At 53.4% G+C, this 60,948-nt stretch overlaps 4 protein-coding genes across 15 annotated transcripts; 3 read left to right on the forward strand and 1 right to left on the reverse strand.

Annotated features, from left to right (window-relative positions):
* Nucleotides 1–16,978: 16,978 nt before the first annotated feature.
* On the reverse strand, nt 16,979–18,295 carry CLDN2 (claudin 2). The gene has a single exon (XM_054839838.1). It carries the CDS (start codon nt 18,137–18,139, stop codon nt 17,444–17,446), a length of 696 nt encoding a protein of 231 aa, XP_054695813.1. The 5' UTR covers nt 18,140–18,295; the 3' UTR covers nt 16,979–17,443.
* A 3,561-nt stretch (nt 18,296–21,856) lies between these two features.
* RIPPLY1 (ripply transcriptional repressor 1) lies at nt 21,857–22,912 on the forward strand. Its single transcript, XM_054839856.1, has one exon. It carries the CDS (start codon nt 22,262–22,264, stop codon nt 22,703–22,705), a length of 444 nt encoding a protein of 147 aa, XP_054695831.1. The 5' UTR covers nt 21,857–22,261; the 3' UTR covers nt 22,706–22,912.
* Nucleotides 22,913–23,238: 326 nt separating this feature from the next.
* PRRG3 (proline rich and Gla domain 3) lies at nt 23,239–33,548 on the forward strand. Of its 9 annotated transcripts, XR_008579037.1 has the most exons (5): nt 23,239–23,300; nt 26,500–26,541; nt 27,216–27,388; nt 28,009–28,085; nt 28,286–28,762. XR_008579037.1 is itself a non-coding variant. In XM_054839834.1 (4 exons), exons 2-4 carry the CDS (start codon nt 26,535–26,537, stop codon nt 31,785–31,787), a joined length of 705 nt encoding a protein of 234 aa, XP_054695809.1. In that variant the 5' UTR covers nt 23,239–23,300; nt 26,500–26,534; the 3' UTR covers nt 31,788–33,548. The 9 variants fall into 9 exon arrangements, 3 of the variants coding, with proteins under 3 accessions (XP_054695809.1, XP_054695811.1, XP_054695810.1); XR_008579035.1 differs by lacking the exon at nt 28,009–28,085 and having other exon boundaries at nt 26,746–27,388; XR_008579034.1 differs by lacking the exon at nt 28,009–28,085.
* Nucleotides 33,549–38,721: 5,173 nt separating this feature from the next.
* CNGA2 (cyclic nucleotide gated channel subunit alpha 2) lies at nt 38,722–58,761 on the forward strand. Of its 4 annotated transcripts, none has more exons than XM_054839809.1 (9): nt 38,722–38,771; nt 39,580–39,668; nt 46,175–46,253; nt 51,907–52,063; nt 52,262–52,372; nt 52,895–53,065; nt 55,430–55,537; nt 55,984–56,090; nt 56,776–58,761. In XM_054839809.1, exons 4-9 carry the CDS (start codon nt 51,951–51,953, stop codon nt 58,197–58,199), a joined length of 2,034 nt encoding a protein of 677 aa, XP_054695784.1. In that variant the 5' UTR covers nt 38,722–38,771; nt 39,580–39,668; nt 46,175–46,253; nt 51,907–51,950; the 3' UTR covers nt 58,200–58,761. The 4 variants fall into 4 exon arrangements, with proteins under 4 accessions (XP_054695784.1, XP_054695786.1, XP_054695788.1 ...); XM_054839810.1 differs by lacking the exon at nt 38,722–38,771 and adding an exon at nt 45,621–45,837 and having other exon boundaries at nt 38,789–39,668; XM_054839811.1 differs by lacking the exon at nt 55,430–55,537.
* The last annotated feature ends 2,187 nt before the right edge of the window (nt 58,762–60,948 follow it).

The following is a 60,948-nucleotide window of genomic DNA, read 5'->3' on the forward strand; positions in this document are numbered from 1 at the left end:
GGATTCATCCCAGGGTACTGAAAGAGCTGGCCAATGTCATTGTGGGACCTCTCTCCATTATTTTTCAATGGTCTTGGGAGTCTGGAGAGGTCCCAGTAGACTGGAAGCTAGCAAATGTTGTCCTAGTTTTCAAGAAGGGTATGAAGGAAGACACTGGTAGTTACAGGACTGTCAGTCTCGCTCCAGTGCCTGGTAAAATTATGGAGAAGGTTATTCCGGGAGTTATTGAAACACACTGGAGAGACAATGCAGTCATTTGTCATAGCTAGGATGGGTTTATGAGGGGAAAGTCCTGCTTAACAAACTTAATTTCCTTTTATGACAATATCACCCAACTAGTTGACCAAGGGAAACCAGCAGATGTGGGTGGTTTTTTTTATTTTAGCAAAGCTTTTGATACTGTCTCTCACAGTATCCTTCTGAACAAAATGTCCAGCACACAGCTAGACAGGTCCGTAGTATGATGGATGAACAATTGGCTGACGGCTGGGGCTTAAGCGGTTATGGTAAATGGGGTTATATCAGGCTGGTGGCCAGTCACCAGTGGAGTTCCCCAGGGCTCAGTTTTAGGGCCAGTGCTCTTTAATGTTTTTATAAATGATCTGGATGCAGGAGTCAAATGTACATTAAGTTTGCTGATGATGCTAAACTAGGAGGAGCTGTGGACTCCCTTGAGGGTAGAGAGGCCTTACAGAGAGATCTGGATAGACTAGAGAGATGGACAATCGCCAACCATGTGATGTTTAACAAGAGCAAGTTCCAGATTCTGCACCTGGGACGAGGTGATCCTGGTTATACATACATATTGGGGGATGAGAGGCTGGAGAGCAGCCCTGTGGAAAGAGATCTGGGGTTTTGGGTTGGTGGCAAGTTGAATATGATTCAACAGCGTGCCCTGGCAACCAAAAGGGCCAACAGTGTCCTGTGGTGCATCAAGCACAGCTGGTTGAGGGAGGCTATTGCACTGATATGGCCCCACCTCAAGTACTGTGTGCAGTTTTGGGCACCTCAATATAAGAACAACATCAAACTATTAGAGTGTGTCCAGAAGAGGGTGACCAAGATGGTGAAAGGCCTCCAGGGCAAGAGTTAGGAGGAGCAGCTGAGGTCACTTGGTTTGTTCAGCTTGGAGAAGAGAAGGCTGAGGGGGAAACTCATCCCAGTCTCCAACTTTCTCAAGGGTAGCAGTGGAGGGCGAGGTGCTGATCTACTCTCTCTCTGGTTGCCAGCAATAGGGCATGAGGAAATGGAATGAAGCTGCGTCAGGGGAAGTTCAGATTGGACATTAAGGAACAGGTTCTTCTCCAAGAGGGTGATCGGTCACTGGAACAGGCTCCCCAGGGAAGTGGTCATGGCACGAAGCCTGTCAGAGTTCAAGGAGTGTCTGGACAATGCTCTTAGTCCTATGGTTTAGCTTTACATAGTCCTGTGAGGAGCAGGGAGTTGGGCTAGATGATCCTTATGAGTCCCTTCCAACTTGAGATAGTCTATGGTTCTGTGATTCTACTTGACAGATCAAAGGTGGAGAAAGCCCCATGCCTCAGTGATGGAAACGGAGGAGGAAGAGAATTGCAGGTCCTTAACACACAGGAGCTGGAAGATATAATGGAGTGAGAGAAGACCAGTGAGGAATATTGTTGTGTAACTGAAGACTATTTCAGCAGAGTAGGATGTGCTCCGGTGCAAGGTAATGAATTTGTGTCTGTGCATCCTTGCTGGTTTGGCAGGTTTTGGAGAGAGCAGGTTGAAGTGTGTTGAGAAGGAGCGACCTCTCCATAAAGAATGTAGTGGGCTTCTTCCTCGATCTGCTGACTCTTAACTTCTTCAGGCCGGGCAAAACTCTTTCTTTCTTGCTGATTGATGTAATTCCTGTGCATGCACCCTCCTTGCATTTTAGGTGGAGAAAAGTGAGTGTGAGAAGTGTTGCTTGAAAACAGAGTTCTTGAAATGCCAACAGGAACTGGCATTGCTCAGAGCTCAGAAGATGGAGAGCCTGCCCTGCAGCAAGAAATGCACATGTTACTGCCAAGCTGTGTGGCACAGCTGGCGAGGTCCACAGAGGAGAAGGCTGAACGGACAGAGAGACTCAAGAATACAGAGATGCACTTAGGGATGCTGAGGGAGGCACAGGTTTCCTGCAGGGGCCCAGAGAAAGAAGATGCGAAGAGGTCAGAGCTGTGGGTTGGCTGGTTGGCAGCCCTGTTATCCATAAGGTGGGGTGAGACGGCAGGAGTCATTGTGGGCTGCTATTTCCATAGGACACTGCTTTCCTGGTATGCATCACGCTGCTGTATAGGTAACTGGGTTAGAAGTGAGGATCCTGCTGTTGTGAGGAGGTGGAATCGCCAGATGAATCCAAACAATTGATCCAGCTTCAAAGATGCCCTACAGGAAGGTGCTTTGTCCATACTGTGTCTGTCCTGTACTATGGCACCGTGTTGCTGGAGCCCTTGCACAGCGTTGGGTCTGCAATGGAGGTAACATTCCTTTTAGCCAAACAGGTGTTAGAGGGACTGGGAGCTGATCTCTGCTGGTTGAGTCCCAAGGATGGCTATTGCTGGGGGATCTTGATTTAATACCTGGCTGGTGGAATCTGCACAGAAGAGGCTCTTTTGTCTTACTGTGCCTCATTTTCCTTGGCTTGGTTTACTGTGGCGCAGCTGACATATCGAGGGCTGTCGTTCACCCTTTTTGAAGCTCACTTCTTCCATAGGTGTCATCCCCTGCCTCAATGCCCTGGCCTGCTTGGACCATCACTGCACTGTGAAGCTGGAGGCTGATGAAGGTACTTGTGGGACTGCTGCCTTTCCCCCTTTCCTCAAAAAGATGACTGTAGTCCAGAGAGGAGATGGACCTCAGTAGAAAACCAGACCTTTAACAGCAAGGTAGTGGTAGGTTGCAGGCTACTGCCCCACACTGTGTTTTGTTTTCTGTCCCTTGTTTGGGGTCTCTACTGAGACTATCTAGAAAGTTTTGGTGAGATGCAGTTTGCTGGAAGGAGCCCTGGCCAGAGCTAGTGGATCTGTCCTGGGTAGTCTTCTCTTCCCTCCCTTTTTGAGACAAGGGTCTGCAGGACTCAAATGCTCCTTCCGCCTCCTGTGTCTAGACAGAGAAGGGGCGCAGGGTGGAACAGAGGGAGTAACAGAAATCCTTGCCAAGTTGGTGTTTCTAAATCCTTGTGGTTTCTGTGTATCAGTGTTAACACCTTCGCCCCCGTGGGAGATAAATTCATCTCCATGCATGCAGTTCTCCAGCCCCATGGTCAGTCTGGATGGCAGCTGACTTGACTGTCTCTCCACTGCTGGAGCATTGAGCGCTGTCTGTCTGTGAATTGCTTTATACAGAGGACATCTTTACCCAAGAGAAGCCAGATACCTTTTGGCTTCCAGCAAGGAAGCAGGTTTCTGGCAGACCGAATTTCTCTGGATAAGTCTCACATTCTCTTTAACTTGGGAAGGGGCTTGAGATATCACTCATTTATTCATTTACAACTTCTCTCTTTCACCCCGTCCTGAAACCCGTACTGCCCGTCATGAGAGCGCCATGCGGGCTGCTCCCACACGGTGGCACTACTTGCCTCGCTGAGGGGCTCTCTGGCTGTGTCCCGCATTTGTCCCTTCTGCCTGGCCACCGGGCCGGCCCACTGGTTGCCCAAGGAAAGGCCTTCAATGAGGCTGCAAGACTGTCCTGAGAGCGGTCGAGTGCACCTTGGCCTCTCTCTGTGGTCCTCTGCACATGATGCAGCTGGTTGGTGGATTGTAGATCTATCTGGTTGACCCTCTGCTCCTCCTTGCAGGATCTTGGGGAGGGAGAAGGCCACTGGGTTGCACCGCTAGCTGGCTCATAGCAGTAATTCTCAAAGCTGCTTCTCTCATTGTGATAGTGGAGCCAAACACCTCTTGCTGCACCTGTTTTCCCTGCCTCAGCTCTTCCCCTGGCCCATCTTGTTTTTCTTCACTGCTGCCATGCTGACCTACTTTTTCCAAACATGAGCTCTCTGCAGCACCTCCAACAAGCTCCATCGACATCTTTGTCCTCCAACCCTGTTCATCTGCCCCAACATCCCTGTAACTCGTCCTCTGACTCTGCTTTTTCCTATGCTGCTCCTTATGCCCACGTTCCTTGTCCTGTTTGCCCAGCACTACTGGGAATCCATCAGAGTCTGGGCCATAATACAGACTTGCAGATGGACTGGTCTTTCCCTTCCTGAAGTCAGGCTTTCGATTGGATTACAAATGGGTCAGGTATCCAGGGCTCTGACAGGCACAAGGACTGGTTGGATTTGTGGACAAACACACTCCAAATGATTTTATAGCTGAAGAAGCTTGGAATGGCAGCCTGTCAGAAACATACTTGCCTGCGATGTTTAGTGAAATGTGTGAGACAGATGTATTTCAGACAAGACACTTAGTAAATTTCTATAGGTTTTTTCTTGAGGAACTGTAGTTCAACCCCACTGCTATCTCAGGTGGGAGACAGGCAGGGGGGCTGGGTAGATAGTGAGCCAGGGTCTTTGGGATTTGTAGCTCTGCTACTGACATGTCTCCTGCATTCAATAAGCATGATAGCTGCTTGTCCTAAAATGAGAGCAAGTGTCACGAGCATTATGCTATAGAGAGAGGTTGACACCGTGACTTTCCCTCAGCAGCAGTCCTTTGTGCTGGGGCAGCAAATGCCTGGCCAGGAGGAGGATTGAGCCCCAGTCAAGGGATTGGTAGTTTGCTACAGCTGCAGCAGGTATTGAGGTCTGAGGTCAGCTGTGCTGTGAACTGGGGGCACTCCAGCCTGCTTGCCTTCTCTTTTTCTTTTTTCTTTTACTTTTTTCCCCCCAGCAAGCCCAAGTTGACCATAAAAGAAGTAGTACTGGAAAAGCATGGGGACCTAGTGAAAGCTTCATCCCCAGACCTGACTTGTCCCAGCACCCTGACTTCTCCCCTTCAGCAGAGCTTTGCAGTACCTTACAAGAAAGGGAAAAACTTCTGCACATAAAACAGGAGGATATGAATGTAGGTGGCAGCTTGTACACCTGTTTGCAAGCAGCTGGGCACTCTGAGCAGCACCAGCCCTGCTAACAGCATATCATGCTGCTTCAAGGCAGAGACTCCAGCATTGCTCAGTAGCTCAGCGGAAGATCAGAAGGAGACTGGTGTGGTCTAGGGGAAGCTGGAAAAGCAAATGCCAAACTTATTGGCAGACAGCCAGGCTACAGACTTGAGTGTGTGTGTAAATTCATACAGGAGCACAAAAGACACAGACAAGGGATTCGATTCTTTGTGGCAGTTGGTGTTTTGAAGACTGCTGCAAGTAGTGAAGCTCCCATTCAGCTCTTCCCTTTTGGATGGAAGGCAAGGCTTGACAGATCAAAGGTGGAGAAAGCCCCATGCCTCAGTGATGGAGACAGAGGAGGAAGAGAATTGCAGGTCCTTAACACACAGGAGCTGGAAGATATAATGGAGTGAGAGAAGACCAGTGAGGAATATTTTTGTGTAACCGAAGACTATTTCAGCAGAGTGGGATGTGCTCCAGTGCAAGGTAATGAATTTGTGTCTGTGCATCCTTGCTGGTTTGGCGGGTTTTGGAGGGAGCAGGTTGAAGTGTGTTGAGAAGGAGCGACCTCTCCATAAAGAATGTAGTGGGCTTCTTCCTCGATCTGCTGACTCTTAACTTCTTCAGGCCTGGCAAAGCTCTTTTAATTTTGCTGATTGTGCTGGTTTTGGCTGGGATAGAGTTAATTTCCTTCATAGTAGCTTGTATAGTGCTATGTTTTAGTGTTGTGACTAAAACAGCATTGATAACATACCCATGTTTTTGTTACTGCTGAGCAGTGCTTACACAGCGTCAAAGCCTTTTCTGCTCCTCACACCACCCCACCAGTGAGTAGGCTGGGAGTGCAGAAGGAGTTGGGAGGGGATACAGACAGGACAGCTGACCCCAACTCACCAAAGTGATATTCCATACCATTATGGTGTCATGCTCAGCATATAAAAAGCTCAGGGAATAAGAAGGAAGGGGGAGGCATTCGTAGCTATGGCATTTGTCTTCTTTTCCCAAGTCACCATTATGCATGATGGAGCCCTGCTTTCCTGGAGAAGGCTGAACACCTGCCTGTCGATGGGAAGTGGTGAAGGAATTCCTTGTTTTGCTTTGCTTCTGTGTGTGGCTTTTGCTTTACCTATTAAACTGTCTTTATCTCAACCCATGAGTTTTCTCACTTTTACCCTTCCAATTTCTCTTCCCCATCCCACTTGAAGGGGGGGAGGGGGAAGGGGGAGTGAGAGAGCAGCTGTGTGGGGCTTAGTTGCTGGCTGAGGTTAAACCGTGACACCAATTGATATAATTCCTGTGCATGCACCCTCCTTGCATTTTAGGTGGAGAAAATTGAGTGTGAGAAGTGTTGCTTGAAAAGAGTTCTTGAAATGCCAACAGGAACTGGCATTGCTCAGAGCTCAGAAGATGGAGAGCCTGCCCTGCAGCAAGAAATGCACATGTTACTGCCAAGCTGTGTGGCAGAAGCTGAAAGCAAAGCTGGCAAGGTCCACAGAGGAGAAGGCTGAACGGACAGAGAGACTCAAGAATACAGAGATGCACTTAGGGATGCTGAGGGAGGCACAGGTTTCCTGCAGGGGCCCAGAGAAAGAAGATGCGAAGAGGTCAGAGCTGTGGGTTGGCTGGTTGGCAGCCCTGTTATCCATAAGGTGGGGTGAGACGGCAGGAGTCATTGTGGGCTGCTATTTCCATAGGACACTGCTTTCCTGGTATGCATCACGCTGCTGTATAGGTAACTGGGTTAGAAGTGAGGATCCTGCTGTTGTGAGGAGGTGGAATCGCCAGATGAATCCAAACAATTGATCCAGCTTCAAAGATGCCCTACAGGAAGGTGCTTTGTCCATACTGTGTCTGTCCTGTACTATGGCACCGTGTTGCTGGATCCCTTGCACAGTGTTGGGTCTGCAATGGAGATATGGAGCAAGGAACCCCTGTGGACATGGTACTCCGTGGCACGAAGGGGGATAGCAGCTGGATGTGTGATGGCAGATACCAGATCCAGGCTCTCATTACTTACTCTCCTCTTGGCTTTTGCCCTCTTGCCCACAGTGTTATGGAGAAACTTAACCTGCTGGCTTCTTTCACTTATCCTCCCCCACCTTGGAGCTCCGGGATATTAAGTTTGAGTCTGATCAGGTGGATGAGATTTTGCAGACCATACTGGAGGAGACAAACCTCATATTGGAGTAGTCCCCTCTCTCCTGCCTTTTGCACATGATCATTAATAAAACCCTGACTTCTTTACTTGTGCTCTAGGCTATCATTCTGGTGGGGCAGGGGGTTCTCCTCACCCTCCTTGTCTTGCAGGACTCGCATGGCTCTTCTGCTCCCCATTGCTGGGGGCTGGGGTTCCCGGGGCAGTGGAAACCCAGAGGTAGTGTGAGCAGAGGGGACTGCAGCACAGGCATGGCTCCAAGCACCACCAGGCTGGGTCATGCCTGGCCAGCAGACACCCCCAACGGCCTCTTTGCTGCACTCCTTAGCAGTCTGGGTTGCATAGCGGAGAGGCAGGGAGACCCTGGCGGTGGCTGCACAGCTCCTGATGCAAGAAGTATCCCAGGAGAGTGCAGCCCTGGCACTCCTCTGTGGCCCTGCTGGAGTCTTCTTGTGAATAACACAGCTGACTGACTTGGGCTAGAGCAGCATGGTGCTGAGGTTCAGGATTTGGGCCCTTTCACTCCAGGAAGCAGTCTCGAGTCCATAGGTCTAATCAGCCCACGCGTCAGCTAAACTGGGTTCCTCCCCGCGTTTTCCTCTTGAGTGCGTCTGTTTGTTTGTTAAATAATGTAGCAACACAAGGTTCCTTGAACTAAATTTATCTTCCTGCGTAGCTGTGGGAACAGTCGGTGGTATGATGATGCTGGGGCTTGCAGTCAGATTTGCTGCAAGGCTCTGGGCAAGTGTGGCTGAGCCCAGCTTCTTCCAACAGATGCTGTCATGTGTGGGAGCTTTGCCTTTAAACTTTCTTTTTAGGCTTATTTTCTTAGACTTTTCTTTAGCCAGCAGCATGACAATCCTTTTAACCTGGGAAATGTCGAGGACAATGGGGTGTTTGGAGGAAGATGTGGGGTTTGAGAGCAGCCAGATATGACACAGGGGAAGAATCACGCTCAGACCAAAGGATGCTGCAGCTCCCTGTCCTGCCTACAGCATGGTTAATGCGAAGAAACTAAGGGCAAGGGCAAGTACATATAGTTCAATATTGTTCAAGCCTGTACTTATTTCCAGCTCAGAAGCTTCCTGAATCAAACATGGTTTCCCACTGGTATAAAATTAGTAGCTTAAAGGAGCTGAGGAGAAAGCCCCCTTACAGTCATGCATTTACTGTCCTTCCTGAAGTGTGTTCTCTTGCCCAGATGGTGGGTATGGAGGAGAGGGTGCCTCAGTGGCCAGCACAGCCTTGCTCCTTTGATTCAAGCACTTCATTTATCCTGGAAAAAACACACCACCATGTGACAGAAAACAGTGGCTTAGGTGGTATCACCAAACATGTAGTATGTGTTGCCTGAAAGTCAGAGTTGAGCAACACAGGTATATGGACAGAGAGTGCCCCATCCTGCGTGTTAAGGACTTTGCGACATCCTTTCCTTCGTGGCTGGACTTAACACACAATACTAAGTTACTTTCACTGTTGCTAGTTGAGATTGAAAGGATCTGTCTATACAGCTGTGTTTTTTCTGCATTCTGTAGGTGCTATCTCTGTGTATACCGTTCCTGATTTCCTTTCTGGTTGAACCCTGTTTCATTTTCAGCTCATGTTTCTAGATCTCAGAGCTGTTTCTGTGACATTTTCGGATTGTGCTGTTTACTATGTTTTCAGGTCAGTACTGCGGGTGATAACACTTAGGCTTGAAGGTAGCTTCCTTATCTCCCTCCATTCATGGTTTGAAGGTAGCATTTCTTATCTCCATTCATGTTTGTTTGTTTGCTTTTGACATCTTGCCAGCTGGTCCTCAAACCACAAGACTACACCCCCATTTCATTTAATTTTCAAGCAGAGCTGTTGAGGAGATTGAATGTGCACCAGGATATCCCAATGAGTTAAAGTTTCTTTTCACAATGTTTGGGATGCTTGCATTAGTTTTTATGGTTGCATGAAATATGGTTTCTGAGGTGCAAAATAGCCAGTGATCTTGGGGAGCTGTCATGCTTCTGATCATGCTACGAAGTTTTATCTCAAAAGCCAGTCATCCTTTGAAGCATCTACCCTAGGCAGGGGAAGAGACAGACCTTTATTTTCTTCTCCAAAGCTGCTTCTAAAGCAGGAAATGTCCACACCTCCTTCAGGCTTCATCTTAATGCTCTTCACAGCACATATGTGTTGAGCTGGTAATCTTTGCTGCTGCTGCTGCTCCTCTTTGCATCTTGTTTATTCCATCCCATTATAACTAGCTCTGGGATCTGAACTTTAATACTGCTTGACTTTATTTTTTTAGAAGATTTTTCACAGACATCCTTGATGTTTGTCATGTCACGTGTGGAGCCCTTGGACTAGACCCCATCCCCAGGAGGGAGCTGTGGCAGAGCCTGCACAACTCAGAGCTCCTCCTGGTTAATTCCTGCCACCCAGGGAAAGGAGAACATGTTTGCGTGATGTACAGAAACCAGATGCTCAGGTGTCAGTGGTAGGATTGGGCTTTGCTGAATGAGGGGGTGGTGAGCAAAGGGCAGCTTTGATGCAAGATCTGTGAGCCCATGGAAGCATTTAACAGCTTGTGAACAGTTAGCAGGCATCGTACTCTCATCTCTCTCTGTCTCACATTACCAGCAAGGCAAAATATATGCTCCTAACAGCAATACGTGGGTCTTTTGACATTTCTTGAGTTGATTTGTTTTCCTCAGTGTAAAGAAATAACACACAAAGCAGTTCTGTGATGGAGCGTTTCCTAAATGGATGTAACTTGGCAAATAGTGCAGCTATTAATTTTCCTTAGGTAAGTTGGTATCAAAGTACCTGGTTTTGAAACTTGGCAATTCTCTCCTGCATCTTTCAAAGCTTGGTCAACAGTGCCTGTGCTAGAAGGTTGACGCCATAGTAGTTTGGGGGAATTAAGTTGTGCAGTGAAGATAAATATTTATTGCAGGTGAAGAGGTCAGAAAAGCAACTCAAAGATAAGGCTGTTTAGCAAAGTTTTCGCCTCCTAGAGCTCTTCGCATCCTCCCTGTCAGTACCGTACTGTGCCCTGTGAAGTCCTGGGGCTGTAGCCAGCAACCCTGCAAGGCTCGGAGGGGAAACCCAGCCTGTCCTGCCCTTGCTTTCCAGCATTGAGTGAGAGGTGTGCAGGAGCAGGCAGGTGGTGCGAGGAGCCAGGGAAGAGCACTGCCATGTTTCCCCTCTGCTGACGCCACCACAGGTGGTCTGGCTCTGTTCATCCCACTGGTGAGCTGGGAGCTTTAGCACTGTATTTTGTGGGCAGCCTCCTTCTGTTTGCAAAGATCTCCCATGGGAAAGGGTAGCTGTGCTCAGGGACAGCTGAGGATAAACTTGTCTCTTTGTACAAGACTGGGCTGCGTTTACAGAGTGTTTTGCCCTGGTTATTCCCCCTTTTCCCCCTGAGGCTTTTACTCAGCCAGAAGTACTGAAGTTGGGGGGATTAGCTGCATCTCCCTGTGACCTGTGTGGTAAAACGTACCTATTTTCAGTTGCAGACTTACAAGCTGGAAATCAGCCCATGTGCCTTATGTGGGACGCTAGTCACCCTAACACATCTGGGTGAGGGGATGTTTCGGTTTTGGGAAGGAGGCCATAACTCACAGCAAGACCCTTGTCTGTGAGCAAGCCTGGGGACATCAGCTACAGGGACAGGTCTCCTATAGCCTCCTGTCTATAGCCTCCTATAGACAGGTCTCCTCCTGTCTGGGGAGGTAGAAGTTCAATATATGTTAGCAGGCTCCTGGCAGCTGCAGCTCTTCATGTCTCGCTCCCTGGGACTGAGCTAGTGGTCTTTGTGCTGGTAGCTGCTTTCCCCTTCCAGGGGTTTTGCTTTGCAGCATAGAGGTCCTTCCCCTTGCCGAGGAACATCCCTGGTCCTGAAGTGCCTGCTCTCCTTGCCTTGAAAACAAGGAGCTAATTGTTTTTTCCATCTGTGGTCTCTCACCTGCTAGCCTCCCCCCAGTGCAGGCAGCCTGTGCCTCCTCTGCCTGCACAGAGATGGAGAGAGTGGCCTTGCACAGGCCAGTGGCTGGACCTGGGGTGAAACGACCTGCCAGTTTGCAATCTGGAAACACCATTAAAATAAAGGTGGGTTGGGAAGACCAGAAGGCCAATGAGGAAGCATTCAGTTGCAGGGAAGATCAGAGGTTAATTGCCGCCTGGCCTCCACTGTAGCCGGGGGAAAATCCAAAGGCAAAGGCCAGCACCCTCATTCCTGTAAAAGGGTACTGGAATAGCTCAAAGGGCACAGGAGCATCATGGTCATGGAGCCAGTGATGGCTCCTTAGCTCTGTAATGCCTGCAGACTCCCTGGGCTTCTCTAAGCCTTAAGGCTGGAATTGCTCCCATCCTCCCCCAAAAGGAAAGGGGTAAAAATTCGGGTAAGGAAAATGCATGTCGGCGCAATCTTGGGAGCACCTGCCAGGTATAGCCGGTGGTGTGGGACTTAGCTCCAGTGACCTGAGAGACCTAGAGAGACAGCTTTTCTAGGAAAGCAAATTCAAAGCAATCATGTTTTTTTGTGACATGGGTCTTGTCCTGGTTTTAGCCTTTTTTAGCAGGCTGGACATCCCAGAAATAGAGAGTGTTGTAAGTTCTGTGAAAAAAGTCACCTGCCTTGAGGAAAGATTAGTCCTGCAGTGTGGGAAAAGCTGCATCAAAACACACCCTTCCTCTGAAACCCGGAGCACAGATAAGAGGCAGCCTCAGAGCCGGTGGAGCCTCCCTGGTTTCTGTGCTTACAGGGTGATGTTGTTTCTTCTAGACACTCGGTGCATAGCAGAGAGCTTGGAGGGGCTTAGCTGTGTCTGGGGTCTGAGCATCTTCTAGGTATGAAACTAGGTTAGCAGCTGCTGAAATATTGGTGCCCTCAAGTGTACCCCGAGCGTGGAGATGACAGGCTGGTAGACTGGATTGTTTGGGATGAATCTGTGGACTGGCTAATGTGGTTGTAGCTCAGTTCATCCGTGTAAAGGTGTTTGGGATCCTCTCTCTTCATTTCTTCTGTCAGCATGGTGCTGTTTAACCATCAATCGGCAGTGAAGCTGCCAAGGGTGCAGGACAATTTCTCTTCAATTCTCTAGGCCAGTTCTCCAGGGCAGATTCTGGCTGGAGATGGAGTCTCTAATAGTCTCTGATAGTTCTGTAAAATCCCTGGAAGAGCTTATGTTTACATCACTATAAAAGTGTGTCTTGGTGATAAAGCTTATTTTGCTTGCTGAATTGATGTTAGTTCTACTAATAAAGCCTGCTCTCGCTACTACAGATTGCATACATGCTAGGTTTGCTGCGATCGTTAACCTAAAGCTCCTCTAGTGTAGATTAGACTCAAATTACGGAGAAATCTGATTGTGATGTTAATGTAATGCCTGGAAGATCAAACCTCCATGCTGTCCTCACAGATATCATGGTTTTCTGAGATAAACACTTTTTATAACTCTCCTGATAGATTTTCGAGCTGTTGTTCAAACCCAGCCAGGAAGGTGCTTTCTAGCAATCTCCTCTGATACACCCTAAGGTCTCTGTCCCCTGCGGTGCCACAGAGTTCATTCCGCCCTGTTTCCCTCATATCTTTAAAGATCAAAAGATCCTTTAAAGTGCCTGTAAACAGGTCTCTTCCAGGAGGCTATGGAAAGCCATGAGTTTGTGGACAGGCTTTTTGTCTGACTGAAGGTGTTTTTGGAAGTTGAGCCCCTCACCTCCATTGCAACGTCTCCCAGTAAAATGAGAAGAGCCAGGCACCAGCGGTCTCATGGCAGTGTCCTGGCTGTGTGACTCTGGATGGGGCCATCCCCAGGGCTTTGGAAGGGCAGGAAGCCTTTGGAGGTAAAGTGTGACTGCAGTTGGCAGCCAAGCATCATAGATGCCCTGAGGTGAAACCATGAGGCTGATTCCTGGGCTAGAGCGTGGCCAACAGCGGGAACATCTTGTGGGGCCTAGGGCATAGCTGGGGTGAGGAGTGCATCTCCCATTCCCACCAGCACAGTCCGTGACTTGAGCTGTTGCTTAGCCCAGCCTGGGAGTCCGGGTTTGAAGTTCCTGAGAGCAGCCCCTCTCTATAGCGCTTCCTCTGCTGCTCCTGAAAAGGCTGCTGTAATGCCATGGGTAGGAAATGTTTGTCCTCTTCCACACCAGCCCTGCCTTGCTGAGGGGCTGGGAGGCTCTGGTGTGATACGGGAGGCAGCTGGGAGTGTGCTGCAGCTGGGAGGAGAGTGGAGGAATGTGGAGGCCCTTTCCAAGTGCCTTGGCCCATCAGAAACTTGGCCTGAATTTTCTTTCCCCTCCTGCCTCTGCTATCTGAGCACTCCCTGGGGGCTGTGGGCAGAGACGGGCTCTCCCAGCACCTGGCCTGACACTCTTCAGAGAGCTTGCATGGATTATTTGCTGCTGCTTCCGATCAGGCATGCTAGGCAGGACCAAGCAGCAGGTCGGGGATGCTAGAAGGTGCAAAGCTCTGCTTGCCTGGAGGGCTCCAGGGAGGCAGGAGGCATGGGATCTGGCCAGGTCTGGGACAAACCTGTGCCCTTTCGCCCCCCCCGGGCATCCCTACTCAGTGCTCTGCCTGAGAAGAGGCCCCACTTGTACGGGGCCGTGGCTGGGCGCTGCTGGGCCAGGGAAGCAGGAGGGTGCTTTGGTGAGGGCATCGCCAGGGTTGCTGGGGGTGGTGGGTGGGGGTGCCTGGTGAGCATGGGTTGGATGCAAAGGCCTTGGTGACAAGCATGTGTTGTTCCCTCTTCAGAAGTAGTAGTCAGGACTTTCTGCCTGTTTCTCACAACCATCCAATGACATTGCAGCCCCTGGCCCAGGTGCAGCTGTGGGTTTCAGTGTGCTGGGCATTTATAGTGACTCTATTGCTTTTGAAGATAAGGGCATGTTAGTATTTTATTGCCCCCTTTCTTCATCTGAGGCACCATCCAGAGCAAGAAGAAGAGAGGGGAAGGACTGGTTTCCTTATGACAGGGGATTAGTCATTGCAGCCTGGCCCTCCAGTGAGGGGCTGCAAGGCTCCCTGCAGCACCATGCTGTCCTGCAAGGCCATGGCTCCAGCCCGGGCGCTCTGAGGGGGGAGCCATTCCCCACCCAGCCCTCTTCCTACCCCTCCTCTGCTTTCCCCTTATCTGCCCGTCCCCCTTGCATCCCGCTCCTGTCCTGAGCTGGGGCCATGCTCCTCTGTGGCTTTTCTGCAGAAAAACCTGGAGCATCCTCAGTTTTTCCTGCTGAGCTGGTGAGGGGCCGGAGGCGACCTGAGGGGTTGGCTCTGTACTGCACCAGCTGGCTTGGCCCCATTGCTTTGCTCATGGTTGCCGTTGCTGGAGCTGGCTTCCAGGGCAGTCTGGGCTCCCGTCCTCTCTGGCCCTGGGCTGGGCCACATCCAGCCTGCCCTCAAGGACCCGGCTTATCGATAACTGGGAATGTCTATTGCACGAGGCAGAGATAACCGCTGCCACCATGTTTGTGCACTCAGTGTCCTTCCCTTCCCTGTCATCCGCTCCTGCTCGTAAAGAAGTGGAAAATCCTTTTCAATCTGCCTTGACCTGTAATCAAGTTTCATATACAGAATCATGGAATCATAAATGGTTTGGGTTGGAAGGGACCTTAAAGATCATCTAGTTCCACCCCCCCCCGACATGGGCAGGGACACCCTCCACTAGACCAGGTTGCCCAAAGCCCCATCCAACGTGGCCTTGAACACTTCCATCTTTGTGTGTGTTCAAGTTAAAAGCGAGGAAAGCTGGAGTGAAGAAACCTCCTCCTCCCTGAGCCTACCCATGCTTAATGCAGGGGCCCCGCCTTGGCAGGGCTGGAGGCTCACCCCCTTTTCAGTGTGATGCTTGTTAGTTCCTCTCCTATTGTGCCACAGCTGAAGTTGGTGTGCTGCACCCATGGAACAGGCGTGCACAGATGAGAAAGAAACAGGGGCTGTTGGGAACATTGAGGCCCCTTGCAGTGCCTCTGCCCTGTGCTTGTCTGCCCAAAGCACGGGTGTTTCTGTACCCGAGCTCCTCGCTCTGCCTGCCCTTGCCTGTGCCAGCTGCCTTTCTCCTTCAGGGGAAAGCTGTGCAAAAGCTGACTCCTCTAAAACCAAAATTCTGCTCTTCTGCTGCTTGAATTAAAGTGTTAATAAACCCAGCAGCCATCAAACTCTGAATCAAACGTTTCAAATGCCCCTTTGTTTAATTAGCAGAGCCCCTGTCCGCAGACACAGGTAGTGCTGTTCAGCCCTGCAGCCTGGGGTGGGAGGCGAGGGGTGAGGACTCGGCGCCCAGGAATTCCTCCTCTTTGGAGGCATGACCTCTTGTACCAACTATTTTCTCACCTCCTCTCTGCGTCAGCTGCCCAGAAACAAAACATTTACGGCTGAAGGACTTAACTGAACTCCTGGGGGGCTGCAGCCTTTGCACACTTCCCATCCTCTGCACCCAGGGCTCTTTTCCCCAGGGCAGCAATGAGTAACTCAGCTGGTCCAAGTCTGAGGCAGCGCTTTGTCCCTTGGGCGTGGAAAGGGGGTGACTGGCCTTTGCCTTGAAATCCACCCTGGTCCCCTCCAACGAGCGTCACGCTGGGGATGGGTCCCCGGGTGGCCCCTTGCTCAATGAGGAGGGGAGAAAGCGTGACTTGCTGTTATCAGGAGTGTGTTAACCCTGTGGCAAACATGATTTCACTGGTGCAAGGGTAACGGTGGTGACGTCTATGCGGGGAACACGGTCCCCTCCTCTCTGGGACCTAATCTAAATTGCTTTATGAGGGGCCAGCAGGTAGACCAAAGCCTCCTGCTCCTTGGGGGACAGGGAGCCAGGGCAAGGGGGTCTCCAGGCGGCCCTGTGCTGTGGCAAAGCAGCAGTGGGGTTATCTCATCTCCAGCAGTGGGACGTCAGAAGGAGCACGGTGGTTAAAATGTACTTGCTCCTTGGTGGGCACCAGGGCTGTGCTGCCTGCGCCTCCTCTCCTCCTGCCGTGCCACCGGCAGCCTATGCAAGCTGTCATGCTGCTGCTGCTGTGCAGGGTTGCAACCACGCACCACATCCCACTGCTGCTGAAGGGTCGTGTGGAGCAGTCTTGGCCCCTGTCTGCCCATCCCTTGTGGCTTACCAATGTCTCACTGGTGGCGTTTTTCCTCTCAGAACAGCCCCTTGCAAGGACTCCCAGGCTCGGGACCTGCCTGCGAGACCCCTCTGCAGCTGTGTTGGGGTGCTCAGCCTCCACTGTGACCAGCAGCTGCCTCTGGTGCTCAGGACCGTATTACCCCCTGGGTGCTGGTGCTCACAGCATCCTGGGATGGAGATGTGGTGATGCTGAGGCTTTCCCCACCACCTGGGGACCTTGACATGCACCTGGGGGCAGCGAATCCCCCTGCGGGCACCCCAGTCCCAGTGATACCTGCACCCTTGGAAGCTAGCAGGACTGGAGTGTGTGTGTATGTGTGTGTGTGTGCTGCCTGCTGTTAGCCCCTGGGGAGCTGTGCTTGCCCCTGCTGGCACCCTCACAGTGGTGGCACATGGCAACCACCCAACATGGTGGCCCAGGGACAAACGGTGCAGGGAATTGACACCTTCCATCTCCCCCTGCCCGGTCCTCCTCTAACAGCACTCCCACCCACCTGGGCTCCTGGGTGGCAAAGCCATGGGGTGGAGGGGACACAGGCCAGGGCAAGGACTGGGGGCACCCTCTGCACTACGGACTCACCATGTAAGTAAGCACGGCCCCCACCACAGCCCACCCTGCTGGGGGAGCAGCCAGGGCCCCTCAGTTCTGGAGGAAAGCTCAGCCACAGCTTGGCTAGAAACACAGGTTTATTGTGACATCGGTTTGCAACCAGCACTCAACCCCCCCAGCAGTGACTCCAGATCCGCATGGATGCCCTGACCCCCCCTGTGATGCCTCTGTGGCCAGTGGGCTGGTCCCTGGGGACACAAGCCCACCCATCCCAATCCAGGCAGGCTCACTGGGGATGTGGGCTGGGATCCCACTGTGCCAGGGGCTGCCTGCAGGCTGGCAGCACGAAGGAGAGAACAGAAGCCGGATTCGGGGTCCTTCACTGATGTAAGCCACCAGCTGGGATCTCTGAGCAGTCACAAGGCTCTCAGGATCCCTGGGGAGAGAGTGGCGTCAAACCCCCCCAAGCATGTGAGCGAGAGGGCTGAGCATGGGAGATGCCACCGCATCCTCCTCTTACGCTCCCTTGGTGCCAGCCTGGATGCTTTGGGGAGCCAGTAGAGGTGCTGGCCTGGTTCCCACTCGCAGCTGCTACACGTATCCTGTCAGGTTGTAGGAGTTGAGCTCGCTCTTGGTCTTCTGTGTCTGGCTGATGGAGGGCTGGAGGCTCTTGCCTGCCAGCAGCCGGGGCTGGTGGCTGCTTGTGTAGGTGGCTGTTGGGTCCCGGGCAGGGCAGGAGGTGCTGAGGACGAAGCCGCCAACGAGGGAGAGGAGGGAGGAGATGATGCCCAGGTAAAGTGCCTCCCCAAGTTCAAACTTCATGCTGTCGGGGAGGATGGGGTTGTGGAAATCCCGCAGCACCACATGGATGTTCCACACCATCGGGATGAAGCAGAGCAGCCCCCCAAGGATGAAGACCACGCCGCCCGCCACTGCCACCCGGTCCTTGCCTGGTGAGCCTTGGCTGAAGACAGTGCACCTCATGCCCACGACGGTGAGGAGACAGGCAAGGGAGGAAATGACACAGGAGCTCACCATCAGAGCTTGGGCCGCCTGGATGTCGGTGGGCAGGTTGAGCAGGGAACTGTAGATGTCACACTGGGTGATGCCTGTGCTGTATGTGGCGCACTCCATCCACAGCCCCTTGGTGAAGCTCACAGCTGTCACGATGCTGGAGCCAATGTAGGAACTGGTCTTCCAGGTGGGCAGCAGTGTGGTTGTCAGTGTGCCAATGTAGCCCAGGAAGGCCATGGCATAGCCCAGCAGTTGGAGCCCCATGGAGACCATGGTGGGAGCTGGCTGTCACCTCCCCAGGGCTCACGGCTTCTCACCCAGCTCACCAGCAGCTCACTCCCGTGCTTACCTTTCCCATGGCCCTGCTGGTGGCTCCGCTCGCCGCGTTGCAGCTCCACCCCACTGCTGGGAGTGCTGGTTTTGTGCGGGCACTGGCACGTGGGTGGGAGCCAGGGGGAAGAGAGGTTACCTGCAAGAGTGGAAAGCAATCCCTCCCCGATTAACAATTGACCAAAGCCTGTGGAGGAGCGCCAAGCGCCCTTTCACCTCTGCTATCTGCCTAGCCAGACTTCAGAGACAGAGCAGTGCTGCCCGGGAAGGATGCCAAAGCCCTCCCTTGCACCGGGGCACAGGCAGGGATGGAGAGCCGGCCGCTGGCAGGGGGAAGGAGCCTGCATCCTTCCTGGGGGTCCCTTGTCTTCTGTGGCGACCTGAGCCAAGGAAGACAAAAAGCTATGGCTGTGCCATGTTGTCTGGGACCTGTCGGAGGCAATTTCAGGTGGTGACCCTGAAGCTCCCACAGCAGAAGAAGAGGGATTGCACCTCGTCCCCATCTGCACAGGGCTCACCCAAGGAACCTGCAGCCACCCATCACCCACCCTGAGCTGCCAAGGTGCTGGTGGGACAAGGGGATGTGCCCACCTGAGGTTGAACCATGGCTATCAGCCTTTCTATGCTGCTGGGGACAACGATGGAGTGGGATGCATGTGACAGTGATGCCTGCATCCCCAGGAGAGTCTGGAGGACCATGGAGGGCAAAATTACATCAGGGCAAATCATGCTGGCAGCGCCTTGGGGATGCTTCCCAGGAGCGCCCTGGCCGAGTGGGGTGACCCATGCCTCGGTGGGATGAGCACACCAGGGTGCAGCTCGTGCTTGCTGCTTCAGGCAGAAGTTTTTCTGCCGGTGCCATCTCCTGCCTGCAGTCCTGGGCATGGGGGGGGGGGGGGCGGCATTGGCAGAGGCAGTGGAGTGGGGTGGTTTGTTTTCCCTCTGCCTTGTTTCAAAATTCCCCATCCTTTGGCATCTTGCGAAACCAGACTGAGTCTATGCCAAACCACGCCGACACCATGGCTGGCGGCCTCTGGCCCTGGGAATACTCCCGGCTGAGAGTGCTGCCATGGACCAGTGCCTCTGTTTCTCTCCCTGTCACCCGGCTGGCAATTCGAATATTTGGTACCAAAGTTTCCCAACTTTCTGTCTCCTTTCCTGTGCACTAACCAAGACCTCCTGCTCTGTCTCAGGGGTGTTGCTGCAAAAGTAACACCTGGGGTGCTTGGGGTTCTGGCTAAAAGGCACGGGAGGGTCATGCTGGAGCTCTGCGGTACTTACGGAGGCAGCTGGAGACACAGCATGGGACCGAGGGTGGCAGCGGCCAGGGGTCACATAGGACCGGAGATGGCTGGTTGGGGCAGGGCGAGTGGCTGGGGCCCCAGCGCAGGGGATCAGGGGCTGTGAATTGTTTAGCTACAGCTTTGCAAAATCCACTTGCAAATCTCAGCCTGGATCAGAGGCTTATTGCAGATCAGAATTAAACCCTTTCAGTATTGGGAAGGACTGGGGAACTGGGATGCCTCATTTTGCTTGTTGTCTATTAATTATCAGAGTAGGTTTGCCTAAGTGGCTCAGGTCTGTGGCTTGCTGTCACCTTTCTGGCCAGCCTTGGTGGCCAGCAGGTGACCGTGTGCCACCGTGTCTGCTTTGGGCTGCATTGCCTGTGCTGGGGCCAGAGGGGCAGTGAAACGCTGGCAGGTTGAACTCCCTGTGCTTGCAGGGTGAGCTCGGGCTTTTGGTTCACTCGTCCTGGCCCTGCTTGTCCTCTGTGGGGTTTGTTGTTGTAAGACTTCTGGCCCAAATGAGGAGCAAATGGAGGCAGTAATGAGGGCTGTGCTGGCCCCGTGCCCCCTCCTGCTTGCTGGCTGCTGCAGATAGAGAGGGGCAGGGAGGGCCCCTGGTGACAAACTGTGCTCGGAGCTGAGCAGGGTCCAGCCAGCATTTGGACAGGGGTGTTTGGATGCTGATAGCAGAGCTACAGCAGGGACCATTTGCTATTTTCTTTCCTTGTCTCAAATTGAAACCCTCCCAGGAGCAGGAGGTGACCTGTCTGCCAGTAGCACCTTGCTTTGAGCACTCGAGCAGGAGCAGCAGGCAGGGATGGGATGTGTGGCAGTGCCAGGGGAGGCCGAGCCTTGCACGCTCATATCGAGAAGCTTTTCTGTACCTCCTGATATGGTCCACATCTCAAAAAGCCAAAGGAGAGGGCAGGGAGCACAGGCAAGTGCATGCTCTCCCCACTGTGCCAGCAGTGTGGGAACAGAGCCTGGTAGCTCCCTGGGGCAATCCATGCGGGGGGCCTGGGTGCCTGAGCTGGACCATTGCCCTGCCCATGCCTGGGGTCCACCACTGCTGTCTGTCTTCCTTCCCCGTCCTCTCTTGAGCATCCCATCACTTGCCTCCTGGTTGCTCTGTGCTTGCCACCACTGCACCCCATCAATGCCCATCACCGTGTCCCCAGGGCATGCCCATCACATGGTCCTCATCATGCCCATTGCACCGTCCCCATCACAAGCCCATGGCATGCCCATCAGGTTGTCCCATCACATGGCCATTGCACTGTCCCCATCCCGTGCCATCGTGCTGCCCCAGCACTCCCCATCCTCTCCCCACGCCCCCCCCCCCCCTTATGCAAATAGCTACAAAGAGCACTTAATCATCCTTGTTAATTGTCTCTGCTGTCCCCTGTTCCCCCCTGGGGATTTTCTCACAAATGGTGTCTAACTTTTCCCTTCTGTGTTTTGCTTTTCCACCAGAGATTGCACCTCCTCTGCCCCCAGCCTCCCCCCTCCCCAGTCCTCTGTTTACACAACTGGGACAAATTTCACACCCTGGGCACCACTGTCCCTGCACCCCCAGTCCCTCACTCCCCTGCCCTTGCCCCTGCCCCGAAGAATTTGTGAGTCACTGGACAGGGCAGGGCTATAAAGGTGTCCTCACCAAGGGTCTGCAGCATCAGAGGGAACACTGTTGCCTGCCACCATGGAAGCTGCTGCCCGTTGTCTGCCTCCCCATGGGCTCCAAGTGCCCGGAGCCGATGCCTGCCCAGCCCTGGTGCTGCAGCAAGGGGGAAGGTACCTGGGTGCTGTGCAGCCTGCGGGGAATGGGGAGGGTGGAGAGGGCAGGGAGTGGGTGGAAGGTGGGATGGGGAAGGCTCCAGCTGGATTCAGATGAAGGTTGCGTGGCTCCTTGCTCTGATGGGGACCTCTCTGATCCCAGCAGCCACGGGTGACAGAGAGGGTGCAGAGCCTGGGGAGCAATGCTGGGTGCTCCCAGGGATGCTGGGGGGTGTTGTAGCGGGGCAAGAAGGACACCTGCATGTGCCTGGCACCCCAGCCATGCACCCAGGCAGGGGCTGAGCCAGGCAGGTGAGACTGGGGGTGCGTGGCTGTGGTGGTGGGGGAGCAAGGCAAGGGGGAGCAGGCCAGGGTGGGCGGCTGTTGCACTGAACCTGCTTTCCACACCTAGATCCCTGCCTCCCTGGAGACCGTGGCTGCCCCGAGCAGAGGAGGGAACTGGGCAGCAGCAGGAGCAGATAGACACTGTGAGTTTTACACTCCCTGCTGGGTGCCCCCAGTTTCCTGCTGGCAGGGTTGGGGTCTCTGACAGAAAACCATCCTCTCGCCCCAGACTCCTTCACCCTGGCAGTGTTGCAGGGCAGCACTGTGCCCATCTCCCCTGGTGCATCACCCCTTGCCCCACAAGCCACGCAGCCTCGCCAGGGCAGGGCCTGGTAGACCCACCTGGGCAGCCACGGCCAGCACAGCTGCACCACGGGGGCCTGAAAGGGCCGCCTGTTCCCAGGCCTGGCGGGCATTCCTCAGAGGGTTAGTGGGATGCCTGGGCACGAGCTTTTGAACACGACAGGGAGATTACACTGGCAAAAAGCCCGTCAGGGAAGGAGGTAGATGCCAGTTTCCTTTGCGGGGGTATGAGGACCTAAACCCAGGGGCAGAGGACAGAAGGGCAGGATGACCCCGCAAGGGTCTGCCAGGTCTGTGGGGCATCACCCCTGCCAATGGGAGAGAAAGGTTCCTGCCTTTGCTGCTGGGGGTGGGTCCCATGCGCCCCCTGCCACCACGCCAGGAGGAGGGGGCAGCAGCAGCCCCAGTGCAGTACCACCCCAACTGTGTGTCCTCAGGCTTGGACTCGGGATGCAGCGGGGGACGGCGGCCCCGACAAAACACTGGCGTTTTTCCACCACCCAGTCAGGTACGTCCCCTGCTGCTGGGCATCCTGGTTGGGCCCGAGGGCAGCAGGCAGGCAGCAGCTCTCACCCTGGGTCTCCCCAGCAGGATCCTCTGGCCCAAGTCCAAGTCCTTTGACTATCTGTACGGCATGGGGGAGAAGCTGCTGGAGAACTTCCCAGTGCAGGCCACCCTCTGCTTCTACGAGGACTCGGGCAGTGAGGAGGAGGAAGAGGAGGAGGAGGAAGAGGAGGAGGAAGCAGGGGACATGGCAGCAGGTCCCCAGCCACAAGCAGGCAGCCCTGGCAGGCCGGTGTGAGGGCACAGTGCATCAGGCAAGGGCAGGCCCGGCAGCACCAAGGAGGTGCAGGCAGATGCCTGCCCTGCAGACATCATGTGGACAGGCAGCGGGCACAGACCCTACCGCCCGGGATCACCGGCACTCGGGGGTTGCGCGACCGCCGGCCCGGCTCCGGCTCCTGCTCCGGCTCCAGGCCGCCCGGCAGCCCCGCCTCTGGCTCGGAGCGCCGCGCCGGACAGGGGACTACGGCTCCCAGCAGCCACTGTGGCGGCTCCCAGCAGCCACTGTGGCGGCTCCCAGCAGCCACTGTGGCGGCTCCCAGCAGCCACTGTGGCGGCTCCCAGCAGCCACTGTGGCGGCTCCCAGCAGCTGTATCCCTCTCTCATTGGCTACCAGTCTCTCTTGGCGTGGGGGAAGAGCGTGTAGCCCCGCCCACTGCCCCAGCTCTGCGTTTCTATTGCAGCCGCGGGAGGAGGAAGGCGGTGCGCGCTGGCGGCGGGGTCTCGATTGGCCCAGGGGCGGTGCCGGGGCGGGAGGAGGCGGAGTGGGGGCGGGGCCTTCCCCTCAGTCGGCGGGAGGGAGCGGCTGCGGCGGGGTGTGAGGTCGTTATGAGGTACGGGCGGGGCGGCGCTGCCCTGCCCTTCCCTGCCCTGCCTTGCCGGGGGGCGAGGGCGACAGTGGCCGTGGTCATGGGGTGAGGGGGGCCGCGGGGCGGCAGGCAGGGGCATGGGGCGGGACGACAGGAGCTGTGGGTCGGTTATGGGGTGCTGGGATGGGCGGGGATGGGCTTGGGTCGCGGAGCTGTTAAAGGGTTTCTGGGTGTTTGGGGAAGAGAAAAGCTGCGGAGGTGGGGTGTGTCAGGGGGGCAGGGGGTGTGGTGGTGGGGTTCGCCTGCGACTAGAAAGCCCAGCTCAGTTGGGCAGGCTCACATTTGGCTGATGGGGCAGGTGAGCTGGGTAGGGGACCCTGCAGGGGGGTGGCACTAAAGCGTGGGTGGAACTAATTTGGACTTGGGTTTGGGGAAGGCAGGGCTAGTGCTGGGATGGAGGGGCTGGGGCGGAGGCTGGCTGGGGGCAGTGCGAGGACCGGCCGTGTGGGGTTGGATGGGATTCGAAGGCTGTTTTGGGAGGGTGAGGCATCCTGGCACCCCACGGGGACCCTGTGGCCCCTGGCAAACAGAGCTGGTGCAGCCTCTTCTCCTCGCTGTGGATCTTGGCATGGAAAACCCCAAATATTGCTAGGATCCTGCTGAGCGTCTGGCAGCTGTGCCTATGTGATGCCGGGAGAGCCAGCAGCCTCTCTCCGTGCTGTGGCACGTCACTGGCATCTGTGGATCCCCCTGACCTGTACCTGTACCCCTCAGCCTGGCAATGAGGTGCTACCTCCCAGTGCGCCCCCCACGCCCGCTCGAGGTCTGCAGAAGACCGGCACTGCGCACGCACCATATTTTACCAGCACGATTTCCTCCTTTGGCATCGGTGATGGGAGCGAGGGTGGAGATGGGGGGAGCCCTGGGGAGACACAAATGTGTGACTGCAGCATCCTCGCTCTCATGGCTGCATTCCTCGCACCTCCTCACAGTTGCCTTAGCAACCTCCTATCAATGGGGTATTTATAGAGGAGGTGAATGCGTGTTGGGAAGCCGGAGGGGGGACCAGGACTGGGTGGGCATCTGCTAGGTCAGCCTCCAGCTTCAGGCATCTTTTGGCTTGTGCGGAGGTGGGAGGGATGCTGCTCATCTTGGTGTCAGCGTGTGCGGTGGTCCAGCTTTTCCTGCTCAGTGGAGCCAGGGGAGGTAGTTAGGAATTCGCATGTGGAAATGAAAATAAATGTCTGGGATGTCTGTCCTTCTTGCAGGCATCACTCGTGCTTGTAGGCTTGTGTAGACCTGGCTTATTGTTGCACTGGAATAAACTATCTCTGAGTTCTGACATTGTGTGCATTGGCACAGATGCTTAGAAAAAAGTTAAGGATAAAATCTTCCTGATGCATTAAATGCGTTGCCTGATGTATGACATGAGTTATGGAGCTAGGGGTCCTGACAAATCTGGTCTTGAATATCCTTATTTCTGCGTCTCTCTTCTCATGTCTATCAAAGGGGGAGAATGCCTGTAACAATGAGGGCAAGTTTTCCATGCTGTGCGTTCTTTTGTCCTGTGGGTTTGGGTCTCCTTGTAAAAACTGATGACAACAAAAGCAGGTCAGGTAGTCCCTGCTCAGAGCTGATGCAGCCTGTGGGGGAATGCTCCTATCTGGAGGCCTCTCAGCTGCTCTCATATCCCCCAGAACAGCTCAGAGAAGCGGAGTTGGGTGTGCAGTTTCTTGAGAAAAATCCTCCTGGTGTGGGTGGTGGGGCACAGAAGGCGGCAGACCCCTCCTGTGTAATTCTGGTGCTCTGCCGCTTTCCCTCACTCCTGCTTAAACTCCAGACTGAGGTTTGAAATCCGAGTTTCATAAACCGTTGGAAATAAGCTGCTTTCTGCCTCTGGAGACAGCTCCAGGCTTGCTTGGCCCGTTGCACTTTTGGGGCAGGAACCTCAGAAACCACAGGAAACCCGATGTTGGCAGGGAGAGGTGCTACATTTGCTGAGAAGGTGGCTGTTGGTGAGATGTGGTAGTGCCTGCTGTGGTGGTGTGCATCAGCCCTTCTGTGTGTCTGGATGCCTGGCTTTTATGTGAAATGACAAATGTATTTCTAGCCTCACTGGCCCCGTGAACAGCCCTGTGCTGTCCCTGACCTCGCTGCAGCTGAGCGTATTCAAGTGCTTTTGGGATAACTCTCAATATCTGAAGTCCTGGACCTAGGATCAGCATGTGGTTTAGTTCCTGCTGTTTCTAACCACGTTTGCTCCTTCATCCGCAATAAATCCCTGTAGAAGCTGGTTAGTCCTGTCCCCTCTGTCTCCTGACAGAGTTGTGGCTTCATCACACAAGGCAAGAGGAGATGAGTTTGCCCAGGATAGTCTGATCAGTGGAGTGTCAAGCACAGGAAGAAGACAACAGGTGAAAAACAAGTGAAACTCCTCCTGCAAGCAGAGAGGGATGTACTCTGCTTCTGCAGGACTTTGTTTCACTCTTGTAGGGTTTCATTTAGTTTAGTTTTGCTTTTGAAGCACAAAAGGTGCTTTTCCAGCTGGAGAACTGTTGTCCTGGGTGTGCAGGGAGCTCTGTCACTCTTGCTGCTGCCCTTAGCTTGGCCTAACAACCTTTAGGAGAGGCACATCCTTTTCTTTCCTGCTGTGTAGTCGGCTTTATGGCAGTGGAGAAAACGGCCCTGTTTATTGCAGATTGTGGGTAGGAGTTGCAGAAGTGAGAACTGGCATGGCTGTGAAGTTGATTTAAAACTGGATGACTGCTTTACCTGTATCCATCAATCTCTTCTGAAAGGGAAGAACACCAGGCTGCTCCCAGCAGCTTCTGACACGCAGGTCACCTTTGCTGATGAGATATGCTGACTCTCCTTCGTCCACTTTTTCCCTTCTTACTTTACTTGTCTGCAGCCGTCTGGGCTTCTTGGGCAGGGCCCTGGCCCTCCCTGGGCTGGTGCAGCACAAGTATGGCAGAGACCTGCCCCAGGCTCTCAGAGAGCCAAGGGTGCCCTGAACCCCTCTGGTCCCTCCAGCCATGTGATGAGTGGGGAGGCAGTGTGAGTCCTTGGCTCTCTGAAGAGGTACTGCTTGGCTAGGAACTGTCGTGGGTCCACCAGTCAGCATCCTGCTTTCTGCATGAATCTGACCCTGGGTGATGGAGGTCTTGGGCTTCAGGGGGTGAAATTTAAGCTGTCAGTGACTCTCCTGTTTTCTTCCCTGCAGGTAGGCAGGAGCCCCCTGTAGCTGAGTGAGGCAGCATGGCAAGTAAGTGTTCCCCAGTCAAGAGCGGAGAGGTGGCGGTGGTGCTGGAGGAGAGAAGGGGGATGTTTGGCAGCCACCTCTCAAGGAAGGGGTGTCTATGCTTTTTGGAGGGTGTTATTCTCTGTGGGGAGCAGATGCCATCGGCTGTTATCCCTGGATGAGGTCTGAGGTCTGGCCTGACTTATCCTTCTCTCTCCCCTGTGGAAGGTGGGAGTCAAGAGGAAGTGCTGAATGGCTGACCTTTCTGGGACTCCCCATATGCTGCAGCATTTCTTTATTTGCGTGATGCTTGCTGTGCAAGGCAGGCTTCCCTGAGGCTCTTTGGACTGACTGGCCTCTGCAAGGGTTGCCGGTCTGCGCCGACATCTCCTAACAGTGGTGTTCCTCATGGCCCATGATTTGCATTCCACAAGCTGTCCATCCTGGGGGCCACACTACCTTGTAGCCTGGGTGGCTAGTGGCACTGGGGCTCTGCATTCCCAGTTGATGAGCAGCTGCCTAACTCAGCCCCGCCAGGAGCTCATTGCGTCTTGGCATCTGAAGGAGTGCCTGGCAGATGGGGCTGCTTGGGGCCAGTGGCTAAAGCTGGGCTGAGACTAGTGAGGGTGCAGGGTGGAGGATGGCCTATGGTCTGTGAAAAGCTGGACTCAGCCCTCCCTCCTCGCTTTTCTGGGCAGCCTGCATGGGGGTTGCACGCACCAATGTGATGGGAGCTTGAGGAGGATGATGGTTGTGAACGGGGAGATGTAGAGATCTGGCTGGGATTTGGTCAAGGTGTCACCAGAGCCAGCTATGACGGTGGAGGCAGTAGCCACACTGGCCAGGAGGAGGACGACCCCAGGGATGACAGGTATGCCTTCTTTCATTATCTGTGCTGTGCTAGGTGGGGCAGGGAGCGGAGATCTTCAGGCAGTGGTTTTAATCTTCTGTTAATGAGGAGGGTACCCAGCTGGGTTCCTGCCTTCCTCCACTGCTGCCTTTTCTCCCTCCCAGAGCTCAGGTGCTGGCTCACCAGCACTTACTGGTTATGGGAAATGTCCCCGTTGTGGTGACCCTGACATGCTGGAGGTGGATGTGGTGGTCAGCGTGCTCACCATCGTGCTCTGGCAGTATGCAGCCCTGGCTGTCCCTCTGCAGACACAGCCACATGTCATTCTGCAGACAAGCAGCCCTGGGGGTGTCCCCACACACTGGGCAGCATAGCTGTGGGGTACTGATGTGGCCAAGTCTGCTTGTCACCAGGGGCCATCAGCACCTCAGGAAACCTAGCAGGGATGTAGTGAAGCCAGCCCTCACTCTTGCTCCCCCTGCCTAAAGCTCTGATCTTTCCTGAGCACCGGTTCTCCAGCTGGTGTGGGAAGACTTGGAGAGGCACAAGGGGTCAGTACTGAAGCTGCTGGGCCTTGGGAAGTCCCCTGTGCCCTGTGGTTCATGGACAGTACCTGCTCAGGTGTCTGCTCTTTGTGTCAGTTGGGGATCCAGGCTGGAGATGAGAGTTGGCAAGGCTCGTTTCCTGAAGGCCGTTGGTTCTCTGCTCTGGTCCCCAGGTGCGTGGGAGCTCCTTGTACTTTCCCTGTAAAAGAGGGGAGGGAGCAGTGACTTAGTGTCTGCTATTCTGCCATTTCAAGGTCCCTGAGGGAAATTGGATGTGGGGAGAGGCACACGCCTCCATCGCAGCATGCTTTCAGTCAGGACGTTGCTCGTGATGCCTGCCTGCCTGTGTGTCTGTTTTTATTTTCCACCATAGTGGCTGGTTCAGCATGGCAAAGCAGAGAAGGGGTCAAGTGACTGGTATCTGCAGGGATGGAAGACCCTGACAGTGAGATCTGCGGCCAAGCTTGCTGCACCAAGGTGTGCTGAGGAAGTTGGAAAGAGGCTCAGACTCAAGTGCTGAGGTGGGGAGCGTTGATAATGCAGCCTGATCAAGGCGGGAGGCAAAGGAGGTGAGGCCAGACTTCTCCAGCAAAGGATGGGACATTTGTGGAATGGATGGTGCCTTTGTACAATTTCATCTCGTTCTGGAAAGGCTCAAGAGAAGGTTGGCCTGCCAACCTGCTCCCTCTCCAGCGAGGATTGCCCTCCTCAACTGCAAAAGCCAAGGCAAGCTGATCCCAGCCTTACTGCGAGATGCCTTCTGTGTCTCTTGAAAAAGCTTTTTCGATTGTCCTTGTAAAAAAAAAAAAAAAAAAAAAGGTTTGCATAATAAAGTCGATTCTGAGAGGAAGTCTCTGACTCACATCATTAATGCTGCTCTTCTTTCACACCTCAGTGGTTCAGCCCTCTGCAAACTCTCTCACTGAAGCAAGCCATTAATAAATCACGGGGGGGGAAAGTGCACCTACACAGCACAAAAAGAGCACAGTGCCTCCAAGCACGGGATGGTGTAGCACAGTAGTAGTTGCTTATGCCATGATCTTGTCCCTGCCTTGACATTTACAAATACTCTCACAAATACCTTCCTGTATTGTTTTAGGAGCAAGATACATGGAAGGTAAAGCAGAAGAAAACCTGCCGGTCTCTCTGGTAAAAGGCTCCCAATGAAAGAATTTGGTAGCTTTTCACTAACTGTTACATTTGATCTTCACCAACCTCCTTATTGAAGGAATATTGCTGTGTTACAGCCAAACTGGTCTAATGGGAGACTCCAGCTGTCCCCTTGCCTCCTTGTCCTGTGTCTGTTGATGTTGCTGCAGTTTAAGCTGGTTCATCTGGTTGATCCAATGGAAGACTGTGCCTGAGGAGGCAAATAGGTTTCTACAGATCAGCCAGCTGAACTGATTCATCTTTCTCAAGGGAAGCAGCATGATTATATGGCTTGGTGGGAAGAGATGGTGCCAGCCTACAGCTGAGTGTGTTGAGCTGCATTACAGAAACACTGTCTTATGAAATGTGCGCATGGGATGTTTGGATCCTGGAAGGGTTGTGGTTTGTGTGGTGTTTCTGCTTTCTGGGCAACCACTCATTTGCCTCTCCTGTGATGCTGTAGGTCCTGGTAGGTACTTGCTCCCTGTACCCCATGGAGGTCTCCCTCCTGCAGAATATGGAGGGGAAGAGGCTTTAAAAGGGCTATGTCTCTTGCAGGCAGGAAGGTGCTGTTCCTGCTCGGTCTGGCTTCCTGACTGCATGCTCTGTGGGAAGATCTGATGTGGGCAACATAGCATCTCCAAGGCTTTGGGAGCAGAGGAACGTTTGTGAGGTCTCTGCACCAAAATGCAGTAGGGATGAGAACGTGATGCCATGTGAGGAGAGGCTCAGGCCCCTTTCAGTATCTGACTCGTGACCCCCTGTGCTGTCCCCGTGTGTTGAGGATGTTTGCCCTTGGTGGGCCTGGGAGAAGACACAGTGGTTTCTCTGGGATCTGAACACAGTCCTTGAAGCCACCTGGGCTTGCATGAGCCCACAGCAGCTGGCAGCAGGGACACCAACTTCTAGCAGGCTGTCTGCTCTCCTGCTGGGGGGCTGTGGAGGTGTGAAGCAGGAGAGGAGGAGACTCTGGGGTGATGCACAGGGTCACTGTGGAATGATGTGCAATGCACTATGTGTTGTGAGTCCATCTCAGTGCTGGCCTTGCGTCTTGGCAGAGAAGGCTGGTTCTGCTCCCCAGCCCTGCAGGGTCTAGCTCACCTGGTGGGATCTTCCTTGCCCTGCAGCAAAGGGCCAGCAAGGTGAAATCCCATCAAGGGCAGGAGGTTGAAAACAAGTCTTTTTGGAGCCTTCTGTCTCTTCTTCAGCTGCCCTGTGTGGTCTGCAGCTGTCGCTTCCAATGTCTTTAGCATCTCAGCCCTGCTGGAAGGATGCTCCTGATGCCTTATGTCTCTGGGCAGATTCAAAGAGCCCTGCACCCCTCTGCGTATGCTCTCCCTCAACGGGCACTCTGCTGTGCTAACTGAATTGTACCCCAGGGCTTTTGGTGTTTGGGCTGCCTGTATCAACAAAATCCTGTGGGAAGCCAGGTGGGAAAGCCTGGCTGGGCAGAGGCCAAGTGTGGGATTGTCCCTGCTCAGCATGTCTCTACCTTGTGTGTTGCAGTGTTCTTGGGGGCCAGGAATGCCCACTCGATGCTGAAGCGCTTTCCCCGAGCCAACGGCTTCCTGGAGGAGATCCAGCAGGGCACTATCGAGCGGGAGTGCATTGAGGAGGTCTGCAGCTATGAGGAGGTCAAGGAAGTGTTCGAGAACAAGGAGAAGACGGTGTGTTTGTCCTGCCCTGCTCCCCAGTGGATGTGTGAGGGCTTACACCTTAGTGGGCTGGGGGCAGAGAAAAAAAGCACAGGGGGAACAGCTTCTGTTTGTCCTCTTCCTTCTGCAGGCAGCATACTGTGGCCTAGCTTTCCAGCAGGACTTTCCCTTCCCAAGCAATGCCCTCACCTTGGCATTGCCAGGACACCCTCCCCACAGCTGCAGGTTGAGCTGGCACTCCCATGGCATGTATGGGAAATTTGTGCTGTCTCTCCAGGCTGGGGTTGGTGTTAGCCAAATTTCTCCCTGCTTGGTGCAGGAGCTGTTGGCCGCTGTTGATGGATGTTCCCTTGATCTTTTGTGTTGGTTCCCACAGCACCTCAGATGCTTGCACCCTGGTGAGGATCATAGGGGACAGCCAAAAAACTGCCTCTTTTATGGGCCTAGGGAGGGCAGTGATAATTGCTGATGGTGGTCAGGAGGTGCTTGTCCCACCTGCAGCGCATGACAGTTTCTTCTCTGTTCCTGCTGCAGATGGAGTTTTGGAAGGGCTACACCAACTCTGTCTACTCTGTCAAGGACCCTGGGCACAGCACAGAACGTTCAGATGCTATGTACGTGGTGGTGCCCCTCTTGGGAGTGGCTCTTCTGATAGTCATCGCCCTCTTCATCATCTGGAGGTGCCAGCTTCAAAAGGCTACCCGCCACCGCCCTTCCTATGCCCAGAATCGTTACCTGGCCAGCCGAACAGGACGCAGCCTCCCCAGGGTTATGGTGTACCGGGAGCAGTCGCAAAGCCAAGGGGAAACCCAGTATCAGCGAGAAGCAAGCAACCGTGTGGCTGGAGACAGGAGAGCTGGGGGTACCCCCCAGCAAGATGGCACCCTCTACCCACCAGAACATTCAGTCTCTGTCCTCTCCAGACTGTCCAGTGCCACCCCTCCACCTTCATATGACGAGGTGACGGGCCACCCAGAGAGCAGCAGCGGTGAAGAGACCAGCATCTCCGACAATGACCCACCACCAAAGTATGAAGAGATTGTGGCTGCTGCCTCTGTCACGGGCAAATAGCGGGTCTGCCTCCCTCCTGCCTCTTCACACACACTCATGCTCACCCCTCTCCCTTTGCTGTGCCCAGGACCCCCTTTGGGTGCCAGTCAGCACCCCATCTCACCTGCTGGTGCCATCACACAATAGCCTTATCCTCCTAACCAAAAATAGCTGTCCCCAAGTGGGGTGAGGCTGGGCTGCAGGGATAGCTCTGGAGCCAGCCAGCCATCTCCTGCCCCTCACTCCCTGCTCACATAAATGCTGTAGCAGCTAGAGCAGAGCGGCAGCTTGTTCCTGGCTCAATGCGGGGGTGTCCCCATGGTGCATTTGATTTCCTTACTTCCCCCTCGAACAGACATAACATTCTCCATGATTAAAATGGCCTCACTGCCTCCCTGGGGCACTGCTCAGCCTTACCCCATATCTTCATCGGGTCCCAGTTTGCTGCTTGGGGCTCTGATTAGGAGTTGGGGATGCGGGAGGGGTGTGGCAAATTTCTATCCATCCCCACAGTCAGTGTCCATGGTCTGTGTTTGTGGAAAAAGTGCCTCCCCCGTGTGGATTTGCTGCAGGTGTGAGTGGGGAGCTCGGTCCATCCCGCGGTCCCTGTAGCAGCATTTGCTGTCCAGAGATCAGGGAGAAGCAGTCAGTGAGGTGCTCTCTGATCTCCTAGATCCCTTTGGAAAGCAGGAAAGGCTCGTGGTGGTCTTGTATGTGAGGTAAGTAGCAGGTCCTTTCCCTGATGCTCTCCGCTTTCCCCCTGTGGGGGGCAGGGCACCTAAGGGTCTGGCTGCAGCGGAGCTGGCTGATGGGGTCATCTCTGATCTCGAGCCAAAGGTGGTCCCATGGCTTTAAGTGGTGGGGATGCTTCTCTTTCCTGGAGTGTGGCCTATCTGGTGTCTGCCCCAGAGGTGGGATGTTGGCACAGGGAGATTGCAGATGGGCCAAACGTCCCCTCTCCTGACCCTGAACCTCTCTGTCCTGCCTGGCCTCTCTCTTTGAGGCTCTTTTTCCTCCAGAACAGGTAAAGGGGAATGCAAGACTCCGCTTTCCTCCAGGCCTGTTGACAGAGGTGGCTGCAAAGGTGAGAGCTGACCATGCCACAACCCGGCAGTCCGGGTGGGTTGGGAGCAGGGCCAAACTGTGTTGTGCCTGACCACGGGGTGATTGTGGTGCCAGAGCAGGGCAGAGCCAGGTGCTTTGCTGTGGGACCAGAGTGTCCCCCTTTCCTGGGCAGCTGCTTTTGGGGTCCAAGCAATGGGGCTGTCCTTTCCAGTCATGTCTGATGGGTTAAAAAGGGCGTTGTGCTCACCCACCCCGCAGGGGTAGCACAGAAACTCCCAGCACTGAGACCCCTTGGTGTTCACCCCAGCACCAGTCTCTCCACCAGCACTGACAGGCTATTGGACATCCATTGGCTGCCTGCACCATGCTTGGTCCCAGTGATGCTCTCACAGCAGGTACCCTCAGCCCAGAGCTGAGGCTTGCCCAGCGTGGCCATTCCTGGGGCGGGACACGTGGGGTTTGCAGCTGCTGGCACCTTGTCTGTCCTTTCCCAGGCCTTTACTCTGCCTTTCGACCTTAGCAAATCAGGGTTATGGGAAGACCTGACAGCGAGCATTGGGGACAGAGCCTGGAAAAGACCAGAGGGAGACAGAAGGGTGCTCTGCATCCTCTGTCTTTGATGCTCAGTCATTATCTCTACAGTTTGTATTCTGTAAAACTTGGTATATTTCTGTGCAAAAGAAAAAAAAAAAGGTATTTATTAAAAAACCCTCACTGAGTGGCACAGGGTGGCTTTTTCCCACAGAGGGAACGTCTCACTGGGAACAAATGGATTTCCATCTCGTGGGAGTGCTGGGGCTCAGCTCTACGAGGGGATGGAGACAGCTGTGGGACAATAGCACTAATACCCGCCCCAGGCACGGCTGCAGCACAGTCCCCAGTGAGGAGGGGACCATTTCTGGAGATCTGGTGTGTGCTGCTGTGGGACTGGGAACAAACCCCACACATCCACTAAGAGCCTTTGAATTCTCTGGGCATGTGGCACAACTCTTGGTGAAAGCTGGAGTGTGTCCTGTGAGCCCTGACCAGTTGGTAGGTGAAGTACAGAGGAATTTCCTAAGATCTTTGAGAGGATTTAGGTGCACAAGTTGTCTTGCTGTTCCTCTGTGTGCTCCTAAACCTCTTAGATAATCCCCTTTAAATAACAAGACTAGGGCAGCGTGGGATTTATTTTAAGCCATTTCAAAACCAGATTTTACAGTCAGGTCTTGGACCCCGTCCCCATTCAGAATTGTTTAAAACTCATTCATCCCAAATGGATCATTTTATCGCTCAGGAGTCCGCTGAGAGGCAGGAGAGATTAGGTCTGGCACAGCTCAGTGCTTGGTTGGCCACTGTCTCTGCTCCTGCCAGGGCTCCCATGGGGACCTGCTGTGGCTGGGACTGCCACAGGCAGCAGAATTGGGGTGCCAAGAAGAGATAGGATGAGGCCTCGCCTTGAAGCGTGGGTTGGTTTGCCTGCAAACATCCTTAGGCTGCGTGTGGGGGGGGACGGGGTGTCTGCTTCTGTCCCCCGGTTTTGCCCCTGACAAGAGCAATCCTTTCGCTCTGGCAAACTTTTCCGTCATCAGTGCCGGGATAGGCTGACCTGCGGGCGGGGGGGCGGGGCCGGGCCGGGCCGAGCGGTGCCCCCTGTACCCGGGGAGGCGCCGTGCTGACGAGTCGCAGCTCGTTAATTACCTCGGCTACGGCTTTAAGCGCGGCGGGCGGGCCGGCCTGGCCGGCACCGCCCTAGTTGGCAGCTGGCGCGGCTGTTTGCTGGTCTGACTGTTGCCTTGGACTGAAAAAAAAAAAAAAAAAAAAAAAAAAAAAAGTAAGTGCCCCCCACTCCTTCCCTTTGCAAGCCGCAAAGCCGGTGGGTGCCGGAGCCGCGGACGGGGCTCTGCGGGCGGCCCCGGCTGGGGAGCGCGTCCGGCAGCGGGAGGCGCTGGGGCGTCGTGTCTGGGTCTCCGGAGCACTTTGCTCCTCAGCGGAGGCCGGGGGACGCGGAGGGCAGAGGGGTCACCCCGGCTCTGCGTGGCCGGCTGCGCTCTGCGGCTTGGCCGTGGCAGGCGGCAGGACCTGAGCCGGTGACAACAGCCGTTCCCTCCCCGTTAGCCCCTCTGCCGTGACACGGTGCAGCCCCAAGCTGAAGGGCGGAGCAGCGAGCGAGGTCAGCTCCTCTAGCAGAGGGCTCACGCCAGCACCCCATCCTGAGAGGTGAAATGGGGGTGCTGGACCAGGCTGGTATCCCCGCCTGCGTTGTATGGAGCATCCTGGGCTCGGGAGGGACGGAGAGAGGGAGGCTGTGGGGTTTCCCTCCCCGACGCAGATTTTTCCGGACTTGCAGGACTTAAACCTACTCACAGGCTTAGTGTGCCGGAAATTCCCTGTCGCTGCAAATGCAAAAAGTGCCAAAGCGGGGGCTGAGCGTGGGGGGTGTGGGGTGTGTGTTGCTTGGCAATAGCTAGAAAAAGCCCTAAAGAAAGTTAAAGGAGGAAATCCAGCTACTTAAGCATTTTGCTCGTATGGGTTTTGACAGCTGATTTTTTTTTCTTTTCTTAATAGCTTAGTCTCTCAGAGCCTGCTTCTCACTCCCCTCCCATCTCTCTGCTCTTTGGGAGCTGCTGCAGATTCGTAGGTGAAAGTGAACCCATCTGCCCTCTCCAACTTTATTGTTATTAATATATGCTGGTTTCCCAGAGAGCAGGCTGAGAAAGCAACACAGGGTGTTGGCTCCTCTAAAGCACAAAAAATGTGAAGGAGAAACTTGGTGTTCTCCGTGGTTGTGGACCATGGGGCTGGGTGTCTGACACAAGTTTCTCCTGTGGGACTGATATCGCTCTGGGACCATCTCAGGACTTGTGGGACCATCCCAAGACTTACTGCCCTGCTCCCGAGTGGGGCTTCCTGCAAAAATCTCCTTTCTTTCAGGTTTTGGGGAGAAACAGGGTGTGTGTATGCGGGGGTGTGGGTGTGTCTGGGGGGGGGGTGTGTGTTGTGACACCCATGGGTTGGTGTCACCCATGCCTGCGTTGGGTCTGTGTGGGGCAGCCAGGGGCTGCTGTGCCCCCTGTGCACAGTGTCTCCAGCAGCGCCTCTGGGGCAGACCCGGTTACAGAGACTGGGATCTCACCTCTGTGTGGCTGGAAGCAGGAAATCGCTGCAGCTGATGCTGGACGAATTTCTGTCTCTTTAATTAAAAGGTTTTTAATGACAGAGGAGGAGAGAGCAGTGCAAAGCAGGTGATCACTGGAAGTGCTGGTTATTGTAGATGTGGAGCCGGTTCTGCCACCCTTGTGTAGCTGGAGTTACAGGGCCCAGCTGCTGCAGGGGACAGGATCGGTGGCTCGGGAGCCATGTCTCCTGGGGTTCTTTGGGCTTTGGGAGGTTGTGCTGCTCTCCAGGGATTTCGCCCTGCTCCTCTCCCCTGGGTGATATCCCAGGGGGTGGCAGGAGGCTAGGGCAGGCCAGAGGGTCCGAAGTGCCCGTAGAAGCAGCAGCAAGGGTGGTGCTGGGCAGCCCTGAGTGGTGTTGGGCAGCTGTGGCTGCTGCTGGCTGGGAGCAGCCTGGTGGGCTGGAAATGCAGCGTCAGAGACCCAGCTGCTAAATATAGTCCCTGGTCATGATCAAAGAAGGCAGGGCCCCTGCATGCTCCTGCTCACTTGCCTCCTCATGTTTCCAGCCCCTTCAGCTTTGAAGAGGAAAACCTCTCCTTCCTCTGGCTGTTTGGGCTGTGCTGGAGCAGGCAGTCTCCTCTTATGGTGGAGATTTTGACCTGGAAGCAAAGGGGGACCTTTATGGGCATGGCGAGCTCAAAGAGCTGCAGCAAGGAGGGTGCAGGGGGGCGCATGCATGTGGCACATCTGGGATGCTGGGGCAGTGCTGGGGTCTGGCTGGGGTCTGCCAGCTTTGGCAGCTCTCACTTGTTGGGATTTTCTCCTCGGCTGCAGCTTTTTGAGAAAGAATAAAACGTGCATATGATGGGAGCCAGGAAGGTGTTTTTTTGTTGGCTCCTCTCCCCAAAATGTCTGTTGATTACCCTCTGCTCACATCACTCAGTGAAAGTGTTGGGACATTGTGGCCCCAGAGCACTTCTCACAGCCCTGGGACTTGGCAAAGGGGAAACTGAGGCATGGGGCAGTTGTGTGTCCTGAGGAGCTGCAAAGTCCCAGATAACATCTGCGTCCCATGTCCTGTTCCTGCTGTTGGCTGCCCCCAGGAGCAGTGAGAGCTGGGGACTGTCACCCTCCTTGGTGCCAGTCCCCTCCTGGGAGAGAGACCCGAGCCGGTGCTGGCCTGAGGGAGCTGATGTACACTTTTCCCTCCTCCTCTGAGAGGATGGTTCAGCATCTGGCAGCTCTCAGAGCAAAGTCTATCTTGTTCAGCTTGGTGTGGGTCACTTGAGGAGATCGGTTCTGGATCAGGTGGGGAATGAGGTATGGCCCTGAGGGATACTGCAGTGAAAGTATGGAAAAAGTGTTTAGTGCTCAGTTTTTCCTGTGGTGACCTGAAATCTTATCACCAAAATGTGTGTTTTGTTTTTAGAAAACCTGATTTTTTTCTTGAAGGTGTACGAACACAAAAATGTGCTTCCAGCCCTCCAAAAAACTTTACTTCTGGATGGAAAAAAATTTAATTTTTTTTACTAATTTTTAGAGTATACTGAACTGCTCTTCTCCCACAGATGTGCTAAACTGTTGCCCTTTCCTTGCTATCAACTGAGGCAATAGGTGCTAAGCTCATGCTTTGGTCCCCAGGACACAGGAGTTTTCTCCTTTCTCACCCTGCCGGGCAGGAGTTCCCACCTGTAGTGGCCCCAAGCCGTTGCCCCTGCCAGCTGGGCTTCATGGGACACCCTGTTCTCTGGGTCAACTCTAACAGTGTCTGTCATTTGAGTTGTTTCTGCCTCTATTTTAGCTGCCTTATAGTATGTGTGTCGTCCCTGTGCAGATGCCATTTTGGAAGAGCTGCTTGCTACCACTTTTGCTCAGCTTTCTTTTCCTCTGTGTGAAACCTCAGGGTGCTCAAGCAATCTGAGGAAATCAAAAAAGATGTGGCCGTTTTGGGGACTGGACCCGAACCGAGTCCGCTGTGACCTGCTCTTCACAGAAGCCATCAGTCAAAGGATGCAGGTTCCCAACAGGCTGAAAGTAGCAGATAGCTTCAGACCTGTGGATGAGGAGCCAGTGACAAAGGATGTCCCTCCTTCCTTTTGGATGCACATCCCTGATAAGATTTCTCTTGCAGGTAATGTCCTGGGTTGTCTTTTGGGGTGGCTGAAGGTTGGTGGGAGTCTACAACATCTTAGGGAGTAGGATCCCTTTATAAATCCCCAGTGGTTTGCTTTGCAAGATGAGAGGACAGGGGCAATGTCCTTCTGAAAGGTAGGACAAGATGGTGGAGAGATGCTTTGGGAGAGGTGGGCAAAGGTAACCATCAGAAGGCAAGAGGCATCTTAGCTCCAAAAGGTGAGGAGCAAAATGTGGAGGCATCTCCCTCCACATCTCTTTCCCTCTTTGCCTTTGGTAGGCTCCTGGCTTTGGGATGCAGAGGCATATGGCTCTTTGTAAAACAGCTCCTAGACCTCACTTTCCTGAAGCAGTGTGTCTGGTTCTTTCCAGTCTATGCCCCTCTGGGCTGTCCTACCGCTCACACCTGCGGGACATGGTTTTTGATGTACGTTTGGTAACACTAGACACAGGGCTGGCTCTCCTGCATGGGTGGATCTCTCTTCTGTCCTGTCTTGAAGGCATTCAGGTTGGTTTAATTCTTCTCTCTCTTCTCTCTGTAGAAATATCAGATGCCAGTTTGAGGCCCATCCTGCCGAACCAGCAAAGGAAGGTCCCCTCTGTCATGCTGCATATGTCCCTGGACTCCGCTGTGCAGCACACACACCTTGGGGAGTTCCCTTTTCTGCACATAGCCAGCAGATCAAGCTCTCAGAAACGCAAACGATCGGTACTATATTGAGAGTGGACAGGGTTGCCTTTGGTAGGAAGGGGGAGCAATGCCAGCGGTGGGTTTCTCCAGAGGTCTGTTATCAGCCCAAGCCAGAATTCATCTTCCAGAGTGCTCCCTCCTCCTAGGACGCCCTAGGAGTCCTAGGAGTGAGGGTGTAGGGATGGTGGTATCTGTTTCTGTCCCATAACCAGTGCATACCTGCATGATGGGACATCGATTCAGCCAGATCTCCTACCACATTTTGTGAGCAGAAGATAGGCTGAGCTAGGTGCAGTCCCCCCACAACCTCCTCCTGCTACTTGTGAAGTCCCTTTTCAATCACTGTTTCTCCTGGATGAAGTACGAGACAGAGCTGTTTCATCATTGCATCGTAAAGGGTTCTGGTGTCAGAGTTGAAAGCAGATTTTAACCTTGTGTAAAACTATTTCAAAGACAGTCCCCTGACATGGGCAGACAAAGGCTTGGCTTGGCTGCTGGAGCTACTGATCTGCCTTCTCAAGTGCTTTCACCTCCCTGAGATTGAAGCGCCATTCTCGGATGCATTAGGTTCAGGATTTTTGATCTGAAAGGAAGTCAGATTAGCAGATCTGAATCAGATTGCTGGTGACCCGGGCCCTGCTCTGAGCATGTCTCCCTGCCTGCTCCAGCATCAGCTCACCAGGTTTGGGGCTCATGTAACGGTCCCAGCACTAAGTGCTTTCCCCATGCTGACGGGCTCCTGGCACTGCAGACCATGGAGGGCACTGGGCTGGGCTTGCCCTGTGCAGGGTCTCTGCACTAACATGGCTGTATTTGATGCCAACAGGGCCATCACAGCAGCAGGTTGCGGCGGGAGAGGACTCCAAGTGACTGTGCCCAGCTGGCCTTGCACAGCCCAGGCCAGCACCATGAGCGGTGAGCACAAGCCCAGAGCTGTCTGGGCTGGGTGGGTGGGGACCAGCATCTCCTGTCATCTGTGCTCCTTTGATGCTGTCTGGTGTTGGTGCCCCGAGGTGTGGGGGATATCCAGATCAGGGCAGTGCCTGGCAAGTCTTACTCTGGCACAAGAGGAACATGGCTTGTGGCATCAGAGAGGGTAGTGCCGGGCAGCATTGAAGGCACCTGCAATGGTCCTCAGCGTGATGAGCTCTCCGCTGGGATACACATGGGAGAGCACGTCCCGTCTTGCAGCAGGCTGGGAGTGCTATCGGTCCTTGCCTGGCCATTGGGCCAAGAGGACCTTGCTGCCTGCTCTGGCTTGTCGCAGTCTCTCTGGCTCTGCCCATCTTCCTCTCCATGCTTTCCAATGTGCTCTCTTGCTCCAGCACCAGCACAGCAGAGTGCTGGGGGTTACAGGCAGGTGACCACTGGCAAACGAGGCACCAGGGCTTAACCAGGTTTCTGCAAGAGTTGTTGAAACTTGCGGTGCCTTGCAGACAGGGTGGGCTAAGACCACGCTTGCTTTTCAGTTCTTTGAGTGTAGCTTGTGAGTAGCATGGTGATAGTGGTCCTCTGCTCATCTCCTTGGGCTCTGGAGTTTCTCCAGTGGAGAAATTGTCTCTAACTTAATCCTAGAGCAGAGCCACTCTTCGCCCTAGAAGTCCAGGATTGTCGTGGGTGGGAGGAGAGCTGCCTTCTGCAACCCCTGTGTGAGCAGCTGGTTAAGGTCTGTTTGTCACACAGCCATGGTTGGCTTCGGAGGAGTCAGGTGACTGCCTCTGAGCCTTGGGGCTGCTGGAGGGGGTTCTCCGACCTGGTGATGTGGGGGTCCAGGTGCCAATGGCACCAGAGGTGCTTGGAGCTGCTGAAGGGATGAAGGGCAGGTGAGGAGGGGGCATCACCCTCTACATCAATGACCATCTGGAGTGCATGGAGCTCCACCTGGGGATGGATGAGGAGCCCACCAAGAGCCTATGGGTCAGGATTAAAGGGAGCACTGGGGCTGGGGACATCTTAGAGGGGGTCTGCTGCAGGCTACCTGACCAGGGGGACCGAGCAGATGAAGCCCTCTATAGGCAGATAGGAGCAGCCTCACGCTCACAAGCCCTGGTCCTTATGGGGGACTTCAACCACCCTGACATCTGCTGGAGGGACAACGCAGCTGAGCGCAAGCAATCCAGGAAGTTCCTGGAATGTGTCGATGACAACTTTCTCCTCCAAATGATAGAGGAGCCCACGAGGAGAGGTGCCATGCTGGACCTTATTCTCACCAATAAGGAGGGCCTGGTAGGGGACGTCAAGCTCAAGGGCAGCCTTGGCTGCAGTGACCACGAAATGGTGGAATTCAGGATCATCAGGGCAGTGAGGAGGGCACACAGCAAGCTCGCTACCCTGGTCTGTAGGAGAGCAGACTTTGGCCTCTTCAGGGATCTGCTTGGTAGAATACCATGGGACAAAGCCCTGGAGGGAAGAAGGGCCCAAGACAGCTGGCTAATATTCAAGGGTCAACTCCTCCAAGCTCAGGAGCGATGCATCCCAACAAAGAGGAAGTCGAGCAAATCCACGAAGAGGCACCCATGGATGAACAAGGAGCTCCTGGGCAAAGTCAAACAAAAAAAGGTAGCCTACAGAGTGTGGAAGCAAGGGCAGGTAGCCTGGGAGGATTACAGAGAAACTGCCTGAGCAGGCAGGGATCAGGTTAGGAAAGCCAAAGCCCTGACAGAAATTAGTCTGGCCAGGGATGTCAAGGGCAACAAGAAAAGCTTCTATAGGTATGTTAGTGATAGAAGGAGGACGAGGGAAAATGTGGGTCCCCTCTGGAATGAAACGGGTGACCTGGTTACCCAGGATATGGAGAAGGCTGAGGTACTGAATGACTTCTTTGCCTCAGTCTTCACTGGCAAGTGCTTGAGCCACACTGCCGAGGTCACAGAAGGCAGGGACTGGGAGAATGCAGAACCGCCCACTGCAGGAGAAGATCAGGTTCGAGAATATCTAAGGAACCTGACAGTGCACAAGTCCATGGGACCTGATGAGTTGCATCCACGGGTCTTGAGGGAACTGGCGGATGAAGTGGCCAGGCCGCTCTCCATCATATTTGAGAAGTCCTGGCAGTCTGGCGAAGTTCCCACCAACTGGAAGAGGGGGAACATAACCCCCATTTTTCAGGAGGGTAAAAAGGAAGACCCAGGGAACTACAGGCCGGTCAGTCTCACCTCTGTGCCTGGCAAGATTATGGAGCAGACCCTCCTGGAGACTATGCTCAGGCACATGGAAAATAAGGAGGTGATTGGTGACAGTCAGCACAGCTTCACTAGGGGCAAATCGTGCCTGACAAACTTGGTGGCCTTCTACAATGGGGTTACAGTGTCTACGGATAAGGGAAGGGCAACTGACGTCATCTACCTGGACCTGTGCAAGGCATTTGACACTGTCCTGCACAACATCCTTGTCTCTAAATTGGAGAGACATGGATTCGATGGATGGACCACGTGGTGGATAAGGAATTGGCTGGATGGTCGCACTCAAAGAGTTGTGGTCAACGGCTCAATGTCCAAGTGGAGAATGGTGACGAGTGGTGTTCCTCAGGGTTTGGTACTGGGACCGGCACTGTTTAACATCTTTGTCGGCGACATGGACAGTGGGATCAAGTGCACCCTCAGCAAGTTTGCCGACGACACCAAGCTGTGTGGTGTGGTCGACACGCTGGAGGGAAGGGATGCCATCCAGAGGGACCTGGACAGGTGGGAGAGGTGAGCCTGTGCGAACTGCATGAAGTTCAACAAGGCCAAGTGCAAAGTCCTGCGCAGTCCCAAGCACAACTACAGGCTGGGCGAGGAATGGATTGAAAGCAGCCCCGAGGAGAAGGACTTGGGGGTATTGATTGATGAGAAGCTCAACATGAGCTGGCAGTGTGTGCTTGCAGCCCAGAAAGCCAACCGTGTCCTGGGCTGCATCAAAAGAGGTGTGACCAGCAGGTCGAGGGAGGTGATCCTGCCCCTCGACTCCGCTCTTGTGAGACCCCACCTGGAGTACTGCGTCCAGCTCTGGGGGCCCCAGTACAAGAGAGACATTGAGCTGTTGGAGCGAGTCCAGAGGAGGGCCACGAAGCTGATCAGAGGGCTGGAGCACCTCTCCTATGAGGACAGGCTGAGAGAGTTGGGATTGTTCAGCCTGGAGAAAAGAAGGCTCCGGGGAGATCTAGTTGCGGCTTACCAGTACCTGAAGGGGCCTACAGGAAAGATGGTGAGGGACTGTTTATCAGGGAGTGTAGTGACAGGACAAGGGTTAATGGGTTTAAGCTGAAGGAGGGTTGATTTAGATTAGATATTAGAAAGAAATTCTTTACTGTTAGAGTGGTGAGGCACTGGAACAGGTTGCCCAGAGAGGCTGTGGATGCCCCATCCCTGGAAGTGTTTAAGACCAGGCTGGATGAGGCTTTGGGCAACGTGGTCTAGTGGAGGGTGTCCCTACCCGCAGCAGGGGGGTTGGAACTAGATGATGTTTAAGGTCCCTTCCAACCCAAACCATTCTATGATTCTATGAAATACCAGGCTGTGCCCGTGCTGTACGAGACCAGGAAATAACAGGCATGATTCTCTGTGCACCCCAGGCTGGATGCGTGCTCCCTGCCTGCACGTGGTGCCCCGTTCCCCCTCCTCGCAGAGACAGGCAGGATCTACTCCATACAGAACATCTTCCAGACCATGTACCACCTTGGCCAGGTGCTGTTCCGCCATGTCCAGGGGTCTCGGCAAGACCCAGTGCCATCCAGGTGACTTCAGTTCATCTTAAGCCACCTCTCTGTCACTCTGCAAGGACTCGCCTTTACCTTGCTAAGGCATGAGCCAGGCATGAGCTCTGTAAACTGCAGGCCGTGGGGTGCAGGAGCAGGCTGGTCCTGCATGGCTGCCCCAGACTCTCCTCCTCACCTGTCCTGTCTGCCAGCTCTGGGTGCCTGGCCCAGGAGCGCTGGTGCAGCCAGCCTAGGTGCACCCTGTTAACCCAGCCCAGCTCGTGCCTCCTGCTTAGCTTAACACCGGTCCCCTGGGCACCCCAAGTGATTGACTTAACACTGGTCCCCATGACATTGCTGGGGTTTCAGCTGCTCTTCACTGCTAAGCAAGTGCTAATTTTTCTGCATGCCTTGATAGCTTGATGGAGAGAAATGTGTGAAGGGAATCAAAACCCAGAACAGATGGCCTGACCCAGGTCCTGTGCCCAAGACACCCTCTCCTGCAGGCTTTGAGCACCCTTGGCTGTATCTTGGTCACCCTTAATTAACCTTTTCCATGAACTGGCTGCACCGAGTTACTCATCCCATAGCTGATGCTTCTGGCCAGGGTGCAGTATGCCTGCATGCTCACTGGAGCAGGTATGCAATGACCTCAGTCTCTCCGGATGTGCTGGAGCAACTGTCTCCACCACGCTGTTGTCTGTGCAAATTTAACGTGTTCAAAGACATCATTGCAGCCTTAAGGTGTCCCCACTGCTCTAAGGCTGCTGAGCACCCAGAGGAATGTTTAAATACTTCTAATTCTCCTTGAGCAAAGCCTTCAGGCAGAAAGGAAGGAGAGTGCGCATCCATCATTGGTGCCATCAGTGGCACATTCTGCCTTCCCTCCCCAGCTGGCGCGGAGGTGCAGGCAGCAGACCTGGCTTCTGCCTACGGATGATGCAAAGTGATGTCCCTGCTCTTAACCACAGTAGGCTGACTGTCTTCAAATGTCACTTTTTTTTTAATCGAACTCTAGGCAGGCCAACAGATCTGATTAGTGGCTACGTAAGACCTTCTCCCTCTTCCCATCAGCAGTAGAGGAGGTTTAGGCCATGGTACCATTAGAGGTGGTAGCTTGTGGAGCTGCTGTAATGCAGTGGGGTGAGTCCCAGGACTCTCCCCGGGTTTCGATCTCCCTTTGAAGCCAGCCACCTTGAACCACCTCTCCTGGGTACTTTGTATCACTTCAGATGCATACGGTATCTCTTCAATATGACAACTTTGTACCCCTCTGCAACAATAAAAATAAAAAAATGACTGAGCTGACTTGTTTGTCCTGAAATTTTAATAAAGAAAAGTCTAGTCTTGAACAGAGACTGGAATATTTGCCTGACAGTGACCTCTTGAAGGGTATGAGTAATGAAAGTAATTTCTAGTCTCTACTCTAAAGGGTGTTCACCTGTACCAACTGGGATTTTTCAGTCCAAAGCTGTAGGATGTCTCCCTTTTTAATGGCTCTGTGCTGGGGGAAATTGGATTTTATTTCTGTTGTGACTTCATTTTACACCGCAGCTACATTATGTGGCGGTATTACCTCACAAATGTATTTTCAGGCAGAGATTCATTGAATCTCCACATGCTGTTCTGGCTTGTCTTCAGTGAGATCAACATCATGTTGCAAACAGGAATAAATACCTTCTCCTCCCCAAGGTCTCCGAAGGAGTGGTGTTAGACACTCGTTAACCTGTACGGTATCAGCAAGTGCCCATGCGAGTTATTGGTGTGCATAGGGGAGTTTTGATTATAGAAGAACTGATGTAGGGCTAGCCTAAGGTAGTAGGAACAACAGACAGACCATGGCAATTTTGATCTTTCTCACTGTGGATATATTTTATTTTGTGGCTTGGTGCTGTGGGCCCTGCAGCAAGGCTGTGTCTCCAGGGGATGCCCTGGAGATCCATGGTCTGTGTTGCCTCTGCTGGTGCAGCAGCTAATCCCAGTGGTGGCCCCTTTGTTTCCAGGGATGGAAGAAAGTGGTGCATGCTTGGGTTGCTTGTTTATGTTTTGAGTTGCAGGTAAAATTTGCTATAAGACCAAAAAGTGATACTTTTTTTTTTTTTTTGTCGAGGGGTGGGGTGGGGGTGGGTAGGGTGGGGAAAGTGAGCTTGTGGTATCTGGAGATACTGGAGAGGAACAAATCCTTGTCTCAGCAAACACAGGACCCTCCTCTGCTGGCTGATGTACTTGCTCAGATAGTTCCCCCAGCTGATGGTTGCTTCCCACCAGTGGGATCCTCTCCTGCTGATGTAAATGAGATCATCCCTCCATTTCGGCATTGGCCTGTGATACATATTTACCTGACTGGCTCTAAAGATGATTTATCCAACCCTCAATGAATTCCCCTGACTTACAGAGAATGGATGCTTGGTAAATATCATTTTTTCTCTCTGTTGGACCTCTAAAGAAATACAGGCATGTGTTTTACCTGTTGTCTGTCATGGCATGTGCTGTATGTTTTGTTGTGATTGCTATGGGATGCATGGTGGAGGGGTATAAATTTGCATGATAGGGGTTAAGAAGAGATGAGTAGATGCTGTGCAGGTGATGTTTCCTCTCTCTGGATACTGCATCCAGACAGCACACCCTGGACATGCACATGCTACCTGCATGGCTTGGCTCCCCGTGGCAGTGCCACGTGTGCAGGAAGGCGACTGCACCTCTCAAGAAGCGTTTGTCCATCTGCATCTCTGTTTTTCTTCCCCAGCTCCCAGGAGACTGGCCCAGGCCCAGAGAGTGCCTTGGAGGAGGTCGGGGTGGCTGAGATGGCAGCAATGAGAAAGCAGGTGAGATGAGGTGAAGGGCTGAAAATGTTTCCTGGGAAAGCTATAGGAGGGTGGGTGAGGGGGCTCCAGAGGTCTGTTGCTCAGTCCTGATGGGCTGGCATTGCCAAGCTGGTCCTTGCTGATGCTGCTAATGGAGAAGCAGGGGAGGATTTGCATGTGTGTTGACCCATCAAGCTCCTATCCTGAGGGGCTGTAGGGCTACATGAGACAGTCAGACCCCTCCATCTGCTGGCAGTAAAGGGCTCAGATGCTCTTCTGATGGGAGGGACCTTTTCCTGAAGTATGTGCTCAGGAGCTGATGTACTGCTGCTAATTCTCCCACACAAAGATAGCTGCTGCTCTAGAAAAGGAGGACCTGAAGGAGATGGCAGCTCCCACCCCTCCATCCCTTGCTGTCCCACACCTCTGGGGTGTAGCCAGTGTCCTGCACTTTGCTGCAGGGCTGACAGCAGCCCCACTGCTTCCCTTGCAGTTGACGAGGATCTCAGGGAGGCTCTGTGTGCTGGAGGAGCAGTGCAATGCCTGGCGGCAGAAGGAGGCCCTGGTCTACTCCGTGCTGATCACCGCCTGCCTCATCAACACGTGGCTCTGGCTGAGGAAATGATTTCATGTGCTCTGACCTCCCCTGCCCAACCCTGGCAGTGTGGGTGAGGGCAGGGAGAGAATCCTTGTTCATGTACTTGCAAACAGTAAAACTATGTGTTTCTTCATAACTTGACCTGCTTTTTGTACTGTAGGCCCTTGAGGATCTGTGTCATTTAGGCGCCACTTACAACGAAGGTGCCATCCCTCTCCCATGCTCTGGCATCAGAGGTGGGGGAGAGAAACAGTGAAGCTGGACCTCGTGCCTCAGCAGATGGAGACGAGTGTCAGGGAGAGGTGGGGTACAAGGAGTAGGGCCCAACAGGTGTAGTCCCAGGGCTGGGCTGTGGCTGCAAATACTCTGTGTACACTAGCAACCGCCTTGTAAGTTTGATGGGATCAGTGCTTGTGTTGCAAGCTGCTGTGAAGAGCCCAGGTCTCATAAGAAATTGGTGGCTGATACAGGAGATGTCTGTCCTGTGAAAAGCAAAGGGAGACCCTCTGGCCCTTGGGTCGTCTGCCAGAGGAGATGCAAAACCAAGGCATTGGGTGTTTGTGGACATGGGGTCCTGTTACAGTCTTAGACTGTGGTGGGGCCAGTCCCCTGACCACGTCGCAGCTTGGATAACTCAGTTCTGACCCCATAAAAGTCCTCAGCCAGCTGCTGTGGTCTGTTCCTCATGTTCCACCCCAAAAGCTTGTGTAGAGTGGTTGAGATTTTTAAACTGCTGGTGCTTTTTCTTTTCCTTGCATGACTGCTCTTTCATGGAGGTAGTACTGCCAGTTCTCCTATGCCATAGCCCCTGCTCTAGGAGGTATGGAGCTGGAGGAGCCAGGAGCTCCTATTCCTGCAGCCGCTGCTGTGCTACCATCTCCTCGGCTCCTGTCCTGCTGGAGACAGTTCAGCAGGGTTTGCAAATGTTCAGATCCAAAGTGACTGTAAGAGCATTGCTGAGGTCTGGGCTTATCCAGGAGCTTGGCCCTCTCCCGGAGAGATTTAAATGGGAAACCTGCCCATGGTGACTCTCTGGATTATGAGACCTTGTACCAACAGTGATGGCACCAGACACACCATGGAAAATCACCCATTTGGGCAGAAGTAGGTATTTGTTAGGTTGCCAATGCCAGAGGGCAGGATTTCTCCCACGTCTGCTGCCAAGCTGTAACTTCAGTGGTGGTGCAAGAACACAGGTGAGGGGAATTCTTGGCCCAGATGGTCTTTAGCTAAAAACAAGCCCAGTTCAACAGCTTTGCTGTTTCTTTCCTTTTCTGGAGTTTAGTAACACTTGGACCTGAGGTGACACTGAGATGCTTTTGGTGGTTCATCCAGCACATCTGCTGGAGTTGTGCTTGCAGGCTCTGGGGGCGGGTTTTGGCATGGCCTAACAGGACCTCTCTGTTCCACCTGTAAGTAATTGTAGATGGATCTGCAGGTCATCTACATGTCCAATAGCTTATTTGCAGACATGGATGCTTGGGTGTTTTCTGCCTGCAACTGCATCAAGCATCTATGACTGTAAATCTGGCAGCTGGACATTGACTATTAAATAACTGTCTCACAAGTAATTGCCGTTCTGAACCTGTGCCTGATAGCTGAGCTGAGCGCTGGGATTTATTGCAGATGAGAGCCAGGATGGTGTGGTGGGCTTGGTGTGCCATACCATGACAGGGTGTATGTAAGGGATGGGAGCACTGGTGCAGGGGTCGTTCCTATGGCTTGCGGCTCAGGGATGTGGTTGGGATTACCAGGGGACCTTACGCAACGGGTCTGTATAAGGGGGTTGCCACTGTGTGACTTGTGCCAGGAAAGTAGGTAAATTGTTTGGCTGGTTTGTCTTGTCTAAGAGGTGCAAACGTGTTTTGGAGGAAGCTTGCAGGTTGGTTTTTTAAAGCTGTATTTTAAGGTGAGAAGGGCTGACACTTTGAGGGACACACCACCTTCAAAGTGTGGACTGAAGGTGTTTGGAGGAGGGGTGATTAAACTGTATGTGTTCTCAAAGGCTAATTATTGGCAGGTTGTAGGGGATACAATACGACTTTTATGTAAGGCATAAATCCTGGTGTAAATCTGGAAACACTGACCCATAAATACATATTTTAATAAACTCCATGTGTTCTGGACGTGCTGCTTCTACCAACGGATGGGAATGGGTAAGGTTTAATTTCTTGGCAGCAGGATTCTGACCTGGTGCTGGATGCCTCAGCTACACGTGCTTATTTAATTGGATGCTGGATTTCTGACATCTCTAGAGCCACAGGCCATTTGGCCCACGCATGCCAGCCGTCCTGGCCAGGGGGGATCTGCAGGAGGAGAGTTTCTGGTGAATCCTGTCCCTGTTGGGGTGTGATGCTTTTTTAATTTCCTTTCTCTCTTCCCTGCCTCCTCCTCCTGGCTCTTCTGAGTCCCAGGGCAGCACATGTGGCAGGGCTGGGTCTCCTAGGGTCACTGCCACAACAATGTGCATGGAAAATAGTGTCTTGTGCTCAAGGCAGCTGCAGGCTCCTGGAGTTCCCGTGTTGCTTTTGAAGGCAGCTGCAGGCAGGGAGCAAGAGGAGAGGTAGAAGAGGAACACGTGCCAGGGTCTGTGGCGTGGGGACAGGAGCAGGGTGCCATGTCCCTCGCTGCCGGGTGCTCACCCAGGCAGCACCGAACGCTGCCGCCAGCCCTGGCCAAGGCTGCAAAAATTCCGTTTCTTCCTTTGGGCTCCCTGCTGTACAGTTTTTCAGTGAGATCAGAACAAATGGAATATAAGGCTTTGAAGGAAAAAAAAAAAAAAGGTAAACCTTTGATAGTGAAGGGACTCCTGGTGTTGGTACTTTCAGATCAGGCCTGCACATGGTGCAGGACTCCATGCACATGGCAGGGACTGATGCAGCCTCAGCTGCTGCAAATGGCTAGATACTGGAGGAAGGGGGTAAAAATTAACCTCTTCCTTATTCCTTTGGGGGATGCAATTTTTTTGCTAACTGGTTATTAGAACGGCCTTGTGAACAAAATACGAGGGCAGAAATTGGTGAAAGATGCAGTACATGATCATCTTCAAACTCTGCAGCTCTCTTTGTCAGGATTCCAGAGCAGCAGATTTGGTCTCCAGATCCCTGAGTATGAGAAGAGGTAAATGGATGGGAGGGTGTTAAAATGTAGCTACTTCTGCAAATTTTCCATCAAAGCAGTAGCTGTGGCACAGCCTGTGTAGCAGGGAAACAGTCACCAGCTTTGCTTTTCCCTAGAGCAGAGGGCTGGGAGTGGAGCAGAAGCAGGCGATCCCATGCATCCCCTCATGTGGCAGGAGTTGAGCCCAGCTGGGGATCTGCCAGCTGTGCCTGTCCCTGGGTGGGCAGTGACCCTTCCCCAAGGTTTGTTGGGCACTCAGGAGCTGCTGGATCCAGAGCTGTTCAGGACAGCTGTGATCTCCAGCTGGTCTCTGCCCTGAGAGATGTCTGAGGTCCCTCCAGCCACTGAGGAGGTGGCAAGGGGGAGAAGGGGACACACGGGTAGGGAAATGGAGCATCCCTGAGCAGCATGTTTCCCTCCTCCCTTTCATCCCCCAGACACAAAGCTGGCTGCTATTAACTCCCGTGAAACATGCCTTGCTGCTCAGGGCATCAAGGATGCTCAGGGGATGGGCGTGCTGTAGTGACGAGGCACACACACGCGCGTGCGTCCTCCCCGCACACTGCAAAGGCCACTCTGCCCAGCCGCCTCGCCTGCTTCTCTGCTTGGGCAGGGGAGAGGAGCAGGAGTGCAGGCAGCTGCGCTTGTGCTGGCTTTGCTTTGCAGCTCAACACACGTTTTAAAAGCCTGAGTGCTCCGGAGTCAGCCTGGGAGAGGGATGCTCCCCAGCCACCCCTGCTAGCCTGCGTTAGGCAGCAGCCAAGTGTCAAAAGCTTCAGGGGATGCCAGGCTCGTAAGTGGACAGTGGTGGCTTCTTGGCAGCAGCTCTGCTGCCCCGGGGAGGTGGCTTGCCTGGGCATGCATGAATGTCCCTGTGCGTGTAGCGTGGATGTAGTCTTTGTGCATGTTGGTAGAGGTGTACAAGGCAATGTCTCCCCCAAGCAGAGCCTTGGCTGTGGGCTGCACCGTGTGAGAGCACGAGCGTGTTGTCTCCAGGAATCTGCCCCATCTGTGCATTGCAGGTATGGAGGGCCTCCTGTGCACTGGGTGGAGCAGGCAGGACTGCCAGAGTTGGGAATATGTGGTTTAGGTAGAGCTGGGCAATGCCTGTGTGCCTTTGTGTCCATGCATGTGCAAGTCTGTGTTTCTGTGAGGTGCTTTTGCATGGTATGGTCTATACTAGGGTGCAGCAGAACAGTGAGGGCTGCATGTGATGCTGAGGTTAAGCAAGCCCTATGGGCATCTCTCACTTTTTAGATAAACAAACTCTGGTGAAATCCCACACTTAACAACTCCACAGTGGCCTCTGTGTATTAATGTAGAGTCTTCTCTGCTGCTTTCTGAAACCAGGTGGTAGCTCCTGCCAGCAGGAACTTCACCAAGGCTCTTTGTAAAGGCTCTCTGCAAACCTTAATTTCCAATGTAGGGGAGATTTCTGCAGTGATGAGAGGTGGGGCTTACTGGACAGACCACCAGCAGGTTGCAGTACCTTGGGGAAGGAGGGCGGCTGCTCGAGTGCAAACACCCTTCTACATGCAAAGTCTACCCTATGCTGTTGCATGACAGCATCTCTCTGCCAGGGCTAGCTTTGTGCCTTACATCCCTTATGAGTCTATTTTCTTGTCCTTCGGCAGGCAGTGGTGCTGAGAGCTGTGGGCTTGTTGTTACGGCACGGCTCGCTGGGGATGCTGTTGCCCTGGCAATAGCTGAGGAGCCTCAACCACAAGGAGAGCATCTTTCATGGGCCACAGGCAGATGTGGGATCTCTTGGGGAGGGTGAAATGCTCTGCAGGACTCTTATTGCAGCACAGTGATGGCTGGTGGTGGAAAACATGGGGTGGGCACATCCCATGGGGTTTGACCTTCTCTCTTCCCATGCTGTGCCTTATCTCTGTGTTCAAACCATGTGATGTGTCCTGCATGGGTCTTCTTGTGGCTGTTTTCTGCTCTTTGCAGGTCTCTGGGACAGAGTGTGTACCCGTGGTCTCCTCACATGGAGGATGACGGCCAAGAGTAATGGTCTGCACAGCTCACCGGCCAACCGCCACCCCTGCCAACCCACCCAAGCTCGAGTAGAGGGTGATGTGGAGAGGACGGGGCTCAGCACCAGGAGGTCAGACTGGTCCCTGGTTTGTTTAAGGGAGGCAGAGGTGGGGCAGGGGAGGGCCAGCTCGGTGTGTCTGCTGAGACCTGGCATGGGCAGGGCTGCGATGCCAAACCTCATCTGCCTGCTTCCTCCACTTTGTCTGGCTGTGGGCAGGTGCTACAATGGCACGGTGTGGCTGTGACCCCCCCCTTTTCCCCACTGCAGGGCCTCCTCAATGCAGGATGACACCTCCTCAGAGCTGCAGAGAGGGAGTCCCCCAGATGGAGGGGAGCAGCTGGCTGCCTCTGCTTTCCGAGGCAGACAAGCCTTGGCCAGGTACCTGTGTGTGCCACCAGCCCAGGGTAAGCCTGAGCCTTTTGTGCCTGGCTTTGACACTGGGGACTTGCATGGGATCAGGATCTCCTTCTGCTGCATGGCATTCAAGGGTTGCAGGGACCAGCATCTGTGAATGCTGCTCCGCATGCCCCAGTGCCCACGGAGAGGGCTGTGGAAGGGGATGGCTCCATCACCTCTGGGGCCCCAGTGAGGGCTTGGAGGCTCCTTTCCCTTGCAGGCAGCCTCAACTCACTCTGCCCTGGTCATCCAGCCATTATTCATGTCCCTGTGGGAATGGCAGCAGGACTGGGGAAGGAGCCTTGGGACTCTGCCAGGGTGGGTTTTCTTGCTTGTATATTCTTGGTCCCACACCACCACTACAAGGGGGGAAAAGGAAATGTTTGGGCTTGAGAGAGAGCTGTGAGAGTTTCTTCTCAGCTCTACCCCACACCGCTTGCTCTCAAGCTTTTGCTTTCTCCTTGCTCCACAGACACCTACTGACTGCCTCTCTCCCCCATCCAGGATAGTCCGGCTGGTGCTGGTGCTGAGGGACTGGGCCAGCAAGAATTTTCATGAGGAGCAGCAAAGGCCAGACCCCTTTCTCGAGCGCTTCCAGGGCCCTGAGCTCTGGACAGTGGCTGCAGGTGCTGCCAACGATCTAGAGGACGAGGAGACCAAGGAGGAAAACAAAAAGTAGGGTGCCTTCCTTGTGGCCCCAACTGTCCTTTGCTGGAGATAAGCCATGCCTGGTGCTTACGGGCTCCCAGCAGTGATGGCTAGTGGAGGCAGATGGGGATGGGAAAGGGGGAGGTAGGATGCAGTGGTCATGTCCTGTCCTGGCAGCCAGCCTGGCTTTGCTGGGCTGTTGTGCAGGCACACAGGACCTGGTAGTCTGTCCCTGTGGAAAAGACCTGTCCTGTCCCTCACCCATGGGGTCTTCTCTCCCCTGGTAAGAAATACGCATTGCATGGCTCGTGACAGCTAGCAGATCTCCCCATTTTCAGACCAGTTCAACACTAGAGTTGGCATTTGGAGCCAGCCCTGGGTCTGTAAAGAGATGCACCTTCAGCTTGTGTGCATGAGGAGCTGGGGACAAGCCAAGGAATGTGGGGTCTCCACCCAGGAGACCACAGCAAGCACAAATGCATGGGATTTGCCAGTCTTATTCATCATCTGCAGGATGAAGGGAGATGAAGGGAGTGCATTTGCTGCCCATGCTCCCCCCAGGAGCAGACACTGTGATGGCAGCTTTCTGAAAAAGCTTTCAAATCCAGCCCTTTCATCTCCTCAGCTCACACTCCCAGTGAAAAGCAATAACCTGACTTTTCTTCTTCTGGCTAATTAAAGGGCAAAGCTCATGGTCTACTCTGGACCCTACCATTATACATGGTAATTAAAACACCAAAAAAAGATTGTTTTCTGTAGGAGAAAAATACATCTGAGCCTTGTATCTGAGTCTTTACTAGTAATGGAAAAACGTTCTGCCCTGCAAGGTTAAGGGGAGCTTGTTAATTATCAGAGGGAGCTGAAGTGTGCCATGAAAGGGCTGCTCAGTGCCGGTGGGCTCCTGGGGAGATGGTGGTAACTTCTGCTGTTTTCTAGGTCCTCAGCCCTATAGGTAAGAAGAGCCCCAAGTCTGGTAACTCTGAACATGAGCCACTGTTCATGGCCATGAGAGCCTCCATGGTTGCAGGCTTGGGTGCAAAGCCTTTGGGAAGAGGCAGATGATTATTCCCTCTTACTGGGTTAACCCAGAGCCCTGGTTTTCCAGCCCTGGAACCACTGTCAGCATAATGTCAGTGACTCTGGCTACCTGCTGTGAGCAACACTGGTGATTTAAAGCTGAAATTACCAATGTAATTAACACCATTATTGAGGTTATTAGCACTTAGGGGTGTTACAACAGCACTGGCTGGCTACAGGTCAGTCAGCGCTTCCCCTGTGTCAGTGCTGTATGTCTCAGGGAGCAAAGAGTCCCTTTCTCAAAAAAACATTTAAGTTGCACTTTCTGAGCAAAACTTTTTATGAGCACTTTTAATAGGGAGGTTGGACCACCTGCTTGTTTGTGGCTGTACCCAGAGTGAACATGAAGGACTGCTGCTGGCTTTGTGCTGGCTGCTGGTCCCCACGCTCCAGGCACCGTGGGTGCTGCTGCCTGTGCAGCTGGGAAGGAGACTTCAAGGCAGATGTTTTGCTTTTGAAGTTGTCAGAAGTAGTGGGGTGGTTACAGGGAATCTGTTGGCAAGTAGGTTGGTTTTCTCTGTCACTGGAGGGAGTTTTGCATGTTCAAAAGCTGGAAGGGAGGTAAGGAGGAAGGGGGAGAGGGAGCTTTGCCCTACCAGGCCGCAGCAGCTAAGCCTATCAGCCCAGCCAGAGTTTCTCTTCCCCAGCTTCTCCAGTGAAATCTAGCGACTGGAGCACATGCATCTTATCTCAGAGTCCCAAGATGAGCAGGATCAAACACTTGGGAGCAGTTCAAAGGCTGGACCCAGGACTGAGCAGACTACAGGCAGGCAGCTGCAAGCAGCATGGTGATGGCATCCTTGCAATGCCAGCCACTCCCCCAGTTGCTGCTCTGGGGCTTGGGCATCCCTTCCTCATGCTCCCACTCATCTGCAGCTCACTTTCCTTCCTGCTCTAATTAATCTTCTCTTAAGATCTCTCTGGCACCAATCCATACCTCATCTGGGTGAGGCAATGTCATGTAATGAGAAGTTTTCTGATCACCCTCTTCCATACATCTATTTCTGGCTCTGCCACTGGGGTGCTGTGTGCATGTAGGCCACCTGCTTTCCCTTACCATCCTACAGTTTCCTCTTCTGGTACATTACTGAACCCAGTTTTGGGGATAAAGGAGCTTAAACAGTGCTGGACATTTTTGTTCAGTATTGCTGGGATTGGTTTTAGCTTACAGACTGGCGCTCAAGCTGCAGCTATGTTTGAGCCAGTCTAGTGCGAGGGATGAAGGATGTGACTCAGATGGTTTCTTCCAACCCTATTTTCTATCTTTAGCCCTTTATTCATACATTGCCAGCTCTGGCTTCTCTCTGCTTCTAGGAAGAAATGGCAGATCTTTGTGGTGGACCCTGCAGGGGACTGGTATTACCATTGGCTGGCTGTCATTGCAGTTCCTGTCCTCTATAACTGGTGCTTGCTCGTAGCCAGGTGAGCTGGGAGGTTGTAGGGTCCCTGTGTGCTTTAATCCTCCTGTTCTCCTAGTTGTTGTGGCTCAGCCAGGATCAGACAACTGACACTGGTGGTGCTGGGGCTGGTGGGAACCTAAAAGAAAGGGACCCCCCCGCTATCACTGTGACTTCTGCAGTGCAAAGGCAGAGCATCCACCCTCTGGCCCTGGTTGGAAAGGACCGTGACTTCAGGGTAAAACTGCAAGGTGCATTTAGGAGGTGGTTTCAAAACATTGCTTTACCTAGGTCAAAGGGAGGGCGGATTTTTCAGAGAAGGGGGTTTTAATTTCTAGCAGAAGGGGGGCAAGTGGCCAAGTTCTGTTGCAGAGTTAGGAACCTCAGAATCAGCCTATATTCAGCTGTAATAGTTGGAGATGATATGGAGATTTGTTGGTCTCCCCACCCTGTTTTATGACCTTCCTCCAGGGCTTGCTTCAGTGACCTGCAAAAGACCTATGTTGTTCTCTGGCTGGTGTTAGACTACATCTCAGACTCTATCTACATTGGGGACATAGTGATCCGCCTGCACACAGGTAAGCAGAAGCAGCATCCTGGCTTGTGAGTGCTTTGCTTTAATCCCCTAAAAGTGGAGATGAGCTGCAAGGGAGAGGCCTAATGTACAGCTCCATTAGAAAGAGGGTTTTGTCTACCTTGGCACTCACTAGTACGAAGCAGTCTCCAGGGAAAGAATCTAATTAAAAGCTCTGAGAAATGGAGTAAGTTTCAGAATGAAAGATTAATCATCCCAGCTTTCAACTTCACCTTTGAATAATTGTACAAAATTACCTGCATTACTGTTAGTATCAGACATAGTTGAAGGTCTGTATCTCTGATTTTGCATCAGTTCAGCTAATGAATTATCTACACAGAAAAATGGTAGAATTTAGTGTTCTTGCAATGCGGCAGGTGGCTGTGCATTTTCTGCCAGAACTGCAATAATGCATGATCTGGAGGATGGAAACCTTTGTGTCCCCATTTCTTCGTGGCAACAGAGTAAATCCCTAAGTGATACCTTTAGGTGGCTTTCGCCATATGAAGGGTTTGAATCGTAACAAAAGTTTGTAAACTGAATAGATCAGGTGGAACTGGTAATATTTGGATGATCCTGTGTATATATGCACACATGTGCATGGCATACCATAAAATGTTTCACAGAAGTTCTTACAAAGCCTGCAGAAGAGTTGAACAAGATAATTTTATAATTTACTTCTTTGTTAGGTTTCTTGGAACAGGGCCTCCTGGTTAAGGACCTGAAGAAGTTATGGGACAACTACATCCACACCTTACAGTTCAAGCTGGATGTTCTCTCTATCCTGCCCACAGACCTGGCATACTTTGCTGTGGGATTGCACTGCCCTGAATTGCGTTTCAACAGGCTGCTGCACTTCTCCCGCATGTTTGAGTTCTTTGATAGGACTGAGACCAGAACCAGCCACCCCAACATCTTCCGCATCAGCAACTTGGTTCTTTACATCCTGGTCATCATCCACTGGAACGCATGCATTTATTATGCCATCTCCAAGGCCATAGGCTTCGGAGAGGACACCTGGGTCTATCCCAATGTCACAGACCCTGAATATGGATATCTGACTCGGGAGTACATCTACTGTCTCTACTGGTCTACGTTGACTTTGACTACCATTGGAGAGACCCCTCCCCCTGTGCGTGATGAAGAGTATCTCTTTGTGATCTTTGATTTCCTTATCGGTGTCCTCATCTTTGCCACCGTTGTGGGGAATGTGGGATCCATGATATCCAACATGAATGCCACCAGGGCAGAGTTCCAGGCAAAAATCGATGCCATCAAACACTACATGCAGTCCCGCAAGGTGAGCAAAGACATGGAAACCAAAGTCATCAAGTGGTTTGACTACCTGTGGACCAACAAGAAGGCAGTAGATGAACGGGAAGTCCTCAAGAATCTCCCTGGTAAGTTAAGGGCAGAGATTGCCATCAACGTTCATCTGGAGACACTGAAGAAGGTGAGGATTTTCCAGGACTGTGAGGCAGGTCTACTGGTGGAGCTGGTGCTGAAGCTTCACCTTCAGGTGTTTAGCCCAGGGGATTACATTTGCCGGAAAGGAGACATTGGGAAAGAGATGTACATCATCAAGGAGGGCAAGCTGGCCGTGGTGGCGGATGACGGAATGACACAGTATGCTTTGCTCACTGCAGGAGGCTGCTTTGGTGAGATCAGCATCCTCAACATTAAAGGGAGCAAAATGGGCAACAGGCGCACAGCCAACATCCGTAGCTTGGGCTACTCTGATCTTTTCTGCCTGTCAAAGGAAGATCTTATGGAAGCAGTCACAGAGTATCCTGATGCCAAAAAGGTCTTGGAGGAGCGTGGCCGGGAGATCCTGATCAAGGAAGGGCTGCTGGATGAGTCAGCTGCAGAGGTAAGCACGGAAGGGAAAAGCATGGAAGAGAAGCTGGACAGGCTGGCCTTGAACCTGGACACACTGCACACCCGCTTTGGCCAGCTCCTGACAGAGTACAATGATGCCCAGATGAAGCTCAAGCAGCGCATCACTGTTCTGGAGTCCAAGATGAGGCAGCAGGATCTGGAGGACTTCTTCTCTGATAGCTCTGACAGTCTGCTTGAGGATGAGGAGAAAGCTTTACCTGGTGGGACGCAATGAGGGGGTGCAGAGGTCAGCTAGATGATGTCTGGCCTTGTGCTGAGACAGTGTTTGCTATTTCACAAGGCAGATCCTCTGGCTGCCTTGCTGGGGACTTCTCTCAGGTCCTTAGCATTGCTGCTGCCACTGCCTTGATGGCAGCTCCTGAGATGGCTCCAAATCAGGTGATTGTCCTAGCTCCTCCTCTGACCTGTCCCTTTTCTTGGTGCCTTGATTTGAGACCTTGGACTTGGATCACTAAAAAAAAAGGAGAATGACTAATGCTACTGCTAACATTTCCTTCCAGCTTCTGCAAAAGGTCTGTGCCCATCACACCTCCTCCCTCCTATTGCTTTAATAGAAGGTGAGACATGAACCCTGTATGGAGGGGTACCTGGACATGCTGACCTCCCATGTATGTTGAGAAAATGCAGAGTCATGGTGGACAGAGCCTGCCATATGCCATCTACCCAGCTGTCCTGGTTCTGGCAAGGATAGAGTTAATTTCACTAGGAGCCAGGACAGGTGAGCCAAGCTGGCCGGGGGCTATTCCATACCATGTGACATCATGCTCACCATAAAAGGGGGCTGGTCGGGCAGGGGCGGGTTCGGTGTGGCTCCGGGACAGGCTGAGCGTCCGGTCGGTCGGTCGTCGGATCGGTAAATTGTTCTTTGTTATCACCCATTGTGAATATCTGTTATCAGTACTGTTGTTGATTGTTTCCCTCTCCCTTGCTGTCCCAGTAAACTGCCCTTATCCCAACCCTCGAGGCTTTGCCGTTGTTTTTTTTCTGTTCTCCTCCCCATCCCGCCGGGGGAGGGGTGCGTGAGTAGTGCGTGGCACCCAGCTACTGGCTGGGGCTAAACCACGTCAGTCTTTTTTTGGCGCGGCGCCAAAAAAAGTCTGTCGTGGGTTGAGCCTGGCTGGGGGCCAGGTGCCCACCAGAGCAGCTCTCTCACTCCCCTCATTCACTAAACAGGGGAGAAAAGGCATAACGAAACACTTTTAGGTCGAGATAAGGACAGGGAGAGATCACTCACTAATTATCGTCACGAGCAAAACAGACCAAACTTAGGGAATTCATCTAATTTATTACTAGGCAAAACAGAGTAGAGGAATGAGAAATAAAATCAACTCTTAAAACACTTCCCCCCACCCCTCCCATCTTCCCGGGCTCAACTTCATTCCCGGCTTCAAACCTTCCCCCCCCTCAGCGGCACAGGGGGACGGGGAGTGGGGGTTATGGTCAGTTCATCACACGGTGTTTCTGCCACTTCTTCATCCTCAGGGGGAGGACTCCTCTCATCGTTCCCCTGCTCCAGCATGGAGTCCCTCTCACGGGGTGCAGACCTTCAGGAGCAAACTGCTCCAGCGTGGGGTCCCCCACGAGGTCACAAGTCCTGCCAGCAAACCTGCCCTGGCATGGGCTCCCCTCTTCACGGGTCCACCGGTCCGGCCTGGAACTTGCTCCAACGTGGGCTTCCCACGGGCCACAGCCTCCTTCAGGTGCCTCCACCTGCTCCGGCGTGGGGTCCTCCATGGGCTGCAGGGGGACAGCCTGCTTCACCATGGCCTTCACCACGGGCTGCAGGGGGAATCTCTGCTCTGGCGCCTGGAGCTCCTCCTCCCCCTCCATCTGCATTGACCTTGGTGTCTGCAGAGTTTCTTACATCTTCTCACTCCTCTCTCCGGCTGCAAAAGCTCTCCCTCTCTAAGTGTTTTTCTTCTTCTTAAATATGTTATCACAGAGGCGCTGATTGGCTTGGCCTTGGCCAGCGGCGGGCCCATCTTGGAGCCGGCTGGCATTGGCTCTATCAGACACAGGGGGAGCTTCTAGGAGCTTCTCACAGAAGCCACCCCTGTAGCCCGCCCGCCACCAAAACCTTGGCACACAAACCCAACACACCAGCCACACAGGGAACAAGGAGGAGAAGGGCTTTGGAAGATGCCACATTCCTTGCAGATAACAAAACCACCCCAATGAGAGAGACCAAAACAGAAGCCAGATATTTACAAATGCATTTCAGGTTCAGCCTGTATAACTCACTTTAGGTAAATAGTCTCCAGTGAGTGTCTGCGGACACCCAGTCTGCACTGAGATACTCCTTACCCACAAAATACCAAAACTCAGCTAAGATGGCCCAATCTATGCCTCTTATGTCTGCACATGGAGAAGCTTGTCTGGATTACTGTCACTGCCTAGGTCATCTCCACCACCCACACTGAGGATGGACATCTATCTGGAAGGGCAGGTGGCTGCCGTCCTCCTGCCTGCCTCTCTTTTCCCTTCTGCTGTATTTGGTGCTGTCAAATGGCACCTGGCACAGGCAGCTCAGTACCCTGAGCACCGCAGTCCTGGCGGATGGCATTCCCAAGCCCTCCTGCCATGGAGGCAGCGTGATTTCCATTTGGGCTATGGATGTCTCGGATAACAAGTACAATACAGAGGTAAAGACCACGGCTATGTGTAGAAGGAAGACAGTAACTGTCTCTCTCTTCTATCTAATGATGGCCAGATGTGCCAGGAAGGGTTTAACTGGAATGACATGTTTTTAAGGAATGAAGCAGTTGTGGGATCCAGTTGTGCCCATATTTGCTTTGCTGTGGGTAGCTCAGAGAAAGTGCAGAACACATTTATTTTCTTAGGCAGGAGGTTTTCTTGTACTCAGTGGGAGTTTTGGAGCTTTGCAGGCCAATTGCCTTCTGGAGAAGAAATGAGTGGCAGAGCCATGGGGACACATGTGTGAGGGTGAAAACATGGCACCATTG

This window comes from Grus americana, chromosome 12, assembly GCF_028858705.1.
Source record: "Grus americana isolate bGruAme1 chromosome 12, bGruAme1.mat, whole genome shotgun sequence".
Classification (NCBI taxonomy): Eukaryota; Metazoa; Chordata; class Aves; order Gruiformes; family Gruidae; genus Grus; species Grus americana.

Coding starts and splice junctions, on each gene's coding strand:
- CLDN2 (XM_054839838.1), bottom strand. CDS start 18,139: ATGGTCTCCATGGGGCTCCAACTGCTGGGCTATGCCATGGCCTTCCTG.
- RIPPLY1 (XM_054839856.1), top strand. CDS start 22,262: ATGCGCCCCCTGCCACCACGCCAGGAGGAGGGGGCAGCAGCAGCCCCA.
- PRRG3 (XM_054839834.1), top strand. Junction 30,729..31,250: donor TCGAGAACAAGGAGAAGACG/GTGTGTTTGTCC, acceptor TTCCTGCTGCAG/ATGGAGTTTTGGAAGGGCTA.
- CNGA2 (XM_054839809.1), top strand. CDS start 51,951: ATGACGGCCAAGAGTAATGGTCTGCACAGCTCACCGGCCAACCGCCAC. Junction 55,538..55,983: donor TGGTGCTTGCTCGTAGCCAG/GTGAGCTGGGAG, acceptor ACCTTCCTCCAG/GGCTTGCTTCAGTGACCTGC. Junction 56,091..56,775: donor AGTGATCCGCCTGCACACAG/GTAAGCAGAAGC, acceptor CTTCTTTGTTAG/GTTTCTTGGAACAGGGCCTC.